This window comes from Nomascus leucogenys, chromosome 3 (assembly GCF_006542625.1).
Source record: "Nomascus leucogenys isolate Asia chromosome 3, Asia_NLE_v1, whole genome shotgun sequence".
Taxonomy (NCBI): domain Eukaryota; kingdom Metazoa; phylum Chordata; class Mammalia; order Primates; family Hylobatidae; genus Nomascus; species Nomascus leucogenys.
In genome coordinates, this window is record NC_044383.1 from 81,965,546 (window position 1) to 82,037,634 (window position 72,089).

Below are 72,089 nucleotides of genomic sequence, written 5' to 3' on the forward strand. Positions count from 1 at the left end.
GTTTCTTGGTAGATGGCAAACTCCTAGGAGGTAGAGATTTGTGATTAATATATGTATTCTGAAAGTAGGCACCCCTCAACATTGTGAATAAATGCATAATCAAATAAAACCAATTATTATCAAACTAACATATTTGCCCATCTCAACAAACCAAAACAAAAACAACCAGAATAAAAATTGGTAAATAAGAACTCAGTTTATATTAATGCAATTAGCTTTTACTTTGCAGATACATTTAAAGAATGATGTTTCTCTCACATTCAAAGAACCAATCTGGGCATCTTATAATTAATGTAATATTTATTGAATCCCTACTGTTCATTGATTTATTTATTCAACACATATTTGTTGAAAACTGTATTAGTTTCCTGTGGCTGCTAGAACAAATTACCAGAAACTTGGTAGCTTAAAAAGCATACATTTATTCTCCTGCAGTTCAGGAGGTCAGAAGTCTGAAGTCAGTTTCACTGGGCTGAAACTGAAGTATTAGCATGGTCACTCTCCCTTCTGAAAGTTTTTCTTGCCTCTTCTGGCTTTTAGAGCTTGAATGAAATGCTTGCATTCCTTTATTTTTGGTCCCTAGTCTGATCTTCAAAGCCAGAAGCCTAGCATTTTGTTTCAGTAGTCCCATTGCCTTCTTCTTTGTCAAATCTCCCTTTGCCTCCCTGTTATAAAGACATGTGTGATTATATTTAGGGCCCATCAAGACAACTCTCATCTCAAGATCCTTCCTCACACCTGCAAAGTCCCTTTTGCCATTTGAATTATTATTCACTGGTTCAGAGGATTAGGACTTCTGTATCTTTGGGAATTATTATCATCCTACTATAAGCACCTACTATGTGTTGGGAGTTGGAGCCCCAGCTCTGAATTAGACTATCTCTGGAACTGCCTTCATGGAACCTGGCATTACAGGGTGTATAAAAGACATACACAACACAGGCCTGCTATTTAATTGGGTTCTCTCACAGAAAAATGTTTATCAGCGAGTAAATGTATGTTTTTTTCTTTTTCTCTTTTAACAAGAGAAATTGCCAGCTACTTCTTAGAATAAGCAGGCACAGAAAATCACCTTGTAGCCGATACTGTTGAGAAGAATTACTGTGGTCTCTCTTACATAAATAGAAGACAAGTGAGCTCATCTATTTTGAGAAATAACAAGGCATTTTTTTTTCTTTTACTGACTTTTGCAAACTGCTTCTTTTTGCATGGCAGAAGGTGGTACTATGGCAGGAGAAAGATTAGGTTGGTTTGGTTAAAGAACCCATGGCATCCTACGAAGGAAGAAACTCAAACCTAATACCTTAGGAAATTCTCTGTGAAACCTGGAGTTTAAGTGATGCAACATTTGGGGGAGTGGCTGATTGTAGTATGACACTAATGCTCAATCATAAAACATAGGACTTCCTTCCTTCAACACACTGAGAGGCCCTATATCAACTGGTGGAGTCATTTCCAAACTCAGGAAGTGCTACATCTCCCTGCTGGCTCTGGTTTCCACTAAAGACATGCATCTGCCTTAGCTGCCACTATGCCTGTTTGCAGAATAGGGTTTCCTTCAGGATAGGGTTTCCTTAAGGAGAAATGTTCCATATCTAGTCAATCAATGCATTAGCATCTAACAGCACCATTCAACCAGAGGTGAACTTTCTGCCTTCTTTATTTGGGAAGGCAGAACGCTCTCCCATCTCCGTCACTCAGGAGGGCCATGACCTGGGCAAGTACTTGGATCAGAGAATGAGAAAACCTTTCACCAAAGGGGCTTGGCCTGTTTAGTTAGAAGTTACCTACACTGAGTTTAATTCTGGGTAATGTACATCAATTCTTAGAAAAGCCTTATCTAATGCATCAAGAAGTCACCCTAAAACCTGTGACCACTACAAGGCCAGTGAATTTTAATCATGACCTACCAAGGCAAGTTTTTTCCTTGGTCTGATAATAATTCGTGAATTTATGTGAGATAGAACGGATTCTTTGCTGTCAGGATGCTGGTAGGTACAGTGAAAGGATCAGAGCATTAGGGGAAACAATGAATTTGGCTCTCTGAATTATCTGCTGCTATAAACTGGTGGAAACTTTAGTGTTTTACTCATGGCACTTATTGGAGTTACATTCTTTGCATCCCAAACTGTGTCAAGGAATACCCTAGTTACACCTTCATAGATACAAGATATGATAAAAAGAACAGAACAATTTAGTTAATTAAGAAATTACTGCTGTTTCACATTACTCCCTATAAATGTATAGGGATTAAATGAATAAAACAATCAGTAAGTATAAAATAGTAAGGGAGAAAGTAGACTTTATATGGACAGTGAAGCATACTGTGATGGATAATTGGACTATTGTTTGGGGATTTAGTTTATTTTGTTACTACTTAGAATCTAAAAATCCTTCAGGTTTTGGAAGAATAATGTGTGTTTTGTGCCCAATTTCCCATTAAAGCCAAAAGTTCTGGGCTCTACTTCAAGGAGGCTAAGGAGGAAAAGACATACAGCCTAGAGCAAGCTAATCAAATGATCTCAATCCAAAATTTCAATCTTGAAGCAACGAGGTAGATAACACAGAGTTGAGAAGTCACTCATAGTGGTGTCAGCAGCATTGAGTTCAGTGCAGCCCTGAAAGCAGCAGTGCCCTAATCTGTACTGTTATATAAGGCTGTGTTCCCAATTTCCTAGCCCCTCTTGTTTCCTATCCATTGCCATTACCTAATGTACTAGCCTTCATCTTCATGCTAAATTCTGTAACTTTTTGCATAGTCTATTTGTTTTTAGGCTTGCCAGTTCAATTTCTATTGTTTACAAAATATATCTCTGATTAATTTAAGTGGAGAGGATATGGACAGAAATTGATTTCTCGTCTTCAGTGAGAGGAGTAATGAACAAAGGTATAAATGGCATATGGCTAGGAAATACTAATGAAACTTCTAGGACAGGGGAAAAATAGACATGAAATAATCAGGAGACAAACAATAGGGCCCATTGAAATAGAGGCAAGAAAAAGATGGTTGAAGGTATAACTGTTTGCTTAGGTCTGGGAAATACAAAGAAGACTCTTCAATGCTGATGCCAAAAGATAAGATAAATGGCTGCTGCTTTTCTAGTAGCAAGATAGGATTAACCTGAAGGATCTTCTGGGGTGGGGACTATGATTTTAATAAATGTTAATTAGGATAAACCAAAGGCTACTATTAGTTTATTGTGTCAGAATCTTTCCATACAAGAATTTGACAAAAAAGAAAAAAAAAAAATGGGGGATTTTTTTTTTCTCCCTTCTTCCTTCTTTGGATCATTTTTGTCTTTGGACTCTCAGTGACGGATTACCCCTGATGCAACACATTTAAAATGTCTATTTACTACACAAATGAATTCATATGCAGCTCTTTTTCTTTCCAAGAAATCATCTATTAGATGAATGGCATATTCTTCTGGTGCTGTATTTTTAATTAAAAAAATACATAAATATGGGCTCATATTAAAAAAAAAAGCACTACAGAGAGTAAAAAAGAAAATTCTGCTTCATTCCCCTTCCGTTACATCCCTATAGGTAACAATGCATATATCCTTTCAGATATTTTTATATATCATACATGCACATATATATTTAAAATTTATATTAATATAATGTGAACTTCTCTTGTAAGTATTAACATACTAATCACTTGCTCATTTATCTTGGAGACCTTTCCCATCAGTGCTTATTAATTTACTAAATTCTACATTGTTTACATTCAGGAAATTATTGAACTAATTAAAAATATATGTATATATGAGAGATAAAAAAATTGGATGTGGCAGTTATTATGGCCTTCCCATATTTGAAAATAAAATCAAGATTCAGAATGTAAAAACATTATATATGTGATAATTACAACAAAACATTGCTTATTTTCCAGTGATGTCAAGTAAAAAAAAAAAATCTACATAAAAACACTTTGTGAAAAAAAGTGATGTGAAAGAAAAAAAGAATATTGACAACATTATTTCTATCATTGCCATCTCAACATTCCCTGACAATAGCAGGGGATAGGTACAGCAGTCAGAGTTACAAGATGGGGCACTAGCAGCAATTCTAATCCAGTTTATAAACGCCATTGTGCAATGAATAGAGTGTGATGCAATGAGAATCTTCTTGCCCTAATTTATTTACACAGGCAGTCATAAAGTACCCAGTTTGTAAGCAAGTGAGCATGCATTAACATATTTATAAAATAAAATCCTCTCCCTCTCATTTGACATCAGAAAATGTATTAATCATTCCCATAAATATATTAGAATAGGAAACAATGATTATCTCAATAGATGCAGAAAAAGCATTTAATCAATTAAACTGTCACTCATGGTTTAAAAAAAGCAAACAACAATACATTATGAACTGGAAACAGAACACTTAATAATCTTGATAAAGTATTTACCAAAAACCCACAGCAAACATTGTCATCATTATAAAATGTTAGCAGTATCACAGTAAAGTGAGGAATGGGACAAGAATGCCATTATCACTTCCATTAAACATTGCACTGGATGTTCTGTTAATAAATAAAAGAAAAAACTGAATAAGTGGTTTGAAAATAGAGAAAGAAGGAAACCATTATTCTTATTTACAAATGATATGATTACCTATATAGGTCATCCAAAGATATAACAAGGAAATAAAGCAAGCAATCAAAAAAATTCAGCAAAGCTTCTCGAGATACTACCAATATATTGAAATTGATGCTCTTTTAATACAATGTTACTAAACAATTAGAAAATAGAGTTTAAAGAGATCTCTAATTTTAGTAATAAAACTAGGAGGCAATATAATGAAAGATATTCAATAAATTACAAAGCATAGTAGTACATAAAGTACCTGAATAAAATAAATATACCATGTTCATAGATAAGAAGACATTTCACTAAATCTCTAAATTCAATTCTCAAGTTGAATAAAATGCCCAATTAAAATCCAATTTTTTAAATGGATCTTGGCTGGCTCATCCTAAAATTTCAGTGAAACAGTAAAGAGCCAAGTATAGTTAGGGCAATTTTAGACAAGAATCATTAGCAGGAGGGGTTTGCAAAATGTTTTAATACATAGAGCTGAGTGCGTGGGTGTTCATTATGTTATTATTTGTCCTTTCTGTGTCTAAAATTTCTACAATTAAACTTTTAAACTTGTAGAAGAAAGAATAGTTTCTGATCTAATGTTGGGAATAATCTTGTAAGCAAGAAAGCAAAAAGCACAACATTAAAATGTAAAATATTATTAAATTCAAAAAGCTGTATACTGAAGCATAACGCTTTTGGCAATCAAGAAACATCATAAAAACTGGAAAGACAGTCCATAAACTAAGAGAAGACATTTGCAACACATGTAACTTACAAGAGAGAATTAAACTAGAAAAAATAAATATTATCTACAAAATAATTTTCAAAAGCAAGCAATTTAATAAAAAATGAGATAAAAGTAACAGGCTTTAGCAAAAGGGAAAATGCAAATTAAAAGAGCAATCAGATGCTCTTGTCAGCAAAAACTTAAAAAGTCTAACAATAGCATAACGGTAACGATGTGCCAGTCTAGTTAATGGGAAATGGACTTGTATACAGACGAATCTCAAAACCTCTCAAAACCTAAATTAGTGAAAAAAGGGGAAAAATGAAGAATGATTCACATATAAAATATAAAACTAGGAAAATAGTATTTTTAGGGAATCGTACATATGTAACTATTTTCAGAAATACAACGGAATGAGTAATATAAAATTCAGCATAATGGTGAACGGAAGGAAGGAGATGCTTTTAAAGAGGCCTTTTTAGAAGGCTTCAAAAATACTGGCATTTTTTTTTTTTCTTAAGCTCTGTAGTGGGTACCTGGGCATTTTTCATTCTTCTTTAAGATATGCACATGAGATATACTCATATGTATATTTCCCAATTAAAATTGGTGTACAAAATCTTTTTAAGGAGAGCCCTTATGAAACTGTTCACATCAGCAAGTTCTAGCTTGAATAAGGACTTCCTGTTACCAAGTAACCAAACAAAAGATAGCATTTTCTTGTTTTCTGAAGCTAATGTAAGATGGAAACCTTCAGTTGTAATCCTATTTCAAAAGTTCTTGCTCTTCACATCTGACTTATCCTCAATTATTTCTAGTACTTCAGTACAGATGTGATTTTATAGAATACATTCGCAAATTAAAAACGCCATCTGCATCTGCCTACCTTGGGCTTCCAAGTAAAGTTCTATTTAAAAAAAAATCAAAACAGTTCCTCAACTTAAAAAGTTTGAAAACCAGTGTACTTATGAAGCACTTGATGGAAGCAACTTCTGAATGTTTCACATAAAAACAAAAATGTGTCCTCTGTAATACAGTTAGAGCCTCCCAACAGAGCCTCAGAAGGCCGTTTCTAAGGACAGTGAGTTCTGCTTGCAGAAATAAGGCGTGAGTGCAGTCGGACTCCAATCCACACGTCTTTCCCCTCTTACAGAACGCCCCAAAACGCAGTCCTCTCTTTCTTCCGCGCCGCTCCCGCCCTAGTCCTCTTAGACCCGCGACCGGAGGCTCCGGAAGACCCCGAGCCCCGCCCGCTCCGTGACCCCGCCCCCGCCCGTCCCGCCCCTGAAAGCTCCCGGAACGCTGTGCGCGCGCCTTCGGGGAGGAGGGGCTGTCTGGGCTCCGGGCGCGGCGGCAGTCGGCTCTGTGTTGGCGGTCTCAACCTCCCTTCTGGCCGAGTCCTTGCAAGAAGTGAATTACCCGACCCTGGTAAGTAGCTGCAGGATTCGCACCCCTTGGAAGCGGCGGCGCCAGCGCCAGCGCCAGCAGCGGCGGCGGGCACGAGGTCCACCGCGGGCGCCTGCGCGCTCGCCCGCCAGCCAATCTGGTGGCCGCTTTCATCCGGGCGCTCTTTGACCCGGCGCCCCTCTGGCAGGCGCTGGTGGCGCCCAGCGGCGAGCCTGTAGCCCCCTCGATTAACCTATGCTGTCACTCTTACGCCTGTTTTAGTCTGCGTTAGTTTTACTGCCTTTTACACTGCTTTATCCCCACCTCACCAGCCTCGTCGCCGCCTCCTCTTTGAAACGGTACCTCCTGTCGCCTCGGATTTTCCTTGTTTGCCCGACAAGTTGGAAATTTCGGGTCGGATGGAAGCCTTTTTCAGCACCTTCTCCTTGTGCCCCCAGACTGCCTCTGGGCTTTGAGCCGACCGGGAGAGTGGAAGGCCCGAGGCCTGCTGGGCTCAGGGTGCAACGGAAAGGTAGCTGTCGCCTGTCTCAGCGCCTCTCGGCATCGGGAGGAGACCGCTGGATGGCGAGGCCGCTAGAGATGGTTTTTCAGTTCACCTGTAAACGTGTTTGGCACTGTCATCTTAGACTCCTAGCCTTTGCTAAGTCTGGGGATGCAACAGTGCTGGATTAGTGTTTTTGTTGTTCCTTTTTCCAAAGAAGCAACTTGAAGTATAGGCAGTTATAACTGTTTGGTTTTGTTGTTGCAAGACCCTATGAATAAGTGTTAGGAGAAAATGTGGAAGTGCTATAAAACAACAAGGGGGGGATAGTGTTGATTATGAACTTGAAAATAAGAAAAATGGGACTGGAATAGGTTGTTCACGTTAAAGTATTGAGGCAGTAGTTTGAAACAAAAATATAAAGTAAAACCTAGATATTGGTGATACTGTGTCACGTTGTTTGCAAATAACTTTCATGACAATACATCTATTTCAGGTGTAACACACCTGAAAAAAACAAGAGTGCTGTGAATTTGTGGATTTTCAGGCTCAGCGCAGAAAAACACCCCCCAAAACAAAAAATCACAACAATGAAAACACCATTTCCAGAGCTGTTGCTGTTATTCGTGTGTTGAATAGTGAATGTATGATCATAAAATAGAATAAGCTGTCTTTAGATTAAGTTTGGGCACAGTTTATGGGGTAGGTAACAGTTAATCATTGTTTATTAGGTACATAATCCTTAATTGAAAGCATAACCATATAGCAGCAGCTTTCATCTTATGTCACAAAAATAACTGTGGTGTATCCTCTAAATTTGATTTGTCTAATACCTTGAAGGAAGGCAGGATAGCATGGACAAGAACTTGAGTTCTTGAGCCAGACTGGATTTGCTCCTTGCTGGGTGATTAACCTTAGATTGGGTTCTTGGCCATTTGCTGGCCCAGAGATTTTTGAAAAAGTTACCAACTGCTCAGCTTCATCATTTGTAAAATCAGGTTAAAAAAATTCTGCGGCCGGGCGCGGTGGCTCACGCCTGTAATCCCAGCACTTTGGGAGGCTGAAGCGGGTGGATCATGAGGTCAAGAGATCGAGACCATCCTGGCCAACATGGTGAAACCCTGTCTCTGCTAAAAATACAAAAATTAGCTGGGCGTCGTAGTGTGCTCCTGTAGTCCCAGCTACTCTGGAGGCTGAGGCAGGAGAATCGCTTGAACCCGGGAGGTGGAGGTTGCAGTGAGCCAAGATGGCGCCACTGCACTCCAGCCTGGCAACAGAGTGAGACTCCATCTCAAAAAAAAAAAAAAGAAAAAAAAAAGAAACTAAACCTCACTGAATTTCTGTTAACCAGAGGGTACAAGTGTTTACAATAAAACTGACCTGGGCAAGGATTGATTTTGAAACTGATTTTGAAAGTTCCAGATGTGTCTTCTAGTATTGAGTTATATTTATCTCCAGTGGCTTTATACAAAATAAAATTAGAAGAAAACAATATTTTTTTTAAAAAAGCACCAGAAGTCTGTGTGATTTAATTTAATTAATAATAATTAAAAGGGAAGTCTTTTTGGCTTTTGTGAGTTACATGATAAAAGCAAATAATTTTTGAAGTACTAATTCATACCACCCTGCTTCTGAATCTCTTGGGGTCTCTTAGCTAGCTGGATATGTCCAATAATTTTTTATTAGACATCACTAAGCTTCAAGTCAGCATTTCAAAGGATTAAAAGCACAAAACTCAAAAAACAGAAGCTATATGTTCAAAAGAACCTATTGTGTATGAGTAATGTAAACAGCCTTTTGAGGAGAAAACATTTTCAGTAGCCAATACTTTGAGTAGGTCCCTGCTTTGGAAACATATCTGCAATAAACTTGTAATTTTTTCTCTATGGTGACTTATAAAACTTTTCTTTTATTGAAGCTGAATTAGTTCCTTCACCCCTTTCCTGCAAGATCAGGCATTTAGGCATCTCAAGGGTCATTGTGGTTTTGAAGTGTTGAAGATGTTTTTTTTATTAAATTGGGTTTTTAAAATTATTGGATCTTTATGATTATAACGTTCAGTATACACTGTAAACTTATCAAGTGTCTATACGGTCAGTAGTCTATATACACACACACACAGATATATATATGTATATATATACATATATATATACACATACATATATATATATACATGTATATATATACACACACACTGCCTAAATACCAATGAAACAGCAAAGAGCCAGAAATTAACTTTTTTTAAGCTGAACACTTAATGAACACTATGTGAAAGACATGTTATACTCTACTAGAATGTGAAGATAAAGACTCCATTTCTGAAACTTAAGGAGCAATCTAGTAGGTGATATAAAGATAAATGCACAGCATGATACAATACATAAGAAATGACAGTTTGGCCGGGTGCGGTGGCTCACACCTGTAATCCCAGCACTTTGGGAGGCCGAGGTGGGTGGATCTGGAGGTCAGGAGATCGAGACCATCCTGGCTAACACGGTGAAACCCCGTGTCTACTAAAAATACAACAAATTAGCCGGGCGTGGTGGTGGGCACTGTAGTCCCAGCTACGTGGGAGGCTGAAGCAGGAGAATGGCGTGAACCCTGAAGGTGGAGCTTGCAGTGGGTGGAGATTGTGCCACTGCACTCCAGCCTGGGCGACAGAGTGAGACTCCGTCTCAAAAAAAAAAAAAAGAAATGACAATTTAAAAAGTAAATACTGTTAACAAAATATATGAGGAGTAAGTACTTTTCACTGTGGAATCAGGAGAGGTATCAAGAAGAGGCAGCATTTCAACTTTGACTTGCAGGTGACTGGTATTTCAATAGTTGGTCATACAGAGGATAGGCACTTAGAATAAAATGTGTCATATTTTAATTGCTTGTTGGACACCCATCTTTAATCATCATCATAAGCAATTGCTCATATTTATTTAGTCTTATACTAAGCCACATGATTTTGAGAGTTTTACAATACTAACTAATTTCATCCTCACAAAAATCCTATGAGTGAAGTAATAACTCATTTTATAGGTGAGGAAAGGAACTCAGATCAGGTCAGTTTTGTAGGTCAGATAACTAAAAAATGGCACAGCTGGAATTTGAGCTCAGGCATTTGAACTACAGAGCTCATATTTTAAATCTCAGTGCCCATCTGTGTTTGTTTAGGTTGAGATGACTTAATTGAGTTATGGAGGTTGAGCCAGAGCCAGCAGATCATCTCTTAAAATTGAGCTTGTGTATCATCTATAATGATGTGATAAACACACATTTTAATTGAATGAATGAAGTAATGTAAAATGAGAAGACAGAGGATCAACTTAAGAAATTACATCATAGGCGAGAGAGAGAGAGAGAGAGAAAAAAAACAGCTTCCATAAATGGACATTTTGTGCTTTGTATTCATGAGTATATCCAGAAAATGAACCTAAGAAATTTTTTAAAGTTTCCAATATTTCTTCACTTTTCATTTATTTATAAATTCATTAGTATTTACTGTTTGATTAAAACATTACTATTTCAAATTGTCTTGCATGATTCACAGAACAGTTTTATCAGTAGGCAAAACAGATACCCTCTTTTTTAAGAAAAGGCTAAGTGATTTACCAGGATCACATAACTAAGTGTGACTGATTTGAATTTACATCTTCAGATTTATTATATATCTTGGTCTTTCATGAATCTCGCCATTCAGCTGAAGTCAACATTTCAAAAATCAATGCCTTACTAATTTATAAATCTGTTAGTTATTTCTCCTTTCTCTGTAACTCTTCCAACATTCATTTCCATTGTTTTTTTTCTTATAGAATACCTATCCAAACGTTTTCCTTCTGAAGTATTATGTTCTACTTTTAGAAAACAGAGTAAGAAAATCTCACTGTTGTCTCATCCAGACATAACTATTTTACATGTTTAAGTATATTTCCTTCTGTGTATATCTTTAATACAAATGATATGATATTATATATCATAATAGTTGATATATTACATCTAAAATATTATTTTTGCTTCATGTCTCATCAAAATTTTCCCTTTCTTTAAGCAAAGGGAAATGTTTGTTGTGATGTCAATAATTTGAAAATTTCAGGACAACAAATTACAGCGGCATGCCAAAATGGTTGTATCATCTTTTTTTTTTTGAGACGGAGTCTTGCTCTGTTGCCCAGGTTGGAGTGCAGTGGCGCGATCTCTGCTCACTATAAGCTCTGCCTCCCAGGTTCACACCATTCTCCTGCCTCAGCCTCCCGAGTAGCTGGGACTACAGGCGCCCACCACCATGCCTGGCTAATTTTTTGTATTTTTAGTAGAGACAGGGTTTCACTGTGTTAGGCAGGATGGTCTCGATCTCCTGACCTCATGATCTGCCCGCCTCAGCCTCCCAAAGTGCTGGGATTACAGGTGTGAGCCACCACGCCCAGCCCATACTTTTATACCTATTAGTGCAACAGGACTGCCACAACTCACATGTAGAAATTTCACTTTGCAAAGTCATGTAGTGCAGGATTTGAAAGACTTTGTGACTTAGCCCTTTCCAGAAATAAGCAGGTATGTTAACAGCTCACATTCTTCAATTTACTGCTGGCATAAATAGCACAAACAATTTCTGTTTACTTTTCCTGCACATTCACCAAATGGTAATATTTTACCACATTTGCTTACCATTATACACAAACACACACACCCTTACTTATTCTATGTTGCATTGTATGTAAGCCATACATTTTATATATAGTGTATGTATGTGGTGTACATATATACACATGTATGAATATATGTGTATTTATGTCTTTGTGTGTATCCTCTCTTTAATATATTGTCTCATGCTTCCTCGTGATTAGATTTGGATTAATTTTTAACAAGAGTACCACGGCAGTGATTCTGTGTTTTTCTCAGTACAGCTTCTCTGAAGACTAATGGCAATACTTATTTATCCAAATTAACTGATAAAGTCAATTTTGATCACTAGTTTAACTTGGTGTTTTGGTAGGTTTTCCACTGTTATTATGTCCCCATTTGTAATTAATTAGATATCTTCTGGAGGAACATTTTGCCAACATGTATGTAGTTATTAAAACAAAATCTCCAGACCTGTTTACCTATTCCTTTACTAAAAGTTCATTTACATAGCTTTTTATTAGAGAGGGAGGGAACTGATGTGATGGAATGCAGGGATGGGGAAGAGTTAGGATACCAGGTAGTGTCAGAAAAGATTTAGTAATTAATATTGTTTCCCAAGAGTTTTATAAATGTAAATACATTTAATTATGTATATATAATCATACGTATTTATATGTAAATATATATGACATACATGTATCCATATATAACATAAAATGCACAATATGTAAATACACATATGTGCATGTATGTGTACATATGCACCTACACATGTTTATGTATGTACCTGCATGCCTTGATATATTTACAGTATGCATATTGTATGTATAGTATACAGATATACATATATAATGTATATATGTACACACACCATATTTACTAAAAGTTTGAAACAGACAAAATGCAATTAACTTTAGTTAGATATGCTTGTGTGGTGGGAAAACTATAAAGAAGGAAGAGGTGTAATGATAAACACAAAATTCAAGCAGTTGCCCTTAGGCAGGGAGAAGGGCAGGACTGGTGATTCAGAGGGAACGCAAGAAGTGGAAAGGAGCTTTTAAGCTGGCAGATTTCTTTTTCAATGTTTACTTTATATGTTTTAAACTAGACATGTCTTTTATACTATTCTTTTATGTTATTCTTTATATTATTCACTATTCACAATTAAACAAGATTAACCTTAAAAATAATTCTTATGATTTTGGCTGTTAACGAAATATACTTGGTTAGTTTAGTGTTTCCTAAATACATGTAGAATAGTGTTGTGGGAAGTCAGGGACCCCGAACGGAGGGAACAGCTGGAGCTGCAGCAGAGGAACATAAATTGTGAAGATTTCATGGACATTTATCACTTCCCTAATAATACTCTTATAATTTCTTATGCCTATCTTACTTTAATCTCTTAATCCTCTTATCTTCATAAACCGAGGATGTATGTCACCTCAGGACCACTATAATTGTGTTAACTGTACAAATTGATTGTAAAACATGTGTTTGAACAATATGAAATCAGTGCACCCTGAAAAAGAACAGAATAACAGCGATTTTTAGGGAAAAAGGGAAGACAACCATAAAGTCTGACTGCCTGCGGGGTCAGGCAAAAAGAGCCATATTTTTCTTCTTGCAGAGAGCCTATAAATGGATGTGCAAGTAGGAGAGATATCACTAAATTCTTTTCCTAGCAAGGAACATTAATATTAAGACCCTAGGAAAAGAATTGCATTCCTCGGGGGAGGTCTATAAACGGCCGCTCTGGGATTGTCTGTCCTGTGTGGTTGAGATAAGGACTGAGATACGCCCTGGTCTCCTCCAGTACCCCACCGTGGTAAATTTGAGGTCAGACCAGTTCTCTGCTCTCTAACCCTGTTTTCTGTTGTTTAAGATGTTTATCAAGACAATAGGTGCACAGCTGAACATAGAACCTCATCAGTAGTTCTGTTTTGCCTTTTCTCCTGTTTCCTCAGAAGCATGTGATCTTTGTTCTCCTTTTTGCCCTTTGAAGTATGTGATCTTGTGACTTACTCCCTGTTCTTGGACCCCCTCCCCTATTGAAATTCTTTTTTTTTTTTTTTTTTTTTTTTTTGAGACGGAGTCTTGCTCTTTCACCCAGGCTGGAGTGCAGTGGCGCGATCTCGGCTCACTGCAAGCTCCACCTCCCGGGTTCACGCCATTCTCCTGCCTCAGCCTCTCCGATTAGCTGGGACTACAGGCGCCCGCCACCACGCCCGGCCAATTTTTTGTATTTTTAGTAGAGACGGGGTTTCACCGTGGTCTCGATCTCTTGACCTCGTGATCCGCCCGCCTCGGCCTCCCAAAGTGCTGGGATTACAAGCGTGAGCCACCGCGCCCGGCCCCCTATTGAAATTCTTAATAAAACTTTCTGGTTTTGCAGCTCAGGTGGGCATCACAGTCGTATCGATATGTGATGTCACCCCCGGCGGCCCAACTGTAAAATTCCTCTCTTTGTACTCTCTCTCTTATTTCTCCGACTGGTCGACATTTATGGAAAATAGAAAGAACCTACATTGAAATATTGGGGGCGGGTTCCCCCGATAGAATAGAAGCAGCAGTTTGTAGGAAGTTTCACTTGTCTGTCTTTTCTATTGGAGTTAAGTCTTTTTTAACTTAATTCTCTAGAATAACAGCACCATATCATAGAACTCTTTTATAAAGCAGTCAATGTCAGCATTGTGCCAAATACCTTTCTAATAAGAAATTTGTATATAAAAAGACTTGAATATTTCATTCATATGGTGTATATGTACCTATATACTTATACTCATATGTATATATATATACACACACACAACAAAAATGTCTTTTCTTAATCAGCCAAGAAGCACTGCATTAATATATGTCCATAAACATACTTACTAAAACAAAAACACATATAATACCCTTTCAGAAGTCATAAATTACTGTTTATAACCTCTGTTCAGTAAGATTTTCAGAGTCGTAAGTTAATTTTATTTTTGGAGACGTTTTCTTGCACTGTCACCCAGGCCGGAGTTCAGTGGCACAATCATGGCTCACTGCTGCCTTGACCTCCTGGGCTCAAGCAATCCACCTGCCTCATCCTCATGAGTAGCTGGGGAACTACAGGCACACACCACCATGCCTAGCCAATTTTTTAAAAGTTTGTGTAGGGATGGGGTCTCCCTGTGGTTGTCCAGGCTGGTCTCAAACTGAAGAACTCAAGTGATCCTCCTGCCTCAGCCTCCCAAAGTGCTGGGATTACAGGCATGAGCCATCATGCCCAGCCTAATGAATTTTTTTAAAAAATTGGCAATATCTTACTTGTGATTATTCTTTTTTCTCTTCTGTCATTTAAAAAATTTTGTCTGATTCTATTTCACTTCAAAATGTTATTTAAAATTTATAATTTTTCCCTTTTAGAAATTGTTAAAAAATTTTTGGAAAATCTGTTTAATGACTGAGTTTTTTATACACTAGTAAGTATTTCCTTTTTATTAACTGTGATTTGTAAATTTTACACTTAGATTTAGAAAATTTTAGTTCAGGCCAGGGGTGTGGTGACTCATACCTGTAATCCTAGCAATGTGGGAGGCTGAGACAGGAGGATCGCTTGAGCCCAAGAGTTCAAGACCAGTCTGGTCAACATAGTGAGACCTTGTCTCTACAATAAATAAATAAATGATTTTTAAAAAGAATTTTAGTTCACATACATAGAATGTTCCCTTCCTACATTCAGTATACATGTAATCTGTTCAAGTAATGAAAAAGTATTTTAATTTCTTAAATAAAATTTCCTAAAGGTTCGTCTGACTAAATGTAATTGGCATGTACATGGTGATATATCCAAATGAATATTGCCATTTATTCTAGCCATAGACCCTTTTGTAGACATTTATATATGATGATATAATTAACATCTTACTTCACTTTCTTAATTTCACCAATATATGATGAAATCAGTACTAATTATTCAATGTAATGAAATTTATGGATTTTAGTTTTCATGTTGAATACATTGGAAAATACTTTTGGTAACACTAATTATCTTTTTTCAATAAATTGCAGCAAAACACTTACTATTTTGGAGTTTAAAGTATGTCATCATGGCAAAGTTTCGGAGAAGGACTTGCATCATTTTGGCACTTTTTATTCTATTTATTTTCTCTCTGATGATGGGTTTAAAAATGCTGAGACCAAATACAGCTACTTTTGGAGCTCCTTTTGGACTTGACCTTCTTCCAGAACTTCATCAACGAACTATTCATTTGGGGAAAAGTTTTGATTTCCAAAAGAGTGACAGAATCAACAGTGAAACAAATACCAAGAATTTAAAAAGTGTTGAAATCACTATGAAACCTTCCAAAGCCTCTGAACTTAACTTGGATGAACTACCACCTCTGAACAATTATCTACATGTATTTTATTACAGTTGGTATGGAAATCCACAATTTGATGGTAAATATATACATTGGAATCATCCAGTGTTAGAGCATTGGGACCCTAGAATAGCCAAGAATTATCCACAAGGGAGACACAACCCTCCAGATGACATTGGCTCCAGCTTTTATCCTGAATTGGGAAGTTACAGTTCTCGGGATCCTTCTGTCATAGAAACTCACATGAGACAAATGCGCTCAGCTTCAATTGGTAATTATTGTATATATACGTGTGTTTGTGTCTGTATATATGCATATAAATGATTTTTTGTGTAACTTTAAATTACTAGTTAATTTTCTCATTATTATTAATTATATTGTTAAGCTCATACCTCCAAATTAAACTGTATGTATGATCTTAAACATCTAGGCAACCACATTTAACTGCCCTTAGTGTATATTGTTTAATTTTTACATTTTGGAGCATTTCTGGACATACGGTTGATTTCTAATTTAATTCACTTTCTCAATTTTATTAAATTGTGATTTACATAAAATACAATGAATTTCCCACTTTAAGTTTACAGCTCATTGATGTTACTCAAAAGTATATACCTGTTTGAATACCACCCCAATCAAGAAGTAAAATATTTCTGTAGCCCGAAAAGTCTCATCGTAATTCGTTTATTCAGGCCTACCTTCTTCCCTACCGCTGAAAACTGTATATATATCAGCTGGATCTGATTTCTATCAGATCTGATTTCTATCACTGGAGAATAGTTGTGAGTGTTCTATTACTTTATGAAAACAGAGTCATTCAGCATTTGTATGTGTGTATATCTTTTGCTCAGCACAATATTTTGAAATGCACTTAACTATATCAATAGCTTAGTCATTTTTATTGATAAGAAGTCTTCTATTGTTTGATTTTGGCAAATTTGCTTTTATATTCACCTCTTGATAGGTGTTTGGGCTGTTTCAAATTTTAGGCATGTAGCACGTAATTTGGTCCTGCTTTTCTGTTTCTTAAAGTTATTCTGTCAGTCTTAATGTCTGTTTATTTCATTTATGTTTAATGTAATAATGATATGATTTTAAATCTGCCATTTTTCTGTTTATTTTCCATTTGTCCCACATGTCTGTTTCTTTTTTCCTTCTTTTTCTTCCTTCTCTTACATTACATATGTGTATTATTCTGTTTTATATTTTCTTCTGGCTTATTTTATTCATTTGTTTTATTTATAACTGTACCTTTTTACAATACGCCCCTTTAACTTAACTGATTCTTATTGTTGTTCCTACCTCTTCTCACCTTTCTCTTCTGTTTCCTTCTGGCACTCCAATTACATATATTTAGATAGAGTCATATTGTCCCACAGGTGAATTACAGAAAAAATATAACTTGGTGCCTGAAAATTCTTCAGTTTGTTAATATAGTCTTTGTAAAACCTTCCAGTTTCAGTTTCATTTGTCTTTTTAGTGCCCCTACCTGTAGAGCTAGAACAAGAAATTGGGTATTCTTACATTTTTCTAGCTCTACATAAAGGCATGAATTCACCATGGAGCTGATATGTACTTAGAGAAACACAAGAGTCTTTGATGAGCAAAACAATGTAGAATTCTATGAATCTATATCAGATACATGCAAGATAAGTTGTTTTCCTTGTATGGACTAACTTTTTTCAAGTATTTATAAAATTTATAGTATACTTAGAGCTTTAGTTTCTATGTTCTATATGTATTATGACATAAAATAGGTTGGGTCAGTTAAGACAGCATTGACTTCTGTGTGGTCAGTATGTATGTGTGTGTGTCTGTCTCTATTTACTAATTTGCTTTTGGGAGGAGAATCTTTTCAAATGATATTTTTTCCATTTTTTACAAAAACTTTGTATCACATTTAAGTCTTTATTCAAGACTGTCTTGATATGGCTAAAAAAACTATGCTAGATTGACAGAGAAAATGGTTGTTCTTTAAAGTTTTAATTTTCATTTGCAATTTGAATAGTATACAAGGAGGGTTTTTTCCCCTCCATTATAAATATAACTAATATTAATACATATTTGTAATACATAAACATATATAAATAATATATGCAGTAAACATAAATTTTAGATATAAATAATATGTGTGTTACACTATGTTTGGTATAGTTTGTGATCAGGAAGAAAAGTTTCAGTTAACATTTTTATGCCTATCTCATGTTTATATTCCCTGTATAATATTTTACTATTGTATCATGTATATGAACATTAATTATTTCTAAACATTGACAGTAATACAGTCATTTCAATTTTAAATGTTGACAGCTTCACTACTGATGCAAATATTTTACTTTTTGGTGGATTTTCTCCTAGACAAAATTAAAAAAAACTTGATAATAAAAGTGACAATCAATTTGTAAATAAAGAAATAATTTCTTAATGAGTTAAATATTGAATTATACTAATTGTTACCAGGCAGAAAATAATTTGACTGTTGGAATACAGACTCAAAACCCTACTTTAATCCATGGAGCTGGCATGCTGACTCTGGTCAATTCTTTGAATTGAAGAAGATAGTAAATGAAGGCTGTTTAAATTGTTGCATGGTTGACTATGCTTTGACTACATATTTAACATTCATAATTTTCCTTTGATATAAATGGCCTTCTTTTTATCTTAAATTGAATTACTGTGTGAAGTGATTATACTGTTATATCGCAGAGTACAAGTTGGTTGATTTTCTGCTTTTACAATTAGAAGTGTGGTGGGCATAAATCCTAATGGCTCAACCCTTCATTGAAAAGAATGATAAAATTAAAATGAACTATTAATGTTATGTTTAAAATCCAATTATTATATATAATGTATCAGATATATTACAATGGCATATGGTAGATTTGTATCCTTTTCAAGTCTTTTAAGTAAAATATTACGTATCATGTATTCTATCCTCTTGTATTGCTGTATTACAACTCTAAAAGTACCAGATGAATGCCTTCTTATTTTTATACAGTTTACTAAAACTTTAGTAAACTGGTCAGAAAATGGCCCCCATTTTCTGATGTGGACATCGTAATTCCCACAATCTGTGAATATATTATTTGGCAAAAGGGAATTAGGGTTGCAGATGCAAAAGATTGCTAATCATCTGAACTTGAGATGGCATTATCCTTCATTATTTGGGTACAGCTAATCTAGTCACATAAGTCCTTATAAATAGAAGAAGAGGGAAGAGAGAGTCAGAGGGATGCACTGAGAGACTCGACCCCCTGTTACTATCTTTGAAGATGGAACAAGAAGTTCATGAGCCAAAGAATGTGGTAGCCTCTACAAGCTTGAATGGCAAGTAAAGGGATTCTTTCCTAGAGCCTCCAGAAAGGAATGTCATCCAGTCCAATACCTGGCCTTGATCTTAGCATATTAAGACCCATGTCAACACTCCTGACATGCAAAACTGTAAGATAATAAATTTACATTGTTTTAAGCAACTGAATTTGTGATAATTTGTTATGGCAAAATAGAGACCTGTTACATTTAGCAAAACATAATGTACCCTATGACTTTAAAATTATCTTCCCATTGTTTCAGTTTAGCACTAAATATTTATTGACTTTCCATGATGTTCCAAGCTTGTGCTAGATTCTAGGGACATAAAGATGAGCAAGTCACATTTCCCAGTTCCTTTGTTTTCAGAATCATTGTTGCTTTAAAAACACTGGATGGATTTCAACATTGGAATATTTCCTGAAAGTATGACATATTTGTTTTAGTAAGGTTACAATTCTTACTTCTGCATCTCCTGCCTTTAAAAATTTGTACGTAAAAGTAGAAGTCACAATGAGATGAATTAGACGCATAAAGTTTAAATGTACCTAATAACATCTAATATGATGTTATAAAATTTCCTTTTATAGTAACTATTTGCATTAAGTTTAAAGGATATATTTATAACTGTAGAGTAGTGATATTCCATAAAGCTTTCATATTGCTATAGATGCCCAACCTTTGGCTACAAACAAAATTTGAAAGTATTCATTGCAAGGAGACAGTCTACTTGCAAATGATACATACTTAATGTGTAATGTAAGGTCTTCACCACTGATATTCCCTGTGTTTCCCTCCCATACTTTGCTATTGTCATAATTCTATCACATAAGAAATGATATTTTACTATCGTTGCTGTAGGCCAGAGGTTGGCAAGCATTTTCTGTAAAGGACAACCTAATAAATATTTTTGATTTTGTGAGTCCCTCACTCTCTCTCTTTGCAACCACTCAGCTCTATCCTTATAGTGTGAAAATGGTTATAAGCAATAGATAGACAAATATATAGATGAATTGGCCTGTAAAAGGCAAGATTTGGCCCATGGGTCATAGTTTGCTGATCACTCTTTTCAATAATCAGTTGTTTTTCACAGTTATTAAAAGTAAGAATGTTTTTTACATTTATTCCGTTTCCAGTGTTCCCCATCCATATTTTAATGTAGATCCAAGTGTATGTCTAGTATCATATTCTTTCTCTCTTAAAAATTTCTTTTATCTTGTTTTACTGGTCCCCTTGCAATGAATATTTTCAAACTTTGTTTGTAGCCTTTATTTTGAAAGATGTTTCATCAGCTGTGGAATTATCAATGGGCAGGTTTTAGGGAATTGTTTTCTTTTAGAATTTTGAAAATGTATTCCATTTCTTTTTTTCTTCTTTTTCTTCAGTCTTTCATGGTTTCTGATGAGTAGTCTGCCGTAATTTAAAAAAATGTTTTTATATCCTCATTTTCTTGGATAGATATGTTTTGTTGTTGCTGTTGTTTTCTGGCTGCATTTAATTTTTTTTTTCTTTTTCATATTTTGTTTTTTAGCAGTCTAAGCATGGTATGGTTACTTGTTACTCCTGTTATTTTTTGTTATTTATCCTGTTTGGTGTTCTCTGAATTTTTAGTCTGTTGCTTTGTGTCTTTTATTAATTTTGCAAAATTCTTAGTGATTATTATTATTGTTTTTTGAGATGGAGTCCCACCCTGTCGCCCAGGCTAGAGTGCACTGGCCTGATCTCAGCTCACTGTTACTGCAACCTCTGCCTCCTGGGTTCAAGCAATTCTCCTGCCTCACCCTCCCAAGTAGCTGGGACTACAGATGCGCTCCACCATGCATAGCTAATTTTTGTACTTTTAGTAGAGACAAGGTTTCACCATGTTGTCCAGGATGGTCTCGATCTCCTGACCTCGTTATCCACCTGCCTCGGCCTCCCAAGGTGCTCAGATTATAGGCGTGCGCCACCATGTCCAGCCTGACTATTTTTTCAAATAAACCTCCTACTTCTTCTGGGTTTCCAATTACATGTGTACTAGGACTTTAATATTTATCTCACAACTATTAAATGCATTGTTCTATTATTTTCCCCAGTCTTTTTTCTCATTGTGGTAATTTGGATAAGGTAATTTCTTTTGACTTGCCTTGAAGTTTCCTGATTATCTCCTCAGCTCTGTTAATGAGCCTATTAAAGGCATTAATTAATTTTTTTAAGTAGTCTTTCATTCCTGGCATTTCTGTTTTATTTGTTCTTATAGTTTCCATATCTCTGCTGAAATTTGCCAGATCTTGTGTGTTAGCTGCTTTTCCCATTAGATCCTTTAAGATATTCATTACAGTAATTTTATATTCTCTCTCTGATGATTCCAACATCTGTCTCATTTGTGAGTCTGTTTCTATTGATTGCTTTATTTCTTGTCAGTGAATTGTTTTTCTTGCTTTTTTTTCTCTGTACCTTGTAATATTTTGTTAAAAGTGTGTCACCCTGGGTAAGATAGTGAAAATTGTGTTATGTCTAGAAATGAGCTTGCCTTTTTTTCTCTTAAAGCTTTAGTTTGAAAGAATGTTTGAGATGTTCAAAAGAGGCTCTAAGTTTCCTATGAACAAATAACAAGTTTTCTGGGGCTCAAGGTATCCAAATTTATCTATCATTATACTGTCTTCTTGTTATTAAATGTTATGTATAATCACTTTTTAGGTGTTTTACTCTGCGTGATGCATTCTCTCATTTGTGCTTTTTAAAACAGACCTTATCCTCCATTTTACAGATGTGGAAACTTAAGTAAAATAACTTACCTAAAGATACACATCTATCAAATAAAGAATAAGGACTCGATTCTCTAGGCCTATCTGATTTTTATACCCTATATTCTTAACTGTTATCCTATTTGAATGCATCACTTTACTGACAGCAAAAAAAACTGACTATCAATTATATTGAAGGTCCTGTAATAAGTGACATGGAAGGGTGACATGAGCAACATGACATGAGTTTTTGCATTTAGTTTGCTAATATTTCAAGAATGGACTTCAAAGAGCATCCTAGAGTTTGCTAAGCAATTAGGATGACAGAAATACAGAGTAGTAGATTTTACTTATAAGTGATACTCAGTTTGCTTATTCTATAGACACTTCTCTGGTTACTATCAAGGATTCACTGCCATTGTAAATTCTCACCTCTCCTAAGAAGTAAGACAATCACTGGCGTGGTTCCCAGGCTAGTATTTATTCAGTGCCACTGTCCAAAAGACACTGTATAATGATTAGTTGGGCTGTGGATCACAGTATAGGGATAGAATTAGATATCTAGAAGTCATAATTGATGCAATGAAGAAGCTGAAACATAACAACATTGTAACAGAGAAGAAAGAACATTGCTCCAAAGCCATAGAGTGTACTTGCAAAGAGGATAAAAGAGGAAGAGAAATTACTAGACCAAGAATGGGATGGTTAATTTATTAGGAGAATCATAATATGGCAGTGCTATCCAGTAGAATTTTCTGTGATGATGAAAATATTCTCTATCTGTGCTGCCTAAAACAGTAGATACATAGTCATATGTGGCTATTGAACACTTGAAATGTAGCTAGTTGAGTGTGCAAGAAAACTTAATTCTTTAAAATTTTAATTTATATGGTAGATATGGGTATTATTTTGGAGAGCATAGGACTAGAATGTAATCAAGCTTGAGGAAGAGAGTAAAGAAATGGTGGAATGGAGATGATAGTATTAAGATGGAAAAGACTGGCTGGGTGCGGTGGCTCATGCCTGTAATCCCAGCACTTTGGGAGGCCAAGGCGGGAGGATCACGAGATCAGGAGATCGAGACCATCCTGGCCAACATGGTGAAACCCCATCTCTGCTAAAAATACAAAAATTAGCCGGGTGTGGTGGTGGGCGCCTGTAATCCCAGAGGAGGGATTCTATCTGTAATCGATAGAATGAGGCAGGAGCATCACTTGAACCTGGGAGGCGGAGGTTGCGCCACTGCACTCCAGCCTGGCAACAGAGCAAGATTCCATCTCAAAAAGAAAAAAGCAAAAGCTCATGTGTGTGTACATGTATATGTGCGTGCTAAGAGAGGGGTATGGTTGAAGAGGGAGGGAAAAATGTGAGGAAAAAATATTGTAGTTAAAGGAACGAATATTTCTTGAATACTATAGTCTAGTTAATGGAATTTTATGTGTGTACTTAAAATATATCCTGAAAGGTAAGAATCATCTGTGTTTTGACGGTGAGGCCACAGAAGCAAGAAGTTAACTTGCCCTTAGTTCATGTAGCTGATAAGTGGTGAGATATTTGAATACATGTTCAAAGCACATGCATATTCTACTATACTGCCCTGCCTCTCACAAAAAGAAATAGAAGAGTAGTAGATGAATTAGGAAAAGGACAATAGTAATGATTTTCTGCATTTTTCAAGGTAAGTGCTTTTTATCTTTTTTAAACTATGAAGGTAATTTTTAGAAGTGTGTGTAATCGCGATACCTGAAGTTGTTGCATGTTGCTGTTGTCTTGTTTCTGCCGATGCTTGTGCCTGGTGTTTTATTCTTTGTGTTCTTAATTATCTTTGATTGTATACTATTTATTGTTCTTTAAAAAATACTTTTTGTGAATAATTTGAGGCCCAGGAAGAAGATGCCTTCCTCCAGAAAGAATTTTCTTTTGCTTCTGCCTGGTGACTGTTTAGAATACCATTTCTGGTTACCTTAAATGAGGTCTAAAGCTAGAGGACTGTACAAGCATTGTGAACCTGCAGTTTAATTCACTGTTTTTGAGAGTTGGTTTACTTGTACCAGTTTTGCTTGGGGCAAACAGACCTCCTTGCTCACTTATCTTTCTGGTTTCACATTTTCCCTTCAATTTGGCCAGAACATTTCTTACTCTCTTCAGCTCTTTAAGACATTTTCTCCCCGTGTTTTATATAATAATAATGGTTATTTTCATGGGGAGTGCTTGGTCTACTATTAGACCAACTGTTATTTTAAACTAGTCCACTATTAGAAACAGGAATCTTGTTTTGTTTTTACTTTTATGGAAGAATGTTTTGCTTATAATTTTCATGTGATTCACAGCATAATCTTTCTGTTGTTTAATATTTATTTTTTTCTCATTTTGTTTCTTTCATTTTGTGCATAAAATAATTTTTTGGTAGGTCCTATGCTGAGAAAACTCTTTGTTGTCATTCTTATTTTCATTGGTGATATTCTTCTTATAAGCTGGGCTAGTAATCTTACAAGATTGTAAGTGATCACTTATAAAATGTTGGATTAATTGTCTTCAGACACTTTTCTCACCAGCATTTCTCTCTAGCATATGCCTTCCTCTGGCTAGCCAGAGTTTCCCTAAAGCCTCATATGTTATAGGTTATTTTTTCTATCTTTTGTTCTAGTTGCCATTCTTATTTTCAGAGTGGATAGCGGACATAAGGATTATTTTTCCATTAACTTTGATTTTGTTGTCCTAGATGGGACTTACTTATTTATACATGGCGGCTAGCACAAAACTTAGGTCTTAAAATTTAGTTCTCCGGCAGTTTCTTACCTTCAATTTCTTAATTTCCACATGCTTCTCTTTTGGTACCATTGTTATTCATTTCCCTGCCTTAAAGAGTCTGTTTATTTATCTAGAAATTTGTGCAATCTTTCTAATGACTGTCCATTTCTTTGTATATGTAATGAGGCTTTGAATTAATTCATCTTAAATATTCTGTCTCCAGTTAGTGATTTCCATGTAATTTATGCTTCGAACACATAATTTATCAGTTGAAAAATAAGTAGGCAGGCACTACAGAGAGGAACAGTAATTATTTTACTATGTTAGAATCTTCTGTTAAAACGTATTGATCTACACAAAAACAGCATATAAATGTTTATAGCAGTTTTATTCATAATTGCCAAAAACTGGAAGCAACCAAGATGTCTTTCATTAGGTGAATGTATAAACATACATACAATGGCATATTATGCAGCAGTAAAAAGAAATGAGCTATCAAGTTATGAAAAGATACGAAGGAACCTAAAAATTCAAGTTGCTAAATGAATGAAGCCAGTTCTAAAAAGCTACATACTTTATGATTCCAACTATATGACCTTCTGGAAAAGGCAAAATTATAGGCAGCAAAAAGCTTAGTTGTTGCCAGGGGTGAGGGGGAGAGGGAACGGGGATGAATCAGTATAGCACAGGAGGGTTATAGAGCTGGTAAAGCTAGTTTTTCAGCTACTCTAATGGAGGGCATATGGTATAATAGATTTGTTAAAACCTGTCGAACTGTACAACACAAAGGGTGACCCCTAATGTAAACTATGGACTTTAGTGAATAAAAATCTTTCAATAATGGGTCATCAATTGTAGCAAATGAAAGATGTTAATTATAGGAAAAACCATGTGGAGGGTAGGGGCAGGTAGGAGGAAGAGTATGTGAGAACTCCATATTTTCTTTGCTATTTTTATGTAAACCTAAAACTTACTCTAAAATGTAAAGTCTGTTCACTTTTACAAAAGCATATTAATGCCTGATAAAGAGGTCATAAATATTGACAGTGATCAAATAGCCATATGTATTCTGAAGGAACTTAACAAAACCACCTCGTATAAATATGTTCTTTTATTGTTAACTCTTTCGTACTTACTATGCCTTTTTAAGAATATCTGGATTCATGTTCTTGTCTTTTCCCTTTCTTTTTGGTCTTTTCTATTAGGTGTACTGGCCCTCTCTTGGTACCCACCTGATGTAAATGATGAAAATGGAGAACCTACTGATAACTTGGTACCCACTATTTTGGATAAAGCTCATAAATATAACCTGAAGGTATTTTATTTTATTTTCAAGCTATACATAAGTTAATTCTTTTGGACAAGAGGATAGTAATAACAATTTTTGAAATAGTAATTTTAATTAAAAATGATAACGACTTAGAATCTTTTAAATACTATATTTCATAAAGAAAATTTCTATAATTAATAGGAATTTCAATCTTATCTAAATTATATTTTAGAGATTCTTTACTATGTTTCTAATGTTTTATATATTTTTTGTAGTAGAAAGGGATTGAAAGGTTCTTTTGTGAAGATAATATAGTAGTGAAGATTTATATGTCTAAATATCTTAGATGTCAAAAATGTAAAAACAAGTATTAACCATGTAACTTTGCATATTTATAAAGTAGTTAAAAAATAAACTTGCTTAAATATTTTTCAAAATCTGATTTTCATTTAAACCTTATTTAACGTGCATACACATACACACCTGTGTAAATATAGACTACAGCGGAAAGATCAAGTATATTTGATGCAGAAATTAAGGTGTGTTGCAAATGAGGGAACACTTCTTACAGTCTAAGATTTTATTTCTTTTAGAAATTAATCATGGAAACAAATAGGAGTGATGGTTAAAAGGATTTAAATAGCACTACAAAAGAAAATTTTATACTGAATAGCAAGTAAATAAGCACTGTTTTTAATATCCAAAGATACTTTTTAAAAATTGGTCATGTATTAGGTAGCAACATTAATTCTAATAAATTCACAAAAATTATAACCATAGAGTCTGCATTCTCTGACCACATTCAGTACCATTGAATGTTAATAATTAAGTCCAAACCATTTAGAAAGTATAAAATTATTAAAATTTTAATAACATAATTGAGAATAACTCTGAAATTTAAGTGATATAAATAGCACTGAGATTATTGCATTATCAATACCAATGGGACCTAAATAATAAGACATAGTAGAAGAAAGAACTATGATAGATGAAGTGTGAAATTAATTAAATAGTATACAAGTCCTTCAAAATCAGTCGTCTGGATAAATTAATCTTCACTATTGTCCACTTTTGGGGAAAAAACCATAGGCAAGCCATTGGTGAGGTTAAAAAAGAAAAGAAATTGAGAAAACATATCAGCAAAAATTAAAAAGAAATATACCTATAGTTTCAGAAGAGAGTTTAAGAGTTTATATCAGCCCATTTAAAATTTATATGGTAGTTTTATAGGAAAATACTAAAATTAATTTTTTTTTGGTGCAGAAAGGGGTTTAAAGAATCTGAATTGACTATCCTAGAAAAAAACGTATAAAAGATAATTGAACAAATGTCTTCCCCAAAGTATCAAGTTTACCTCTCAGTAGTATTCAGAATAGTTGATTTTTATGATAATTGAAATACAGTGTCAAGTATACTCATTATCTATTGCTGCATAACAAATTATTCCAAAACTTGGTAGCTTAAAACAATAAACATTTGTTACCTCACACAATTTCTAAGGGTCAAGCATCTGGAAGTGGCTTATTTGGGAGTGTCTGGTTCAAGGTCTCTCAAGGAGGTTACAGGCAAGCTATTGGCTGGTGCTACAGTCATCTGAGGCTGGAGGATCCACTAACAAACTTTCTTATGTGGTGGATGACAGACCTCAGTTCTTTGCAGCAGATGAACTGGAGACTCTGTACTTCTATATATGGGCCTCTGGCTTCACTAGAGTGAAAGATCTGAGAGAGTCTAATATAGGGGCTACACGGTTGTTTTTGTTTGTTTTGTTTTTTGACATAAATCTTGGCAATGATGTGTTATCACTTCTGTCCCATTCTGTTGTTTTATCTACTGATAAAACAACCATGGCACAACGTGGGAGGGAACTGCAAAGTTATGAATACCGGGAGATGGGTATCAGGGAGGCCATCTTGAAGAATGGCAACCACAGAAAACTTCCAAATTTATTCTACAATAGCACAATTTTTATTTAAAACTAAGAAAGGATAGAACAAGAAAGAGACAGACTAATCTTACCAATGAAAATAGATTCAAAATTCCTAGAGGAAATTTTGATAAGAAGTGTTTATTAGCAAGGATTTAAGAATGGTTCCGGTCATATGAAATCTGAATCTAAATTCAGGTCTGCATTCAATCCTGGCCCAACCACCTTGTAGCTTTATAAATGACTCGTGTCTCAGTTTCTTCATCTCTAAAATGGAAATAGCAACAAAACCTTCCTTACACACAGAGTGGTTATAAAGATTATATTAGATAATACATGTAAAACATAGATTCCTGTCTGCCACAGAGTAAGCACTAAGTAAATAAAACTTCACTGATTATTTAAAGAAGGTAAAACGTGGTTATCTTAACAGATACTGAAAATTTTAGGAAATAAAAATTCATTGTTAATGAAGTCCTTAGTAACCAAAGTTCTTCAGCGTGATAAACGGTGTCTCTTAGTATCTTATTTCAAACACTGTATCTGATGGATATACTACACCTGTAGTCCCAGCTACTACTCAGGAGGCTGAGGCACGAGAATCGCTTGAACCTGGGAGGCAGAGATTGCAGTGAGCTGAGATTGGTGCCACTGCACTCTAGCCTAGGCGACAGAGTGAGAGTCTATCTCAAAAAAAAAAAAAAAAAAAAAGTGATGTAGGGTCTTTTAACTAGAGACCACACTCCGAGTTCTGAGATTGCAACCACTCTTAAAATTTGCTGAAGCTTTTTATTTGCTCTGTAACTTCTTGCAGTTATATTCTAATGGAGGGCAATCTGGTTTGTCCAATACTGGTAATTGAGCCCTGTAAGATATGTTATGGACCACTGTTGAAATATTTCATTTCAAATAAAAATATGAAATATTAGTTTTGTCTTAATTTTCCTTTTGCAGCCTAGAGATTGAGTAGTTATTGGAGAATAGAAATGGAATTCTAGGGAGTGAGAAAGAGCTAAATAGGCAAGCATTTTTTTTATTCCTGTCCATAAAGCTGCCTCTTCTTTCTAATTTACTATTCTGAAACTGTTAAGACAGCATCTCTCAAATTAGCTGTCTAGCAAGAGCTGTCACCTGCCATGTCCCTTGTTGCCTTTCAGTGAGTTCTTATTGGCATTTGAAATCTGCAAATAGGCAAGCCTCCAGGTTCTGGTGCCCAGGCTGAGGTTGGGTAAGTGATTGATTTATCTTCCACAAAACAAGCCCAAGAGCTGCTCCTCTGTCCAGGCCCTGCCAAAATCCTGGAAGATGGGAGCTCAAGAAACTGGCTATTTTAGTACTTTCAGGAAGTTTTTAAAGAGAAAATGAAAATGTTACGATATATGAGGATTGGTTGGCTTTTTCTCCTGTTTAAAGTGTCTGTGTAGAGAAGGAGAGTGTGGCAAAGAGCTCGACCACAAATTGCCTATTTAATGTTGCCAGCATACTTGATCTCTCTGTGCTACGGATTTTATATCTAATGATCAGAAAAACTTGGAACATGATAGACTACTGTTTTCCAAAATTTTTAGAACAGTTTCTTGGCCTCGTGTCTGGTGAGGAACTATGTATAGACAAAGAATAGACCTGGAATCATGAGACTGGAGCTTGTTCCAACTGAGTAGCTCTGGAATCTTATATTAGTTCCTTGATCTTCGTGGCTTATCCCCTTCATTTGTACAATGACAAACCATAAGATAGTTTTATTGGATTTGTCTATGATTTCTCTTGTTGTGGAACAGACATTTTTCCTAATTCAATAAAATGCAGTAAATCCTGTTTTTTTAAAGAATGGAAAATGTTCCCTTTTCTTGCTAATATAAGGAAATTTTAATATGTTTAATGAATGACAGTACCTTACTAGAATTATTTAATGTGCTAAGGCAATCTGATAGGAAAAGATTAATGATGTTGTAGATTGTGTGCTGACAAATTGGAGCCTCCAATGCACATAACTGACCACATCTAAAACTTTTAAGTGTAAAATGTGTTCATTAGTAACATCTCTTTTTTCTTGCTAATCTTCAAAGCATGGAAATACTAAATGGATGGAGAATTTTTAGGGAATGAATTCATCTCACAGTTAAGCTTTTGTTATAGTTCATTCATTTTGATTATATAATGTTTTTACTAATATTAGTCATTAAATATTTTGTAATTGTAATTTTGATTTGTTAACTTCAACCAAGAGTTATTTTAAGTAAGTGCCTTTTAAATTATAAACAAACATGCAAGAAAAGGAAATGATTGGTGCTTTAGTTATTTTTCATTATCTTTAGCAAATGTGACTAGGTTTTTTTTGGAAGTGTAAATGAGTGAAACTAAAATTTAAATCTTGATTTTTCAAAGCGATTTAGTTTCTGTTCTTTTAAAGTATACTTGTCTGCATGTTTGCTAGAGCAAAGGCTGTTGCACTTAACAGCTGTCATTTAGTAGGCTGGTTTTGCAGAGTGTAAAAATCAGGGCTGGATTCCTTCCTCTATATCCTCTCTATCCTGCACCATTAAGAACACAGCAATGGAACAATTTTTTGAGTAATACATGATAGAGATGTTTGGTAGATTCTGTCATTGTTTAGCAAATAATCTGGTTTTCCTTCCCCTGCATGCAAAGAGTAAGTATACTTCCTGCCCTGTTGTTGTTGGGTTTGGCCTTATGGCTTGCTTTGGCTGATGAGATGTGAGAAAAGATAATGTATACTATGTGCTTGCATGATTATGCTCCTATTTTCTTATGAGAAAACCATGCCCCTTTCTGCCTAGGACACAGAATGACAGACACATGGAGCTGATTTGAACCAGCCTGGAGCAGAACCATCATAAGCCAGTTCATAGATTTTATGTTCAAAAAGCAAATGTTTGTCTTTTAGAGCCACTGAGATTGTGGGGTTGTTACATGGCATTATCTAATCAAAACTTGACTGAATTAAATCATTCATCTAAGTAAAGGAAAATTAGGCAGATTCAGTGATTTTTTTTTTTTTTTTTTTTTTTTTTTTTTTTTTTTTTTTTTTGCTTAGGATTATAGGGGAAAGAACCAACTCAGCCCTGGTGATCTTCTTTCATTTTAATAAATTTAGTATGTTATTTTAAAGTAGCATATTTTCTTTCTACTTTATACAGAAATCACATTTCTTATACTAGGTTTATCAACATCCATTATTTCTTTGCATATGGCTCTAGAGTCATTTTATCTGCTTTTCAGGCTTATGCAGATTTCAACCATGTGAAACATGAATATAAGTATGTCCGTGATTCTTTTTTAAATGATATTTACCTACATTTGAAACCTGTTATATTAGTCATAGCCTCTCCTTTTTCTTTTTCCTTGTTAAATGAATATTGTGAATTCATGGCAGAAACTTTGGGAATCTTACCTAAATCCAGTATAGGTGGCAGACTTAAGAGTTTAACTGTTGTTCATTTTTGCATGCAAATCATTAGTCCATTTATTTATGCATGCATTCATTCATTTAGCACCTGCTATGTGTCAGATACAGTTCCAGATGCTGACAATATTAAGAAGGATAAAGTATTATCTCTGTCCCTAAAATGTCTTATAATCTACTGGAGGTCAGACACAAAGACAAGTAAATTTCAGGAAAAGTATGAGGTATTATGGCACCACATAGGAGTAGGAAGACCTATCTCAATTTTGTTGTGGCAGGGGATAGGGGAGTGTGCAGGGGTGAAGGTAGGGAATGGAGTTGGAGAAGGAGAAAATTACCAGATTTTCATTCAAAAAAGTTCATTTTGTTTATTAAAATTTATTTATTAAAGTTATTAAAATGCAGGGTAGGGAAGAGACAGGGAAGGTCAAAATTAAAAACATGAAATGAGGGAATGTATATATTCTTATTCTTTAAAGATAAGAAAGACATTTCATTTTATGTACAGAATTCTATTATTTTAAAATTTATTTTAACATTGATCTAATTGATTTTTCCAAATGGAACAGAGAGATGGAGACTAGATCACATCATTAATTAAAATTGCAAAGTAATTTTATTATAATTAAGAAATTAGAAATACATGAAGGAAAATTTTAAATATTTTATACTTATCAATACTATATTTACTTTAAATATATTGATCTGCGCTTTACAAAAATATCATGCTATTTGTTGTTTGCAGCTGTAAAAGCAAATTCATTTTGATATAGGATATTTCAAGTCGGATATTGCTTAAATATGGTGTCCTTTATGTATAAAATGGAAATTTAGAAAACACAGTGATGTATCTGAAGGAAGAATTACCCAAGGAAACATTATGTAATAGTATGAAAATACCTATACACTTGGCAATTTGCTTTCAACTGAATTTAAAAAGCGAATACCAAAGTTATTGAGAAATCTGACTGCCCTAGCAGTTACTACCCTGGCAATACTAACAATATGCTGCAAAAATGAATTTGACCTTAGTTTTTTATGACAAAAACTTATTTTTGTAATATTACTGTAATCTCATTTTATTTAAAGTAGAAAATTATATTTTTATTAAATATTATTTAACTTTAAAATTAATTATGTGAAAACAAGTAGCACTGATTAATGTAAAATACATTTTGCTTTAATTGGGTAATTGAAAACAGAGGAGTTTCATATTGCAATAGAAGTCTCTAGTTCCATAAATACATCATAGAGCCTGAAACCTGAAATTAAAACAGTATCAATACATTTATTAGATTGCCATAAAGATTTTTAATTGATGTTGGTAAGTCAGTAAAACTAGGAATAAAAGTGAAAATCCTCATTCTTTGTTTTATGAATCTGAAATAGATTGTTGTCTAAGAGAAGTATCTTCTGTATTTTTTACTTTACTAGTTAGAAGTGGCATACAGAATAGTTTTACTAGCCATAATTAGTTTGTCTTGATTTATGTATAGCCAACCTTAAGTTAAAAAATTTTAATCTGTGCACAGTATTTTAAAAATATTTGTAATTACTGCTCTCTATGTTTACATATATATATAATGTATGTATGTGTGTGTATATATGTATGTAGGTGTGTGTGTGTGTGTGTGTGTGTGTGTGTGTGGGATATCCAAACCATAAATACCTAGGCGTCATGAAAATTGTCCTTTATAACACTAGTGGATATTATTTTTAAGCAATTTCATTATAAATTCTTTAATAGAAGTTAATGTATATTATTTTGTAAAATGCTGTTTTAATGATATGGAAGAATTTATATGTAAATAAATTTGCTAATGACTTCCATTTAAATTTAAGCTTAATGGTTACATGCCTGAAAAAAATCCAGATTTTTCTGGACCATATTTTTTTGGTCTTTTTCCTAAAAGAAACATATATCTGAATATAGAGTATTTCCTATATATCTTATATGGGATACAAATATGTAAGAAACATATTTTTATAAGGAGTAAACATAAAAAGAAGCATTGCACAGCAGTTAAGCATTTGAACTCGGAATTCAGGTCATCAATATTACCTCCAACAAACTGGGTGACTTGGAACAACTTACTGAACCTTTCTTAAGGTTCTATCTATCTTTGATTACCTCACTAAGAAAACAGAAATACCTTAGGGAGTTGTGAAGATTAACCAAGATAATAATATAAAATGTTTAGCATGTTATTTAGCAGTAAATTTTATTGGTAAAAATTCTCTGGTAGTTTCTGTGTTCAATAAATATTCATCTTAAATTAAGGTGATTAAATCAGTTACTTTATTAAGTATATTAAATATACTTCTAATTTTACATTATAGATAATTTATCCCCTAACTGATTTTATTGTTTGTTTTAGGTTACTTTTCACATAGAACCATATAGCAATCGAGATGATCAAAACATGTACAAAAATGTGAAGTATATTATAGACAAGTGAGTTTCTTCAATATTTATAAATATTGTTATATTATCCAGTGATAATTATTGTTTTAAGAATAGTACATTAAATTATATTTGAGATTTGCATAATTTATGATTATTCCATTTTTAATAAAATTAAATTGTTACTGTAATGAATGTCACCATCATTTCGAGGAACATTGCAGAAGTTCCTTACAATTCACTTTCTTTTTGGAAGATTGCTGTTTTTACTGTTTTACAGGTTTATAGGCTATTTATGATTTCTGTAATTTTGATATTTTAAATTGACATTATTTTCTAAACCTTCGGAATATAGCTTTATCTTTTTAAAAAGAAGGTTCAGATTATTAAAAGTGAACTACTTCTTTTAATGCAGTAGACCCAGAGCTGATATTTTCATTTATATCTAGCCTGATCAAAAAGAATTTATTAATACAGTTTTCATTTTTTGAAAGAATTTTACTGATAATAGTCTGTGACAGATGCAATAGTCTTACAAAGAAACTTGTCAGCAACGGTAGAACATTTATCACTGATAGATATAAAAGCAGTTTATGTATTAATGTAGAGAATCATAGGCTTTTTTATGGCATTAGTCATCATTTGTAAACCTCAATATGAGATAGTTAATTACTTGTTTGGTAATGCATCCAGTATCTCATTTTCTAATGTGTAAAAATGCATTTTTAATTATTACACTTACACAACTGATTCCCCTAAGAAATAGAGCAGTGTGCTCAAACTGCACTGATTCCTTCATTTTCAGTACATAAACACTTTTTATCTGTGGCAAATTAGTTGTGAATATTCATTTCACTTTTATATATGCTTATTTTCTAGATATGGAAATCATCCGGCGTTTTACAGGTACAAGACGAAGACTGGCAATGCTCTTCCTATGTTTTATGTCTATGATTCCTATATTACCAAGCCTGAAAAATGGGCCAATCTGTTAACCACCTCAGGGTCTCGGAGTATTCGCAATTCTCCTTATGATGGATTGTTTATTGCCCTTCTAGTAGAAGAAAAACATAAGTATGATATTCTTCAAAGTGGTTTTGATGGAATTTACACATATTTTGCCACAAATGGCTTTACTTATGGCTCATCACATCAGAATTGGGCTAGCCTAAAATTATTTTGTGACAAATACAACTTAATATTTATCCCAAGTGTGGGCCCAGGATACATAGATACCAGCATCCGTCCATGGAACACGCAAAACACTCGGAACCGAATCAATGGGAAGTATTATGAAATTGCTCTGAGTGCTGCACTTCAGACATACCCCAGCTTAATTTCTATCACCTCTTTTAATGAGTGGCATGAAGGAACTCAGATTGAAAAAGCTGTTCCCAAAAGAACCAGTAATACAGTGTACCTAGATTACCGTCCTCATAAACCAGGTCTTTACCTAGAACTGACTCGCAAGTGGTCTGAAAAATACAGTAAGGAAAGAGCAACTTATGCATTAGATCACCAGCCGCCTGTTTCTTAATGCACTGATTAAAGTTTAATAGTTATCAAAATCACCTAATTTTTAAAAATAGCTTTTGTTTTGAGTTATGGAAAGAAAACTGTCAAAATCAGTATATACTATTAGTTATATTTAAAAACATATTTTTTAAATTCTTTACAGATAATATTATAATTGTTACCCTTCACAATACCACATGAGAAAATATCTGAGACAAAATATATACAAATATATTCCTTATGGCATAATTTACTGCATTTCTGACTGAAATCAAAATTCTGATTTGATGGCAATTGAATTTTCATTTTACAATAGATAAATGCTTGTGTTACCTCAAGCACTTAGCACACAGTTAAATTATGTTTACATCCTAGACCCAAAGAAATAGGATTGTGTGTATATTTGGGATATCTATTGAAGAAAAAAAAAACCCTTAAACATAATGTACATGCTTCATGTCATATCTTTAAAATAATTTAATCAACTTTATTGTCTTAGTATTTAGACTCTGGATAACTCCAATAATGAGGAAATTCTTAAGAATAACAAAATCACTGTACCTTCCTCTCAATTTTGCTGTGAACCTGAAATGGCTTTAAATTAATACTCTTATTTTTTATTTAATTTAATTACATAAATGAAACCTTACAATGACCAAATTGTGTTAGGAAGGCCTGCTATCTACAACACAGTGTGTCATTTGCAGATTTGTGGTTACCTATACCATGCTAGGTGTTTTGACATGTTTAGTGTTTCTGCTTTACAGTGCTGAATTCCGTATTTTAGAAGCTATGGAAAGTCCTTTTATGAAAAAGTTAATGATTGCTTCTCAGTTATTAGGAAAACAGTTGTTTCACAATTATTATGTAGATATGATGCCCAGATATCATTTTTAGTATATCTTGTCAATCTTTTAAGTTGTTACTATTGTATTATTCATATCTTTAAATCAGAGACCAAATATTTTTTAGGAAAGAAAAATGTTATTACTGTCATTAGGTTGTCTTTTAATATTTTAAGTTACTTTGACCAAAAGTAATAGAGAAAATTTACTTACCATTTTAGATTCTAGAGACATGGAAATGAAAATTATTTTATGTCTAGGGTAGGTCCTGAAGTTTGTCTTTACATTAAGTTTAGCACTGTATCATAATGAAGAAACTAATATTTTACATAAAAACTAATACTTTCAATTTTTTATATAGTAATATCCCCATTTTGTAAATGTTAGACTTTTATCATACCTATAAGTTAAAATACTTGTTATCAATAACTTGTCATATTGTGACAAATTGATCACTTGTGTAAGAAAAATCTCCTTAAAAACTAAATAAAATGCACTGTATTCTTACAGTTAATGTTTATAACTATAGTAAAAAATTAATATATATCCTGTTACATAAATGTTATTTCTTAGGTGTTCCATCAAGAAGAGCAATAGAATAATGCTAAAAAATAATGCCTATAAATCTTCAGAGGATGAAGACATCCATTCAGAAACAAAAATTAGCACTAAATTTTTTATAAAATAGACCAGATGACAAAATTTATTTTATTTTTAAACAGTGGTTTTGACACAAATTATGTTATTGAAAAGAGGCATTATTAATGTTTATTTAAAATTTTGGAATTTGCTGTTTCTCAGAGAATGATCAGGCCTTAGGAAATTAATACAGTAGTAGTAATCATTTTCTAGGAGAAAATAAAAGAATAAATCACTATACTGATATTTTGATATAACCAAGCATTTACATGGTAATCACTATATAGATACAACCTGTGGATTTTCTTCTTATATCCATTTAACTAGAATATATTATTTTAGGTATAATTTATAAATGTCACAGCTAATAATCTTTTATAATATACCATATTTCATTGAAGTTTTGTTAGAGAAGTATCTACCACAGAGGAGTTTTTGTCATTGTGTATGTTGTGTATTTGAACCCACCATGACAGAAAGTAAATTTTAGGAAATAGTTGTGAGATTAAGGGAAAGTCTATAAAAACAAGGTCAGCATATTCTCAACACAGATACCACCACTTTCTATCTTTTTCCCATTATAGACATGGCGAATCCACACAGCATACTTCATCTCTGAGCTTTGTTGTGATTCCTCAACATGTTACCCTGACCAGCCAGCAGTAACAGATTTCAGAGTAAGATAAAGCAGATTCTGTCTTCATTGCAAAAAGTTATTCTCAATGGAAGAATGGCATCTGATCTCATAATTACTAGTTTATAATTATATTAATATCCGTTTTTTCTCCCTTTTTAATAAAATAATTACAGTCATCCCTCAGTGTCTGTGGGGGATTGGTTCCATTATCCCTATAGATACCAAAATCTGCAGATGCTCAAGTCCCTGATATAAACTGGCATAGTAGTTGCATATAATCTATGCACATCCTCCTGTATACATTAAGTCATCTCTAGATTACTTATAATACTTAATACAATGTAAATGCTATGTCAATAGTTGTTATACTATACTGGTTAGTGAATAATGACATGAAAAAATATAGTCTGTACATCTTCAGAGTTTCAGTCAGCAATTTCTTGGCCATGGATGTAGAACCCACAAATAAGGTGAGCCAACTGCATTAGGAAATAACTCTAATAATTCTGTTAATTCTTAGAGAGGAAAGCTTTCAAAATCTTCCTCAGGTATTCATTACAGCTGCCTTTACCATTTTATTTGTAACACAGTTTAAATTGTCATGATAACAAGTAAATAAGAGCAAAGAATTTATTTCTTAATTCAAAACAACTATACGTTTGAATTCAATATAGTATAATAACTTAAAGTGGTATAATACATACAATGCATGAATCATAATGGATTGTTTTATAAGTTATTAATTTTTATGGTTTAATCAGTCTAATTGTTTTGACTGTTATAGAAACCAAATATTTTACTGTTTCTTTTAAGGACTAATATTGTCAAAACTGCTGTTATTAACGTTTACTTGAGTTGTTTAACTTCTTTGTGTTTTAAGATTGTAATTAAAAATTACTATTTTGTTATATGGAATGGTTAATTTTTACCTAATAAAAACATAGATGAAATACATTGTATTTTAGAGGATTAAAGTATCATTTCTCTTTATGAAATGTCTTATTTGATTTCCGATTAACAAATGAAAAGGAGTATCCAGTCATCATTCTTTGTATGTTTTCTCTTTTGAGATATGCAGCACTTACAAAGTGGATATCTTTAACTGCACATACTTTTTAAATCTATAAACTTATGTTTGGTTAATACACACATACATGCACACAAAGTTTTTTTTTTTAATTTGAGAGCTGTTTTTCTATTTTTTTTTCTTCTTTGGTTATAATCATATATTAGCTCCAACATCTGTTAGGGAATTAATCTTCTAAAACAGCAAAGTAACAAACCAGTAGAGAACCTACCAAGTTCATGCTCTTTTTCAATCTGACCACAGTTAGCCAGTTTAAACATGACTGCTCCTAAACTCTACAGTGCTTACAGAAAGTCTTTAAAAATCTGTATTTAAAATTTGAATTACACTGTCACATACCATAGTGAAGAAAAGCAATAATTTACAACTAGCAAGATTTCAGTTATTTTTGAAATATTTATAATTTCTAAATGAAAACTTGATGTAGCCACAAACAAAAAGGCTTTATGGCTCAAAGCATTACTTTTTAAATATTAAAATATTAATAAAATTCAAAAATTATACTAACATTATTTGTCTTTAAAAAAATGTACTCCAAATTAAATTTTATACTGTGTTGTTGTATATTCACATAAAGGCTAAATGTTATTGTGGGCTTGCTGCCAGATTATTATCCTTGAGAATTTAGGTACTATTTTGGCTTAATTACCTTATAGAGACTCATTCATCCTTAGTCAAAGAACTGAGTAGTAGCGCTATTATATTCCAACTATCAATGAAGGAAGGAACATTTTTCAAAGTGATTAGCTTTTTTAGTTGTTGTTATGTCATTACTACTTACAGTATCAAAAGACAAAGTAAGGGCTAATGAGCAAAAACAGTCATCTACAATTTATTGAAATTGAAGCATAATGGCACTTTTATATTGGATATTCTGTATTTCATTTAAAAGATACCGAATTTCAGGTTTCTCAGATTACATTAAATTACCCATAAATTTTACCATAAAGTCAAAAACTCTTTAGAAGCTAAACCCCATATAAATATTTTATGATAGAAGAGAATGATGCCCTGTAGTAAGATAAAACTGCTTACAATTCAACTTATGGTATATGACTGTATTATGCTTGTGTGTTTTCGTTTTTAAAAATAATAGGTTAAAAATCTGAGCAAAGATGACTATAAGTAACAATAAGAATTATGAGCTACTCAATTATATTTAGAATAGATGATTACAATTATGTTATTGCATAAAAGTGCTTTTGAGTTTTACCAAAAGCCATTATCAAAACGCTCTAGTTGTGTTAATTTGATAATAGAGTCTAATATAATACAAATTTTGCCCTGAAATCGCCTTGAAAATACCAAATACAAAAAAAAAAAGAAATCTATTTGGAAGAAATTCAGCTGAAATGCTGAATTCTAAAGTAGTAAACTTTAGAAATTTTTATGTTTGAACACAGTCACCTAAAAGAGTAGCATGCCACAATTTTTTAAAAAGATATTAGATAGGATTTAGTTTTTCCGCTCTGTTAAAATACTATGCATCTCTTCGGGGTTAGAAAACAATTGAAACCCTTAATCTTGTAAAACTGAAACATTAAGAAAACACCAATTATAGATAGATGATAAATGGATGGATAGATAGATAGATGGATAGAATTGTGTTAACTACTGAAGCCTACCATTGGCAAGTAAAAACATCCCTTCATTAAATATTGTTTGTGGTTACATAAAAGAGTGTTTCCAGAGAAAAGCCTCTTGAAATATTATTCTTTTTCTTGAAAAATTAATTGTTTTTTAAGGTCAGAAACCAAATGGGAACAAGAAGTGGCTGTATGGTGCATTTATTTTTATATACATGAAAACAATATAAAGGATAACAAATGCTATTTCAGTTATTTCTATCTTTTTTTTTTTTTTTTTTTTTTTTTGAGACGGAGTCTTGCTCTTTCACCCAGGCTGGAGTGCAGTGGCGCGATCTCGGCTCACTGCAAGCTCCGCCTCCCGGGTTCACGCCATTCTCCTGCCTCAGCCTCTCCGAGTAGCTGGGACTATAGGCGCCCGCCACCACGCCCGGCTAATTTTTTGTATTTTTAGTAGAGACGGGGTTTCACCGTGGTCTCGATCTCCTGACCTCGTGATCCACCCGCCTCGGCCTCCCAAAGTGCTGGGATTACAAGCGTGAGCCAAGTTATTTCTATCTTGAGAGATACAGAAAATAAGAAAAATTTCATTAACCGGAGAAAAAAACCATTAAATGTTGAAATAAAAACTAAACAAATAACATATATCATTAAAAAGTAGTTACTCTGATATTAAGAATGCATCTTCCATAACCAAAAAATATAAGGAAACATTCCTCATGAGGCTGGTATAGCATAACACCAAAATAAAATCATAGGACCATGTCATTTATTCACATAGATAGCAAAATTCTAATATGAGCAAATCAAATACCACAGTGTAAAGAATAGCTGCCATGATCAAGTTGGTCTAGATTGAAAGAAGTGCTTTAACGTGAGAAAAGCAATGAATTACATTAACAACAGACTGAAGGTAAAGTGTTGTGGCGAAGAATTGATAAGATTCAATATTTGTACATGTTTACTCTTGGCAAATTAGAAACGGGAACATTTTTAATCTGAAAAAGGATATCTACCAAAAACCCTACAGCAAGTATCATAATTAGCGGTAAAACTTGCTATTTTTCTCTTTGAGATAGGGAACCAAGCAAGGCTGACCATTTTCATGAATGCTACCCAACATTGTAGTGGAGGTCCTAGCCACTGCAGTAAAGCAGGAATGATTTAGTGAATGAAATACTTTTGATGTATAAAATTCGAAGTAATCTACAAATAAATTAGAGTACTTAGCAAGTGTTATGTATAGTCCTATAGAAAAAATCAGTTATAAAACCTCACAAAGTTCCCTTATGAAATTTAAAATCAAAAGGAAGTTTAGATCAAAGCTTTTTTTTGCATATACTAAATTTATATTTATTGAATGCTGCTTTTCTATATATCATTTTTAATTACCCAGTCTTAAATATTAACCACATGGCAGAATATTCAGTCATTAATATAAAATGGAACAGCCTAATCTCTGATTTTATGTAAAAAATTAACTGCAATTATGATTGTTTGCTAAATTCTTACTTGAAAATTTGCTTTGCTATAATATTTAGGTAAAGTACATTATTGAAAATTGCTCTTATTGGGTATCTTATAAATATCTTAAAAATATTTAGTGGCAATCATTATATGAACAATAACTGAGCTCAAATTCTCCTATTTTTCCACCTATTAGTATTATGTGTTTGTAGCTAAAGACTTAAATTAATCCCCAGATGAAATATTCTGATAATGCAACACTATTTTCTCATTTTTTTCCTTGATTCATTCTTAATTAGCGTTTACATAAAGGTTCCTATTATTAGAATACAGGCACTGTCTTTGCAAAAAGGATTTGAAGTATTTTTCTACAACAGGTAAATATTACAAAATTAATATATAAATAATGATGGATGCAATTTTTTAAAAGAATGCCTATGTATAGTGCTGGTGGTATGTATGGTTGAGTACACATTTGTAATTGAGCTTCCTGGTAGTCAGTCCAAGAGGCGATATGGCTCTTTGTGCCAGAAAAGAAGCATTTCCTTTCCCATTGGAGGCAAACTTTACCTTGTCAATACACTTTAACATAAATTTCTCAAGTAGAAATTACACCTAGGGTCAAAAATGCAAATGGTTATGGGAACCTGTCAGGGAATGTAAGTGAATTCATCAGGTTTAAAACCTTAGAGAGTCTCAGAGACTGTGGACAATTCGCACCTAAAAGGAGTGCTCGGCCGGGCTTGGTGGCTCACGCCTGTAATCCCAGCACTTTGGGGGCCAAGGTGGGCAGATCATGAGGTCAGGAGTTCAAGACCAGCCTGGCCAAGATGGTGAAACCCCATCTCTACTCAAAATACAAAAATTAGCTGGGCATGGTGGCACATGCCTGTAATCCCAGCTATTTGGGAGGCTGAGGCAAGATAATTGCTTGAGCCGGGACCTGGGAGGTGGAGGTTGCAGTGAGCTGAGATGGTGCCACTGCACTCCAGCGTGGTCTACAGAGCGAGACTCCATTCAAAAAAAAAAAAAATAGAAAGAAGGAGTTCTCAACTGCTCCTGTCATCATTGCCCCTTTGTTGCTATGGGTCCCTAAAATGAGGAAGTATATCTTGCTGTGTGTGTCTGTTAATTTTTCTGATTATAATATGGTCACATATTATAAAATATTTTTAAAATGTTTGCTGGTTGGATCCAGCTAATGGATCACTAATGAGTCACTAATTTGTGACCTGTGATACAAAGAATATAACTATGTAATTTATGAAAAATCGCCTCAACATTTTGTAACATTGAGAAGGGAATTTCATATGACGAGTCATTGTATGGTGATTTGAATAAATTCTAAGCATATAACAATAAAAAAACAAGTCAGTGAAAGCGAATCCATGAGGGGCTCTGTTTTTGGGATAGTTTCCTTCAGCTGTTATCTGATGCAAAAATCATAGATTAAAGCATCTAAAGAAGTGAGCTAGATGAATATCTCTTAGCTAATCTCTATTATTCCTTCTAATTTGGCTTTTGCCTGCCTGCCCACGACTCCACCTTTCTTTCTCATTCCCACCTTACCTGCCTTTCTTTCTTATCTGCTTTGTTTCAGAAAGGATGTGATTTATTAGACTGAATAGCATATGACAATATAGTTTCAGTCAAAAGTAGAGCAAGAATAGGAACATACCTATTGAGTCCACATTGAGCCCAGTATTAAATGAAAACAATATTATAACATACATTGCTATAGTGGTGGTCACAAATTTAAGACTTTGAATAGCCAATATGAAAAAGGATATCTAGTCATCTACACAGTATACAATGTTCATAGTATAAGAAACAAATAAATTTCTCAAGAAAAGTATAACTGCCTTGGTATTAAAGGACAATTCTTCTGAGGGTTCTCATAAAGAAGATACTGTAATATAATGTACATTATCTTGATCAGTACATTCCCTAAAATAAGACAAAGACAAATTTCATAAGTCTTTCCTATAAATATCTTTATACTATGTGATTACGATATCACACCAAAGCACAGTTCACTAAAAGCAATTATTTTGGAAGAGGAGTGTGTGTGTGTGTGTGTGCATGTGTGTGTAAGATGCCCACGTACCTTCAAGCATTTTTTTTGAGTATTCATTAATGAAATATTTCTTGAATTTCTGCCAGAGAGTGTAGTAGTTAAGGGAGTATATGCATGAATAAGACACTAGTTTCCTGCTTTCATGGGGTTGACAGTTTTTAACTGTTAAAGCACTTCATTTTTGGTCACATAGATTTATATTTATTGATTTCTTAAGTCTAGTTATGCCTTTCTCATAAATCAAAAAATAAGCAAAAATGTTTGCTAATGACTGATCTGCCCTGTTTCCATATCTTTAAAATGAAGTCATTGCACTGGATGCCTGCTGAGATTGCTATTTAATATTAACAACATTTTTATGTTAAACATATCAATGTCATGAAAACTGGAAAAAAGTGTATTTCTCTAAAACAGCTATAAAGCTGTTTTGGGGAAAAAGGAAATTCTATAAAATTATAAACCTTAAATTCACATTTGTTATCCACTCTGGATTTTGCTACCTTATTTGCCTTTCAAGTAACATTTCACTCACTTTCAAAAACTACTTGGTGGTTTCTTTTAAAATTAAGTATATCTTTACCGTGACCAACAATTTTACTCCCACTAGAGTAAAATTTCTTCTCTTCCCTCCTCCTTCTCTTTTCCCTGTATCAATTGATGACATTCTCCTTCATGTCACATAACCAGAAACCTGGGGTCATTCTTTGCCTTATTACACTTTGTCATGCCCAAAATTCATATAGCACTAAATATGACTTCTTTTTTCCCAAAAATATTTCTTAAGTGTTTACCCTACTCTCCATCTGTACTATCTCTGACCAAGTCCAGGACATAATCGTTGTCCACTTGGCCTATTATATTGTAACTAATTTGTTTATATCTATGGTATTGCTTAATTTAAATTAATATCCAGAATAAAAGTCTATGTAATTCTCTTGCTTCAAATATTTCAATGATTTCACATTGCCTGCAGAATGAAGCGCAAACTTCTTCAAAAAGTATATAAAATGTCCCATTACTATTCTATGCCCACAACTGCAGTCTCATCTCCTGGTTTCTATTACATTAATATTTTACATCAGCTCGATAACCAACACAACTTCTTATTTCATAACCTCATGAAGATCACTTTTGTGTGTGTGATGTCTTTTCCATTGTACCTCACTAGTTTAATTCTACTGGAAACAGGGCAAGAATGGCAGAGAAAGCAAAGGGGGAAAAGAAATAAACATTTCTAATAAGTATCTAATGTTTGTCAAACACTGTATTAGGTATTGTACATGTTATTTAATGTAATATTAATTCAATATTCTAAGTTTCGTTTGACTTATGGTTAAGGAAACTATATGTTGTAACTTGCCAATGTCTCACATCTGAAAAGAGATGAATCTCAACAAACTGTCCTTCTACTATAAGGTCAACTCATCCGGAAATATTTCCCTACACCCAACCCTCCTCCTACTCTCACAGACATTAGGCACTTAGAGTACACCTCTATTCCAGCATTTACTATATTCTATTGAGATAAGCTTCATACCAGAATATCTTTGTCTCTACTACAAGCACCCTGAGGGTCAGGCATGTATTTGGTTTCATTTAAGAATATAAAATGTCATAGATAGAAAAGAGAAAACAGTGTTGTGGTTTGAATATATGCCCCAATACTCATGTGTTGGAAACTTAATCCCTAATACAAAAGTGTTGAGAGGTGAAAACGTTCAGAGGTGAATAGGGCAGGAGGGCTCTGCTTTCGTGAATCGATTAAAGCCATTATCATGGGAGTGGGTTTGTTATTACAAGAGTGCATTTATTATAAATGTCAGTTTGGCCTTTCTCTTTCTGTTCCTTCCTTGCTCTGCTGTCTCTTGCCTTTCTGCCTTTGACTATGGATGAGGCAGCCTGAAGGCCCTCACCAGATGTGGTTCCTCAATCTTGGAAATCCCAACTTCCAGGGCCTTGAGACAAATAAACTTCTTTTCTTTATAAATTACCCAGTGTATGGTATTCCCAACTTGGATCTCTGCTCCTCATATTTAAGTGCAATTTTCATCAGCTGCTCTAGCCATGGCTCAAGTGGTCCCAGATGCAGCTCGACCTGCCACTCCAGAGGGTACAAGTCATAAACCATGGCAGATGTACAGAATGTAAGTGGTGGGGGCATGGCTTCCTCTCCCTAGATTTCAAAGGATGTCTTGGACAGCCCGAGGGCCCAGGCAGAGACTTGTCACAGGAGCGGAACCGGACCATCACAGAAAGCCCCCACAACAGCACTGCCAAGCAGAAGCATGAGATTTCTCTGTGCCACCACAGAGAGTGGCAATGCCACTCACACTAGTTTATTCCTACTGGGAAGTGGACAATAGTGAGAGAGAATGGCAGTGCTTAGTGGAGCCCTGGGAGTAGGGTCACACCTAAGACCCAAGAACTATAGCGATGCCGGCTTACAGAATCAGCCCAGGAGAGCTGCAGACAGGAGACTCTAACCTCCCTCTCTCTGCTGCCTTTATATTCCAGTGTTTGATAAAAATAGGTGCAAATTTAGTGCATGTTGAATTGAAAAAAAAAATTCACATGAAGCTTTACATATACAAAACAATGTGCTATAAGAAGTTTCTGTTCATGAATATTTCTTATTAGTTGTTATTCTATTTTCCACAGCAAGAAGATTGTACATGTGTTCCATGATTTGATGGTTATAGCCAAATAATACTATACTGGCATATATAATTTCCCTTTATATTCTTTAAATAAAATATTAATAATAAAATTGTAGTTATACTTCAGGAGTTTTTTAATAAATGAGCTATTTATACAAAGTCAGTTTCAGAAAGGTATAAGAACAATCAAAAACAATAAACAAAATGATAATTGCTTACATACATAAGGCTATTGTGTTGATATAACATATTAGTGGCAGAAATTCTGGAAGTGGCCCATTTAAACCAACTTTCAGTCATTTACTTTAAGAGTATAATGTTTGAGATACTCATAGCTTCCAACCTATTTGCATAATCCCTGTGCTCTCTCCACTAAATGTTTTGCTAAAATTAACACCGCTATTAAAATAGAACATGCACTAGAAATTATTAAAGAGTAAATATTGACATGCTTTTCAGTCAGTATAACAATTTAGAAAACAATATGTTGGATATTAACCTCATTTCTTGATTAATCATGATTCCTAATATACAAATAATTCTTTAAAAGGAGAGCAGAACCAATTCTTTTTGTTTATAATAAAGTCATACAAACACTACTCAGAATATTTAGTAACTGACCTAAGTATGAAAGTTGGGTTGGATAAGCAGTTATCCTAGGAAATCACATGGAGAAGCCCTGCAAGTTTTGAAGATATTGTTTAGAGTCAAAAGAGACTCATATATTTCATTCATGTTCCTATTTCCTGAAACTGTCACTACTTTCTCCTCTATCTTCACTTAGAATTGATAATTTTGCTTCCTACTTAACTGAGAAAATACAAGCAATTGAAGATGACACCTAATGAGCCATCCTTTATATAATTCCCTTCTTTTGAGTGTGAGCCGAATCTGTAATTTACTTGTAACAGAGTATAGCAAAGATGGAGGCTTTTGAGGATGTAATCGAGAGCTTTAATCAGTTTAAGTTAATCAACAGGTAGATAATGCTGGGTGGGCTGACCTAATCAGGTGAGCCCTTTAAAACAGATCTAGAGGTTAGAGACAGAAGAAATTAGAGACGCTCTCCTGTTGGCCTCGAAGAAGTAAGCCACCATGAGTCTACAACTTCAAGGAAAGAGATTCTGCCAAAAAAAACCCCAAAAAGAACAAAAAAAAAAAAAAAGTCAGCTTGGAAGAGTACCCTGAGCTTACATGCGTCCTCAGTGCTGGCTGACACCTTAACTGTAGCTGTGTGAGACCCTGAGCAGAAGACCTAGTGAAGCCATTCCTGATAGACTGACTCATGGAAACTGACATAATAAAAATATTGTCTCAAGCTACTAAATTTCAATAACTTGTTGCACAGCCTTATAAATTTAATATGCAATCAAAATAAAATATCTATATGCTTCTACCACCGAAGTACCCTCTTGCACATGTGTGTTCTTTGCTCTGCCAGCCCTTCTTTTCACTGTGAATAAACTGTCCTTTTCTTCATCAAAACCAATCCCTCTTTGGGGTTCTAAATCCTATTTCCTCATGTCTGCTCAAAGGCATCTCTATGACCATGGTCCTTTCTCACTCCTACGTTATTAATTTACCTCTTCTCTTCTCTTGTAAACAGTTCACAAATAGGATCTGTTTTTTTCCAAATTCAAAAACCATGCTTCCTCTGGTATTCTTTCAAAGAAAATAACCCCAGACTAGACATGTACAAAAAACATCTGACAAACCCAAATTGAGAGTCATTCTGCAACATATTGACCAGTAGTACATAAAACATAGGATTATGAAACAAAGAAAAGAGAGAAACTGTCATAAACCAGATGAGATTAAGGAGATATGACAAGTAAATGAAATATAGTATCTGAAATTGGATCCTGGAACAGTAAAGGGACATTATGGAAGAACTGCTGAAATCTGAAGAAAGTATGAGGTAACCAATGTTAGTTTCTTAGATTCAACAAATATACCATGGTCAACCCCATTTTCTTCAGATCTTACTCAAATACCATCTTCCCAGCAAGGCCTTCTTTTACACTCTATTTTATTAAAGATCATACCCCTTACTTCTATTTAATAAACATACACGGTGTGCTTACTTTTCTATGATGAGGAAATAAAATGAACATAATTCTCCATTCCCAAGGAGTTCAGAGTTTTGAAGCAAAATAATAATTTTCTCAGAAGCTATCTGGTTTTTGTTTTTTCATTGTTTGTTCTGCCAAGTGTTTTGTTGTTGTTTTGTTTTGTTTTTTAACACTTTCTGATAAAAAAATCTCACCTTTAAATTTGAGGAACCACCCTTCCCTACTCTATGTGGTCTCAGTGGGGTCATTCATCCCTGCACCTTTAGGGTGGACATACGATATTAATTGGCAAATTGATCTACTCCCTTTCCTACAGTGACAACTCCAGGGCGAGGCACGTGAACCAAGCCCCACTGAGCTTTAATAACATAGGCTTGTAGCACTCAACAGATAGATTTTGTCGCACATGGAAAGCTTCTACGAACAAAACCAACAGAGAGGAAAGCAAAAGCAATAGGTGGACAAAAAGACAGCTTGATGACATATTTTGAACCCTCAAATTCTACCTTGGATCATGTCTGCCTTTAGCCTCTCTATTCCCTTAGCCAGTACATTTTCTTTTTTGATGAAGCTAATATAAGTTGATTTTATGTTATGGAACTGGAAGAGTTCTTACTCATAAAATCTTACATAGTGTTATAAGTCTTAAAATAGAGGTAGATATGGCGGACGCATAAGGAAGAGTCAATACTTTTTGAAATGCCAAAGAAATACTCACAGAGGAGTCACCTCTAAGTTTTAAAGTCTCAATAATAACATATGAACAAGCACAGGAACAACTTTATTAAATTATTGAGTTCCTACTGTGTGCCAGGCACTGTTTATAGTATGTTACATACATCATGGATTAGATCTTAATATTCTCACCAGTTTATTAACTGAGGGAGAAAGCAGTTAAGTAAACTTGCCCAAATTTATATCTGAGAATTAAATTCTTATCCACTGAATTCCATAGGATGCTATTTTCAAGAAAACAAATTTTATAATATGTAATTTTTAAAATGTTTGCCATTTTGTTCTTATAACTCATGAAAGTGGTACACAAAATCTTTATTATGAATTGGAATATCTTATAAGAGGAATGACTTGAGCTGTCTAAAACCATCTAATTTTGGTTTAATTAAGGTGACGAATATACTGAAGACCAAAGGGGAAAACAGATATGTTGCATAGTTGATAAGACAAAAATTACTATTATTTTATTGATCAGTTTTCTGCTACATGTGTGCTTCTACTCTCTGATTAGAGCAGTTATTGAGGAGCATGAACAATTGTATAAAAATCCTTATGAGAATCAAGTCCTCCAGTGTGGCTGACATATTTAACCAGGTAATGCTGACAACACCTGCTTGGATGGGTTAGGGGTATTTTTTCTAGGAGGGCAACTTAGTGAATCAAAGAAGAAATATTTTGAGAAACTTTAGGGTAATGGCTTTTTTTTGGTGTTTATTTTTGTGTGTGTGTGTGTGTTTTTTTTTTTTTTGAGACAGGTCCTCACTCTGTTGCCCAGGCTTTAGTGCAGTAGTGTGATCATGGCTCAGTGCAGCCTTGAACTCTGGGGCTTACGTGATCCTTCAGACTCAACCTCCCAAATGGCTGGGATTAGGCATGTGCCATCACACCTGGCTACTTTTTTTAAATGTCTTTTTTTGGAGATGGAGTTCTCACTATATTGCCTTAGCTATTCTCAAACTCCTGGGCTCAAGTGATCTTCCTGCCTCAGCCTCCCAAAGTGCTTGGATTACTGGCATGAGCCACCACATCCTGCCTTATTTTAACAAAATAATATGCTAAATTCCTTAAGGAAAAGTGACAAATATTTTTGAAGATGCATGAATACTCCTATAAAACTTGTCAGTTTTGAGAGACCTTCAGGTGTATTTTTTTGCTCACAAAATTTAGTAACATCTAATACCAGTTGATATGTGGTCTCAGTGGGGTCATTTTTCTATTTGCTCTAGCTTGTTTAACTTTTTGTCTTGTACATCTTCCTCTTACAAAATAAGTCATTTATTCTATTCAAATACTAACTCATATGTCTTTGCTGTGTCCCCATCTAAACCTCATCTTGAATTGTAGCTCATATAGTCCCCATGTGTCATGGAAGGGACCTGGTAGGAGATACTTGAATCATGGGGGTGTGTTTTTCCTGGGCTGTTCTTGTAATAGTGAATAAGTCTCATTAGATTTGATTATAAAGGGCAGTTCTCCTGCACACTCTCTCTTGCCTGCTGCCACGTAAGACATGCCTTTGCTCCTCCTTTGTTTTTTACCATGATTGTGAGGCCTCCTCAGCCATGTGGAAGTGTGAGTCCATTAAACCTCTTTTTCTTTATAAATTACCCAGTCTTGGGTATTTCTTCATAGCAGTATGAAAATGGACTAATACAATAACTGATTAGCTGCAAATGTGATTAGAGTACCATGGATAGATCTCAAACATCTCTTTATAATTAATGAAACACCCCAAACTTTTCCTTTAATTAAAGTGTCTTTCATTAATTGACAACTGTTCTTTTATTGCTCAGCATTATGGCAGCGCATATTATTAAGGAAAAATGGAGAAAATATTGTTTTTCTTTAATGATGCCCTGCAACACTTTGGTCTTTTTTCAAAGTTTAACTTTCGCAGGCACTAATCCAAGAATTCATAAGCTGAGATATTTCTTCGTTATTGTGCACATATTTCCATGAACACTAGAGGAATGTGTTTTTATTCACCATTTAGAAGCATCATGCCATCTTAATTACTGTGCTCTAAGAAATAAAACATTTTAAACTATGAATTGAAAAACCAGTTTTATCTAACTAGCCTTGAGTAAGTTGACAATTTATTAGTGGTACTTCACTAAAACCTAAGCACTTTGGGAATAAGTTAAAAAGCACTTGATTTTCCAATTTAAAAGATCTAGAGTTCTTTCTCTTCTTTCGTTTTTCCCTTCTTTCTCTTTACTCCTTCATTGCTTTCTGTCTTTTCAACCTACTTCCTACTTCTTCCCTTCCTCCCTCCCTTCTTTCTTTCCTAATTTCTTTGTTTCTTTTTAAAAAAACAGTTTAGTGTTACAAATGACATTTCCAGACCAGATTTGTTATAGGAAGAAAAACTGAGATGAAATGCAGGATGTCATCCTTTTAAACATTTTTTATTCAATTTATAAATTGAAACAACAAATTAATTTTTACATTTCATAATGTGCCTTAACTTTATTGGTTTTGAAAGTAAACTTTAGTTTTATGGTCCATCACACTTTTTCGTAAATTACAAACTCTAAATAAGATAATAGCTTGATATTACATCACTTCCTACATATATTTTGGTTACAGCATGTTGATTTGGTCCATCACACTTTTTCGTAAATTACAAACTCTAAATAAGATAATAGCTTGATATTACATCACTTCCTACATATATTTTGGTTACAGCATGTTGATTACTGATTTATCATAGATGAAGATGAAATTCATGACTAATATTTTTGAGTTCCTACCAACTATGCTTTAACTTTGTTATCTCTTCAGCCTTCAAAGCATCCTCTATGCCAAGGGAGCTATCCTCAGCTTCATTTTTATTTTCCTCACCTATAAAATGAAAATAATAGTAGCACTTACCTCATGGAGTGATGTGCTAATAGTTGAAATAAATGATGCATGGTAACCTGCCTAAAGTGGCTGAGCTAACAAGAGAAAGTACCAAGGCTTTTTAAACCTCAATCTGTCCAATTCTAGAGCATGTGCGCTTAACTGTAAACTATTGTGCTGTAGCGACATATGAAAGCTCACTGCTGCTGGAAAAATTACCCTCCCTAGCTCCTGCACTGCTCTCTATTAGATTGAGGGGAGGGCAACAGAGCTTGTCTTACTCTCACTATGACCATGGCGCCCATTCTCATTACCCCAACCTATTTCCAAGAAGGATATACAATTAGAGTTAATCATCTATCTCTCTATAAGATACCATCAGGACCAATACCATTGTGTCCTACAACCCTATTTATCTTAGTCCTTGACAAGAAGTCCAAACCTGCATATACTTCCTCAACTTATCTCCAAATGGCACTGAACAATCCTTTATCATTTTTCTCTGTAGCAAATGAATCTAAAATGACCCCCAATCATCCTAACCTCCTGGTACTGAAGTTTTTGTGTATTTTTTTCCTTTCAAGAGTGGGTATGTCCTTTGAATTACTTCTAATAACAAAACACAATACTGCAAAGGTGATGGCATATCATATCTGTGATTATGATACATAAGATTGTAATGTCCACTTTGCTAGAAGACCCTCCTCCTTGTTGGTTTTGATGAAGCCTTACTGAGGAGGCCTGCATGGCAAAGAACTGAGGGTGACCGGTCAACAGCCAGCAGGAAACTAAGGCCCTCAATGTACCAATCTACATGGATCCACATCATGCCAACAACAACATGAACTTAGAAATGAATCCTTCCCCAGTCAAGTCTTGAGAAGATAGCTTTGGCTGAAATCTCTTTTTAATTGAAAAATAATTTAATGATGAAATATATCATATTAGTTAATATCTTGCTTGCCACAAAATGTTTCATCTTATCATTGGCCTACATCTCAAAACACAATATATATATTGAAGGCAAATTTTATCATTAATAAAAGTAAATGTAAACCTATAACTCAATGGAAGGGAGGAGCTGAATTCTTGTAAGTCCGAATTAGATAGATCATCAGGGTTTTTTTCTTTATTTCTTTAAAAAAGAAAAATAACAGGATACATATGTAGAACATGCAGGTTTGTTACATAGGTATACATGTGCCATGGTGGTTTGCTGCACTTATTGACCCATCCCCTAAGTTCCCTCCCTTCACCCCTCTACCCCCAACAGGACCTGGTGTGTGTGGTCCCCCTCTCTGTGTCCATGTGTTCTCAATGTTCAACTCCCACTTATGAGTGAGAACATGCAGTGTTTGGTTTTCTGTTCCTGTGTTAGTTTGCTGAGGATGACAGCTTCTAGTTTCATCCATATCGCCGAACAAGCGCCAGCCACCAAGCCTGGCTAATTTTTTGTATTTTTAGTAGAGATGGGGTTTCACCATGTTAGCCACAATGGTCTTGATCTCCTGACCTCGTGATCCACCTGCCTCGGCCTCCCAAGGATCTCATTCCTTTTTATGGCTGCATAGTATTTCGTGGTGTATATTACCACATTTTCTGTATCCAGTCTACCATTGATGGGCATTTGGGTTGGTTCCATGTCTTTGCTATTGTAAATAGTGCTGCAATAAACATATGTCCACATGTGTCTTTATAGTAGAATGATTTCTATTCCTTTGGGTATATACCCAGTAATGGGATTGCTGGGTCAAAAGGTATTTCTGGTGGCTAAAATCTTGACTGCTGTCTTGAGGAGAATCAGATAAGCCATAACTGGGCTCTTGAACTACAGAGATTGGAAGATAAAAATGTATGTTGTTTTAAGCTCCTGAGTTTACGATAATATTAATACTGAGCAATATGCAATTCATATACCCCTGAATCCCTGAAACTCTATCAATGTCCTCTGGAATTTACTCAGGAAATAGAGGTCATCAGAAAAGTATTTCTGCAGGTTCCCATCAGCAAGTATTACAAAATCCTACATATATTTTTCTTTACTATTCAACCATATCTCTCTTATAGTGTATGAACTTTCCATGTTCCTAAGACTGTGATGTGAATTTTATGTTTGATCCCATTATCTCACTGCTTCTTAAAGGCTTTGATTCCAGAATTATTTTTTCTCTCACCATCACCCTCACCATCACATTTTTTCCCTACAGGATATTTCCCATTCGTGTAGAAGAATGTGTAATAGTGCCATCATAAAACAACGAAAACTTTTCTTGACCCCATGTTCTGCCAGATACAGCCATCTGCTCCTTTTTATAGCAAACTTCTCAGAATAATAGCTTTACTCTCTTACCTACTTCTCCTGCCAGTCTCTTTTGGATCCAATTAATTTTATTTTCCTACCACTCCACTAGAAAGGCTCTTATTAATGTCCCTGATGACTTCCAAATTGACAAATTCAAAAGGTAATCCATAGTCTACATCTTCTTGAAACTCACAGCTGGGATACAATTGATCCCTTCCTTCTCCTTGAAGCACTTTCTTCCCTTAGTTTTGGTGACATCACCCACAGTCCTGGGCTCAAGTGATCCTCCTGCCTTGGCTTCCCAAAGTGCTGGGATTACAGAAGTGAGTCTCCACCATACCTGGCCCCTCCTGCCTTTCTTAACCACTGAAGCTTGCAATGCTTCATAACTTTGTTCTTGCACATCTTCTCTTCACCATCCACATTCCTTTCCTAGATGGTCTTTCCTAGTTACATGGGTTTAACAATCATAGATATGCATGTAATATCCAAAACTGTATCTGTAGCCCTGAATTTTCTTCTGATCTCCAGGCTCATACATCTAATCTGCAGTTGGATTTTTAATAGACAACTCAAATTTAACTTTTGAAAATTAAACTCATAATTTTTCCCATCCCCTAAACATTTGCTTTCCCAAGAAGTGGCATCAGCATACTTTCTGTTCCTCATGCCAAAATCCTTGTAATCAATCATGATTCCTCTTCTTATGTCACAGCTCATATCCACTCCTTTGTTCAGAATCTTCCAGTCCTACTTTTAGAATATGTTGTAAATACAAACCTTTCTGTTAATAGCTGTGTAATCCTTTCTCAAATCTTCAGTTTCATCATGGTATCTCATTTCTTAAAACCATCCAATGACTTCCCTCAACACTAGGAATAATATTCTAAGTATTTACAGTAGCTGATAAAGCCCAAATGAGTTTTTAACACATAGTCAGTTTGTCACTTAGTGCCTAGAAATGGCATTATGCTTCTGTCCTGGCCATTTTGCCTTCATTCTCACCTTCCTCACTCAACGGCAGCCATACGGACCTCTTTGCTATCCTTAGAACATTCCTATACAGGGGTGATCTTCAGGTTCCTGCTTCCTTTCTCCTTGCTTTTTCCCCTTCCTGGAATGATTGTCTCCAAAATAATCACAAGGCTCTCTGCTCCCTTATTCCATTTAGGTCTCTGCCCAAAAGTTTTTCCCTATTCACAATGGACAACGTAAAATAGCAGTCCAGTTTTTCTCTATTTCCTTCATTACCTCACTTTTCTTCGAGGGTCTTTTCCCCCAAAGACAATGTTGCATAGCTGTGTTTTTAGAGCTTGTCAACTCTTGTGGAATGTTGGCTCCGTGTCCTGCTGGGTCCTTTGTTTGCTCACTGATGTAATGCAGTGCAGACGACTTCATGCAGGTGGGTGAAGCAGGAGCATAGATACAAATCATAGAAATGGAAATACCAAATTACTATCATTTGGTGAATTAAAGAAAAGATAGGCTTCCTTTAAAATTTTTATAGCTTGATGAAGAATTTGCTGCTGTGCAATAGATCCATTACCTGAGTGTCACGATTTACTTATGGCTGTTTATGTGATTTCAATAATCTTATTACTTTGCTGATAGTCTTTTTTTTTTTCTTTTTTTCTTTTGGAAGGTAGGAGGCTTTGTCTCCATTCTCCTTGTCCTGGGCCAACATGAGTCACTTAAAATAACCCCTCTTTTAACAAACTGTCAAAGCAGTATATAACAAGGTTGTTAAAAATTTCTCATCAGTTTTCTGTACCAAGAAAACCACATAGTCGCTGACCAAAATCAAAGTACAAAAATCAATAGCATTTCTATAAACTAATGATACCTAAGCTGAGAACCAAATAAAAAATTCAGTCCCATTCACAATGGACACAAAAAGAAGAGAATACCTAGGGATACGGCTAACCAGGGATGTGAAAGATCTGTACAAACAGAATTACAAAACACTGCTGAATGAAATTGGAGATGACATAAACAAATGGAAAAACACTCCATGCTCATGGGTGGGAAGGATCAATACTGTTAAAAAGCAATTTACTTTATTTCTATCAAACTACCCAAAGACATTTTCCACAGAATTAGAAAAAAACTATTCTAAAAAGTATACAGAACCAAAAAAGAGCCCTGAGTAGCCAAAGCAAACAAGAACAAAGCAGGAAAAATCACACTACACAACTTCAAACTATACTACAAGGCTATGGAAACTAAAACTTCACGGTACTGTTACAAAAATAAACACAGGCCAGTTGAACATGTTAGAGAATGCAGAAATAAAGTCACACAACTACATATACCTGATCTTCAACAAAGTTAATCATATCAAGTAAAGGAGAAAGGGCTCCCTATTCTGTAAATGGTGCTGGGGTAACTGGCTAGCTACATGAACAAAATTAAAACTACACTTTTTCATTTCACCTTATATAAAAATCAACTCAAGATGGATTAAACACTTACATGAAAATGTAAAGTCATAAAAACTTTGGAAGACAAGGTAGGAAATACCATTCTGGATATAGGACCTGACTCAAACAGCAATTGCAAGAAAAACAAAAAATTGACAATTGGTACTAATTAAAGAGCTCTGCCCAGCACACGTAGTCACGCACATACAAAAAAAATATCAACAGAGTAAATATACAACCTACAGAGGGGGAGAAAGTATTTCCAAGCTATGCATCTGAAAAAGGTCTAATATCCAGAAGTCTATAAGGAACATAAACAATTGAACATGCAAAAAAGAAAAAACATTAAAAATGGGCAAAAGACATTAATAGACACTTTGCAAAAGAAGACATACATATGTCCATCAAACATATGAAAAAATGCTCAACATCACTGATCACTAGATAATTGCAATTCCACACCACAATGGGATACCATTTCAGTATCAGAAGAGCTGTTGTTAAAAAGTCAAAAAATAACAGTTGCTGGTGAGGTTGAAGAGAAAAGGGAACACTTATTCTCTGCTACTGGGAATGTAAATTAATTCAGCCACTGTAGAAAACAGTCTGGAGATTTCTCAAAAAACTTAAAACAGAACTATCATTTGACCCAGCAATCCCATTACTGACTATATACCCCAAGGAATATAAATCATTCTACTATAAAGACATATGCATGTGTATGTGCATTCACAATAGCAAAGACATGAAATCAACCTAGATGCCCATCGGCAGTGGACTAGATAAAGAAAATATGGTTTATATATACCATGGAATACTATGCAGCTATAACAAAAATTAGATCAAGTCCTTTGCAGCAACATGGATGGACTTGGAGGCCATTATCCTAAGCAAACTAATGTAGTAACAGAAAACCAAATACCACACATTCTCATTTGTAAGTGGGAGAAAAATATTGCGTTCACATGGAGACAAAGAAGCGAACAACAGACACTGAGGTCTACTTGAGGGTGCAGAGTGGAAGGCGGGAAGGCTGGAAAAACTACCTAAGGGGTACTATGCTCACTACTTGGGTGACAAAGTAATCTGTAAACTGAACCCCCACAACACAAAATCCACCCATGTAATAAACCTGCACATATACCCTGTTAACCGGAAAGTTGGAAATAAAAAAAAAGTATTTACTGAGAAAAATTAAAATATAAAAAATATTGAGATTGGAAGGAAAAAGAAAAAAATTCTCATCAGTTGATCCTTGTGTGTGCTAGGCCTTTCCCTGAGGTAAAATATTTTGTTAGGAAATTTTGTAAAATTTATTACCTAATCAGTAATCCTCTAACTGTGATCTTTTCCAGATGATAAAAAAAAAACATTAAAACGATTTTTCAACACTTTTTAAAGAACATTTTTTTGTCCTATCTCCCTCTAACTTACTCTTTAAATGTGCCAATTTACCCAAGAATGTTTCTGAGTATATCACAAATGTTTTCTGTTTCATCAATTGTTTTTTTCTTTATTTATATGTTACGAAAGAATCTTACTCACTTTTTCTGAGCCTTCATTTGTTTAACATACTTCTCACATACCTGCTATCCTCATAGTAAGTTTTTAACACACAGCCAATTTGTCACTTAGTGCCTAGAAATGGTGTTATGCTTCCACAAAGATGAGTCTATGCCATGCTTTCACAACTCCACAGTGAATAATACAAACACAAAACTGTCCTTTCTAGTGCTCTTATGTTTAAATGGCTTTCTTGAGTTCCCTCTGAAGATGAGAGTCTCTTATTAAAAATATTTCAATTTATTTTTTTTTGAGTCAAAGTCTCACTCTGTGGCCCACGCTGGAGGGCAATGACACCATCTCGGCTCACTGCAACCTCCGCCTCCCAGGTTTAAGTGATTCTCCTGCCTCAGCCTCCAAAGTAGCTGGAAGTACAGGTGCGTGCCACTGCACCCAGCTAATTTTTTCTATTTTTAGTAGAGACGGGGTTTCATCACGTTAGCCAGGCTGGTTGTGAACTCCTGACCTCAGGTGATCCACCCCCATCAGCCTCCCAAAGTGCTGGGATTACAGGCGTGAGCCACGGCGCCCGGCCACATTTCACTTTCAATATGCCTAGACCTCTGATAAAATCAAACTTGCACACTCTATTTGTAAACTAAATACACATAACTTTAGAACTAGGCTTCAAACTTGCAGAAAACAATCACTCTACTGCTTCAAATTAGCATTTTTCCTGTTACCCCATTTCTCTTCCCCCATTTAGAAAGTGTAGTTCTGTGCTTCGTGCATTTGGGATTAAAATCTGGCACTAAGAGTTGTTCTTATAACTGCAAATAGTTTCCATGGAAACACAGCATGGCTTCTCAAATGTCAGCTTCTCAAACTCTTACTTGCAGTTGATGAAGGATCCTACACTGAAGTGTGACCATCTCTTCTACCTCTGTGAAGTAAGTAGGGAATGCTGGAACAGGAAGAACCATCAAGGCCAAACTATATAGTTAAATAGAATGTCCACATGCAAAAATATAAGGTAAAACTCATCAATTAAAATTGGTGTTTTAAGAAGTAATAATTGGCCTCCTGCATACTAATCAAAAAGCAGTGGCAAGGAAAAAAACACAGGAAGCATATTGATTTCCTTCTTCAGATAATATATTAAAATAGCTGTCCCCTGCATCTTCCACTGCTCTCAAAACTATTTACATAGCAAAGCCTCTACACTCCTCCCAGGGTTTTCTAGGCCTGGCCAAACACTGGGGTCAAAATGTGTAAAATGGGCATTGAAACAATAGACAGGGATGTGGGCACTTCAACCAGTGGGCCTCACACACTGAGCAGGACCCCTGTATTGCAGGAAGGTTGGCAAGTGTTAAGCTGAGCCTGGGGCCTCACTCTTCCTGGATAATACCATAGGAAAGAAACTCAAACACAGGGCTGTTTCGAGTAAAGAAAAGGGGGATGATTGGTTTGACATTCTGTATATCTGAATTTCTTTTCATGAGCACAGCTAGATGCTTCCTGCTGGGGCATCAGACCATGAAGTGAGTCTCTCCCTGATATGGTTTCGCTGTGTCCCCACCCAAATCTCATCTTGAATTGTAACTCCCACAATGCCTATGTGTCATGGGAGGAACCTAGTGGGAAGTGATTTTTATGGGGGCGGGTCTTTTCTGTGCTGTTCTCATGATAGCGAATGAGTTCACAAGATCTGATGGTTTTAAAAATGGGAGTTTCCCTGTACAAGCTCTTTTTGCCTACTGCCATTCATGTAAGACGTGATTTGCTCCTCATTGCCTTCTGCCATGATTGTGATGCCTCCCCAGCCATGTGGAACTATAAGTCCATTATGTCTTTGTTTTGTAAATTGCCCAGTCTCAGATATGTTTTTATCAACAGTGTGAAAATGGACTAATATAATAAATTGCTACAGTAGAGTGGGACTCTGCTATAGATACCCAAAATTGTGAAAGTAACTTTGGAACTGGGAAACAGACAAGGGTTGGAACAGTTTGAAGGGCTCAGAAGACAGGAAAATGTGGGAAAATTTGAAACTTCATAGAAACTTGTTGAATGGCTTTGCCCAACATTCTGATAGCGATATGGACAATACAGTCCAGGCTGAAGTGGTTTCAGATGGAAATGAGCAACTTGTTGGGAACTGGAGCAAAGGTGACTTTTGTTATGTTTTATCAAAGAGACTGGCAGCATTTAGCCCCTGCCCTAGAGATGTGTGGAACTTTGGACTTAAGAGAGACAACTTAGGGTATCTGGTGGAAGAAATTTTTAAGGGACAAAGCATTCAAGATGTGACATGGGTGCTGTTAAAGACGTTCTGTTTTAAAGGAGAAATGGCATAAAAGTTCAGAAAATTTGTAGCCTGACAAATCAATGGAAAAGAAAATCCCATTTTCTGAGGAGAAATTCAAGCCAGCTGCAACAATTTGCATAAGTAATGAGGAGCCGAATGTTAATCCCCAAGATAAGAGGGAAAATGTCTCCAGGGCATGTCAGAGGTTTTCATGGCAGTCCCCCAACACAGGCCTGGAGGACTAGAAGAAAAATATGGTTTCATGTGCGGGGCCCAGGGTCCCTGTGCTGTGTGCAGTCAGGGGACTTGGTGCCCTCCATCCAAGCTGTTCCAGCTGTGACTAAAAGGGCCAAAGGTACAGCTTAGGCTGTGAGGATGCAAGCCCCAAGCCTTGGCAGCTTCTATGTGGTGTTGAGCCTGAAGGTGCACAGAAGTCAAGAACTGAGGTTTGGGAACCTCCACCTAGATTTCAGAGGATGTATGGAAATGCCTGGATGTTCAGGTAGAAGTTTGCTGCAAGGGCAGGGATCTCATGGATAACTTCTGCTAGGGCAGTGCAGAAGAGAAATGTGGGGTCAGAGCCCCCACACAGAGTCCCTTCTGGGGTGCTGCCTACTGGAACTGTGAGAAGAGGGCCAAAATCTCCCAGACCCCAGAATGGTAGATCTACCTGTAGCTTGCACTGTGCACCTGGAAAAGCCACATACACCCAACACCAGCCTGTGAAAGCAACTGAGAGGGAGGTGGTACCCTGCAAAGACACAAGAGCAGAGCTGCCCAAGACCATGGGAACCCACCTCTTGCATCATTGTGACCTGGATGTGAGATATGGAGTGAAAGGAGAACATTTTGGAGCTTTAAGATTAGACTGTCCCACTGGATTTCAGACTTGCATGGGTCATGTAGCCACTTTGTTTTGGCCAATTTCTCCCATTTGGAATGGCTATATTTACCCAATACTTGTACCCCCATTATATCTAGGAAGTAACTAACTTGCTCTTAATTTTACAGGCTCGTAAGCACAAGGTTCTTGCCTTGTCTCAGATGAGACCTTGGACTGTGGACTTTTGAATTAATGCTGAATTGAGTTAAGACTTTAGGGGACTGTTGGGAAGGCTCAATTGGTTTTGAAATGTGATGACATGAGGTCTGGGAGGGGCCAGGGCAGAGTGATATGGTTTGGCTGTGTCCCCACCCAAATCTCATCTTGACTTGTAACTCCCATAATTCCCATGTGTCATGGGAGGAATCTGGTGGGAGGTGATTAAATTATTGGGGAGGATCTTTCCTGTACTGTTCTTGTGATAGTGAATAAGTCTCACAAGATCTGTCTGTTTTAAATACAGGAGTTTCCCTGCACAAGCTCTCTTTTTGCCTGCTGTCATCCATGTAAGATGTGACTTGCTCCTCCTTGCCTACCACCACAATTGTGAGGCCTCCCCAGCCATGTGGAACTGTAAATCCATTAAACCTCTTTCTTTTGTAAGTTGCCCATTCTTGGTTATGTCTTTATCAGCAATGTGAAAACAAACTGATACACTCCCCCCTTTCTTCTTGTGATTGAGTTACTGTACTGTTTTCTCAGACGGATCTGCTACAGTCCTTGCTGACTTCACACCTTCAATATGTCTGCTTCCCTCAACACAATGTTATGTGAATGACAAGGAGTAAATCAGTGGCTCCACCAATACAGATGTATGCTAGCCTATAGAATCACCCCTGCAGATCTTTCACAGGATTCAGATAGATATAAGAAAGTCATTTGGGGCTTTCCTCTCTATCAATTCCAAAGCAGGCAAAGAAGAAAAATATTAGCATACTCATGTCACTGCAGCCAGAATTCTGGTAGTAAAATTAAGCAGAAAATGGAGGCCAAGAATTCAAATCACCATAAGCAAAATAGGCTTTTGATTAAAGTACATTGTAAAGTCTTTTTTGGGGAGTTTCTGTGAACATTCCTTAAGCCTGAAATTTACCTTCCTTATTTTGATTGTTGATTTCTTCATGTTAAAGAAAGACTTAAAATAACTACAAGGACTAGTCAATAACTTTAAAAGTTTTGTATTTTTTTCCCCCATTCTGGGACTCTTGTTGATCAAACTTTGGCCTAAGATACTACATTAGTTGCCTAGAGAATAGCCCTAGTTTATCTCCTCCTTCCCTTTTTCTTTCTCTTTCTCTTCCTTTTCTTTCTTTGTTTCCTCCTCTTCTTCCTCATTTGCATTCCTCCACCCTACATTTCCCCCTCGTCTTTCCAAATCGTTTTGGTAGCTGTCACCTTGTTTTTTTAAAACTTAGTTTTATTTTAAGTTTGCATATGATTTAAAGAATTAAATAGTTCTATGAATTATTTTATGAAAAAAATGTATTTCCTTCCTACCCAGTTTCCTTTACACTATAAACAACCACTCTTAAATCTTTAATTTGATTCTCTTTGAATTTACTTCTATATCTCTAAGTAGCATGTTAATATTGCCACTTGTTAATTTTATCAGTTTTAGGCATTATTAGTTCACTCTTATTATGGACCATTGTTTAGTGTTCACTCTCCATGTTTTCACCCACTCCTGCATGCTTCCTGTTTATTGAAATTTTGAGTGAACTTCTGCAGCATTTTGTAAAAAATTGCTTGGCTTTTGGTTTCCAGTCTTACTTTTGAAAAGTTCAATATTAATTTTGCTGTTTCTATGAAATTTGTTTTTGTTTTTGTTTTGGGTCAGCTGTTGTTGTTGTTTTTTGTTGTTCCACTTCTAGAAGCTGATAAGATGGTTTTTATCCCCAGTCTTCTGAAATTTCACAATCACATGTCTTGGTGTTGGTTATTTCATTCATTGTGCTAAACTCTCTGTGATCCATTTCAAAAGGAAATGATATATTCTCAGTTCTATAATTGATTTTTGATTTATTTCTTTCATGATTTTCTTCTTTGTTGTTTTTTACGCTATGTTTATGCTGTATTCTTTCTGTTCTCCCTTTCTAGAACTCTTACTATTTTGATGTGGTAACTCCTAGACTTTCTAATTTTAGTATCTTTTGTTCTTTACATCTCTTAGCCCTTTTGTTTTATATCTTAATATATGCCCTAAATTTTAACTTCTCATCTTTTCATTGATATTTTATTTTCTTCTATATACTTTTTAATTTTTAAGAAATGTTTTTTCCTCCAAACACTACTTTTTTTATAGCATCCTATTCTGGCCTAGTGGATGCTACATAATTTTTATGTCTCTGGAGAGGTTAGAACTAGTCATTTTGAAGGTATTTTTCTCATCATCTAGTATTTCCTCCAAGTTACTTTTTTACTCTGTTTTTAGTGTTTGTTTTGGCTTCTGTATTTCATGTTGAGTGCACTTCTCAAACATCAGGTTACCCTTGAAAGAACTGAAGATTATTTCTTTCAATTTCTTGCCTGGCTGCTAATTTTCCAGGGGCCAAGTGAGAAAAAAACTTTGGGGACTCAATAATACATGTATTTTACTTACTTATTTTCTTTATGGACTCCAATCTTCTGCTTGGCCTGTTTTCCTCCAGTCCAGAAACCCTTAGTTTGACCCAATACAGAAACTTAGAACCTTAATCCCTTACTGGGTAGAGCAGGAGCATTACATACCTGCAAGAATAGGGTACGTGAAGGTCTACTGCACCTCACAAGGATTTTTTCAGAAGCCATTTACAGTCCTACCTTTTGCCCACTTCCAAGGGTAACTATTAAAGTAATTCTGGAGCCTTTTATAGGTTCCATGGTATAAATATGATTGTTTCTCTGTTTTGCTCACTGTTGCCTTAGGGTTCAGTCTTCTTGGGTGGACCAAGTCAGTCATCCTTTCTACTTCAGCTTTCCAGCTTTTACATTTTTTTGCCATTGTGTCTTCTTCCATCTCTTTGTCCTTGTTATTTTTAACCTCATAAACATTTTTTTCCAGGTGTCATTAATAGTATTTAAGGAAGAAGTAGAATACAATATATACATCCAACATACCATCACTTGTAGTTTTCTTTATATCTCACTGCTACTATATATGAATCTAGTAACTTATGTTACTAGTTATAACATTAAAAGATACATAACTACATGACTTGAAGAAAGGGCAGAGGGACATCAGGGAGATGACGGGTCAACTAGCTGCAGAGAGGAGCTGCCCACCGCAGGTGGCAGCTTATATAACTTCTGTTATAACTGGAAAAGCATACGAAGATCTGATACTGTTACGGGATCTTTGGGGTATTGCTTTTCTGGCTGGAAAACTCTGTGGCTAGTGGCACCTTTGCTCAAGTTTTTCTTAGGCCCACTGGCCTCATGCTGCCCTCTCAGCCTGGCAGACTACACTTGGGCTCACACTACTAGCTTGGATCCCACACCTCCAAGGGAGACTGTGAGTCAGGCATGGAGCGGTGAGGGATGTGTGAGCAAGTGTGGGGTCAGGCCACTGTGCACAGTGAGATGTGCCGGCTACTGTCACGGAGTGGGCGGCTCCAAGTGTTGGTACAGATGCCAGCTCTCTGAGAGGCTGCAGCTGAACCAGGGGCACCACAAGCAGCTTCCCCTGCTGGCAAGAGAATGTGGTGGTGTCTGGAAGCTTGGTGACACCAGGAACCACAGGGTCCCAAAGAGGGAGTCACGGTCTTTGTTTGGGGAGCTCCTATGTCTGGGATCCCTGAAGGGCCACAGCTCTTCTCTCCTTCTTTTTCCCTGAAATGTGGTGAGCAGGAGCTATGTTTCAGTCCTATTTGTGTTACAATTCTTTTAGCCTTTCCATTCAATGGGCCCCGAGTTCTTCTCCTGCATCTAGGAAGAATGAGGTACATGGACAAGTGGAGGTTGAGCAAGACAAAGAGGAGCTTTATTGAGCAATAGCAGAGCTCAGAGGAGGCCTGCAGTGAGCAGCTGCTCTCCATAGCCAGGGTGTCCCGACAAGTGGTCAACTATGGGTTGGCAGGTCATCCTGATGAGAGTTCAGCTTTCACCAGAGAGGGTAGTTCCTCTCTGCAGCTAGTCGTACCGTTGTCTCTTCAGCTCTCAGCAGACAGGACAATCTGGGGTGGGCAGCTCCTCTCTGCAGCTGGTTGACCCATCATCTCCCTGACGTCTCTCTGCCCTTTCTTAAGTCAGGCTGAGTCCAGGGGTTTTATGGGTCTCAGAGGAGTGGAGATGTGTGCTGATTGGTCCATGGGAGGCCATGCGTGGGCCCAGGGAAAAGCACCACACATTCCCACACCAATCCAGAGGACTGGCTGCCTGGCCCCTAGGCTTCAGGCTTGAAGGTGGGGCTTCACTGGGGACCCACTTCCTTCTACCCAGGAGCCTGTCTGCCTCCTGCCACCATTTGTGGCATGCAGGCTGTTCATGTCAAGGGCACCTGCAGTCCAGCTCCGGGCTGTCCTCAGTCCTTCCCACCTCAGCCTCCCTCCCATGCTCATTGGTGCCCAAAGTCTGGAGTGGGCTAAGGAGGCAGGGGGCTGGCATGCCAGCAGTGCCCCAAGCGTGCACACACCCGACCTGGCTGTGACAGCATCCAGGCCCATACTTGCTCTAAGATCAGAGCAGACACCAGGAGCAGGGAGAGGCCAGGCGGTGGAAGCAGACACTTCCGAGCCTGTGTGGGGCAGAGGGCCTCCGTAGATCCCTAAGAGTGCAGAGATGCCTGGGTCCACAGTGGTGGCACAGAGGCTGCCACTGCACCTGGCGAGCTTTCACCCTGCTAACTCAAAAGGGGCAGGGCTCTCACTTCTCCCTAGCTCCTGCCAGCTCTGTGGAGCGTGCAGCCCCAGCCATGCCTCCTCGTAGCCTGAGGTGGGAGCTCCAGGTCCTCACTGGGTCCCTCTCTCCCTGCTCCTCCATGCCTGACCACACTGCTTTCCTGCCAAGAGCAATGCTTTGGCTCCCAGGGTCAGGCGCTGGGCACTGCCCGCCTCCTCTCCATGTTTACCCTGCAGCACACAGCGGGGAGAGCGGTGATGCGGTGCCAGGGTTCAGAGTGGCAGAGGCTCTGGGCCTGGGAGTGGGTCCTGCTCAATCATGTGAGAGTAGGGGTGGTGTCGTCGCTTGCCTCAGAGATGCAGGGCACAGGGCACTGTTACCACTGCTGCTCCTGCAGCCACTCCTGCCGCCAACAACCTTGCCTCCCCGCTGCATCTGGTGTGATGACAGCGACTGCTCCAGACAGCCCACCGCTGCCATCAGTATCTTGTTTCACAGATGAGAAATCTAACCTGAGGAAGGTTAATTGGTCAGCTAACAGAGTTAATCACAATAGATTTGGGATTTAGACACAGGTTTTTTGACATTGAAATTTTAACTCTTAGAGTCTGAAAATTTTAAAACAAAACAAGACAATAAATTATCTCGTCAAAACCTTCATACCGTGAACTGAATTTTACAGAAGTCAAAAGATTTTTTTCTTGGACAGACTGCCAGCTAGGATTTAGGCCTCTTGACAATGAATCCATGTTATCACAAATTCTTTTTAGAATATTTCCTTCAAAGGTAGGAAAGGTGGATTTACAAGAGAGAGTGGACATGGTTTATGTTTTGGAAAGTGAAAGTAAGTGACATTTGTGCATTGGAGTTGTCCTCGTGTCTGTAAATTATTAAGACTGGCTGAGTGTTGGCCCTTAGCAAAGTTCTGAAAAGGTCTAATCTCTACTACAAGAACACTACTCAGAACTAGTTGGATTATTCAGAGCCCACACAAATGGTGAGGTAAAGATGGTGCCACAGATCGCAAAGGTGGTTTTCATATAGAAAATGCTACTTCAAATATATATGACCCAAACTAATTTTAGTAAAGATAAAGCAACTGTTAATGAAAATGCTCAATAATGATAAAACCGGAGTAAACCTTAACTTAAAACTAAGAAATTAAAACAAAACAAATATGAAACTTTCTAAACTTCTTACCATCCCCATACTTTGAGAAAATACCCAGAAACAAATTTTCATTTCAATATATAAAAAAAAAATGCAAATGATTGGATAGGTTATTATTAGCTTCAGGGAATATTTACTGTCATGCTATAAAACTTAGGTAATAGGATTTTATAATAAAATGCTAACTTTAATTATAGCAAAGAGAGTAACAACATAATAGTTAACATGTAAATCATATGCAATAGACTATTATTATGTAAAAATCAATCTGAGTTTCCTTGCAAAAAAATCTGCATGTTTATTGAAAACAAATTTTAAAATATGATCAAGTCACTTTAGCCTCAAGATAGCCCAAGAGGCCATCCTAGAGTTTTATGAAAATTAAAGGAAAAGATGTGGGCTTGATAATCTGTTTAAGTAAAATGTACGACTCTAGTTTATAAACACATGTAAAACTGACCCAAGGATGTCTTAAGAAATAAAGCATAACTTACAAAACTGACTGAATATATAAGTGGGGGGGGTTCAATCTTTTAGCTACAGTTATTTGTCTGGTTGATTGCCATTGATTAATACTGTAAAATAATTTTCCTTCTCTTTTTTAAATTTGCTTTACCCAGAAGTGACTTGAAAATTACTTGGGCTGGAAAAAAACAACAACAACAAAAACAAACAAACAAAAACATGTTAGAGGCCTTCCTACCTGGTTCCTGCAGTAAATCCTTGACTTGGCACCATCTGGAACATCCAGTGTCAGCTCCAGGCTCTAGAGAGACTGATACTCAAAGTCAAGCAAGTTGCCTTTCTTGCTGTTCATTGAATAACTTTCCATTGGCACTTAGCAAAATACATGTGGGTTCCTGAGCAGAAATGATTCTGTTTTTCCCGGATCTGACATCAAGGCACTGATATTTGGTGAGAAAATAACAGTCGGTTAAAGAATGCATTCAGAAATCTTCTGCCTTCTTTCCTTCAAACCCTTGTTTCACTCTGTTTTTTAGTCTCTTTATTATTGGTTGTTGTCTCAAATGGTCAATCGAGTTCTCTTTTTTGGTGCAACTCTAGCCAGAAAATTCATAATATTTTCTGAACTTTCTTTTTTTTATTATTATTATACTTTAGGTTTTAGGGTACATGTGCACAATGTGCAGGTTTGTTACATATGTATCCATGTGCCGTGTTGGTTTGCTGCACCCATTAACTCGTCCTTTAGCATTAGGTATATCTCCTAATGCTGTCCCTCCCCCCCTCCCCCCACCCCACAACAGTCCCTGGAGTGTGATGTTCCCCTTCCTGTGTCCATGAGTTCTCATTGTTCAATTCCCACCTATGAGTGAGAACATGCGGTGTTTGGTTTTTTGTCCTTGCGATAGTTTACTGAGAATGATGTTTTCCAGTTTCATCCACGTCCCTACAAAGGACATGAACTCATCATTTTTTATGGCTGCATAGTATTCCATGGTGTATATGTGCCACATTTTCTTAATCCAGTCTATCGTTGTTAGACATTTGGGTTGGTTCCAAGTCTTTGCTATTGTGAATAGTGCCGCAACAAACATACGTGTGCATGTGTCTTTATAGCAGCATGATTTATAGTCCTTTGGGTATATACCCAGTAATGGGATGGCTGGGTCAAATGGTATTTCTAGTTCGAGATCCCTGAGGAATCGCCACACTGACTTCCACAATGGTTGAACTAGTTTATAGTCCCGCCAACAGTGTAAAAGTGTTCCTATTTCTCCACATCCTCTCCAGCACCTGTTGTTTCCTGACTTTTTAATGATGGCTATTCTAACTGGTGTGAGATGGTATCTAAAATAACCCTGTGTTATCACAAGGGTGATTGTGATTTGGTAGTAACATAAGTCTGTGGAACTCTTACTACGTGTCTATCAGTCACCGGGCTCTGGGTATTAACATATAGTGGAAATTACATATAGAAGTATTAATCAATCTTGTTATTTTCTCTAATTCTATATGTGGTCCTCTGCTCTCACAGTTGAAACTCATCTTAATAAAATTACAAGACATTTATTTTTTTAAAGCAAAGTTAAACTTTTATTGTGTCTTGCTGTTTTCAGCAGTCTCTCACCTTTAAAAAGGCCTGAAATAATAACTTTCTTCTTCAACTCATTTTTAGCTTCTGTAATTTTTTTTCTTTCTCCGTTAGGTTCTAACTGCTGTTGTGGTCTGATGCTAAAAATGTTTTATCTTAAAGGTCTAAAGGAAATGTTTTCTTCCAACAAAACATTCTGTGCTCTTGGCTTGAAATTGTTCTATGAATCTGAAAATTTTCACTTATGACCCAGGAAACATTTCTCCTATGTTTAACTAACTCAAATGCCCTTTTCCTTAGTTTTGATTTGCAGGTTAACTAAATGGACTGTCCATGGAGAACAGCAATCACTGCACGTCTTTTCTTTTGCCTTTTGGTAACTGGCCTAACCATTTATCAGAATAATTCCTATGTCATTGTTATTAAGTTTTGATTTGTTTAAAAAAACTGAGATTAAAAAATTAATTAAGGTTATTATATCCATGTAATTTTCTGTATTTGCTTTTAAAGCCCTCTGCCATTAAGTTACAGCGCTTTGACTCCTGGGTTTAAACAAAACAACAAATCCTGCTAAATCTTAAACACTGACATTAGTTAAAGCCTCATCTTTAGACCCAATAAAAGATGCCAATCAAAATAAACTGTGTTTGTGAGACACAGGGTCAGAATTTAAAACTATTCAAATCTTCAAGGCCCAGAGACTGTCGTGGAAGAGATGGGTGTGAGATTATAAGGGCCAATTTTGAGACATAAAATTAGTTCTGTTTTTAAATAAATCAACTTAATTTCAAAGGCACACTGATGCAAAACCAACATTTGGGCCCATGTGTCAGATTAACAAGGTTTTCTTGGAGCATTAACCCACTCCTTAATAAATAACTATAAATATTATAAAAAGATTTATGGAAATTATATCTTGTGACCAAGATGATTAAAATTTAATAGATTTTGTTTATAAAATTTTGAGAGATGGGTTTAATTGGCCTCATGCCGTCTTTATTATTAGGGATTATTTTTTGGGAAATAAAGCCTCCTCTCTCAAAGAATGAAATTTTTGCCTTTTTTTGAAATCTTTGAGTTATCACTTTGGCTAAATTAATGACTTATTTCACAATAATCTGTGATTCTACTTTGTGATATCAAGTGTTTTAAGCTATTTATATTTGACAAACTTTCCAAAATCAAACTCTAACTTTGGTCCTCATTAACTTTGATGTTAGGTCCCCTTGAAGTCCAAAAGAGAGATATTTGGCTTGCTTGATATAATAAAATCGTTGTCAAGTAAAATCATTTTATTATAACAAAGCTGAATATGTTTCTTTTGGATTTCAGGCTAACAGTATTGTCAAATATGAAATGGGGTTTAACCTTATTTGGATTATATTCATATAAATGTGTTATTAGTGTGTGTTCCAGAATTGCATGAGGTTCCTGTGATTCTAATATGTCTTAGCATACATTTTTAGTAGTAATTATGATTATTATATAAGATTGTTGTATGCCACAGAAGTAACAACATTTCCTTTGAATTGTGTTTTTAACCTTGACTGTTTTGAGACTGTTGTAATCCACAGTTGTTTTACTTTTCTCTTTTTCAATAAATGTTTTTATAATCAGCTATAGGACTCTGACAGGTGCTCTTGAATGCAGGTTTCTGATAACTTTGGAGACTGTGACCTGATAATAGAGGAAAAACTTCCAAGACTCCCATAGAGAGCTAATGTGTTCATAAACATGAAGTAGAAGAGGAGTTAATTACATAGACTAAAAAACTAATGGAAGATTGAAATAATCTCTTTATGACTTTGTTTGAAATATTGGTAATTCTTTTGTTTCAGAGTCCAGAAAACCCTTTGTCTGTGAGCTATTTACGGCTTTTAACAATTGGGTAAACTACAGTCCTGTGCACAAAATCTGAAGAATAATTCTCTCTACCATATTTCTTCAAAGTTTGAAAACTATCTGCAAGTATACTTAGTTTATTGCAGTACAGTTATTTACATAAGTTCAATAAGAATCTGTTTTTTTATTGACCTCAAAGCCCCTGAAGGACTTTAATTTTAATGGCATACTTTCAGATATAAACACATTGCTTTATGGGATCTGAGTTGACTTATAGAGCCAATAAAAGCCCCTTGGGAAAGCTGCCCTCATACCTTTTCTACACAGCCCCTGTACAGGTTCCTGATCTGTGGTGAATAAAGAATATCACTTTCTGACTAGTCCATGCCCCCCAAGTCATTTTGAGACTTTGCGGAGAGGAATTCACCCAATTAATACAGGTATTTGCAGGCACAGGCTGGGCTCCAGGCACTAAAGTCTAATCTGAGATTCTTTATTAAATATCGTTCCAGCAGAGCCATTAAAAAGAGCCTATATAGCAAATGATTATTCTTGCCGACTCTATGCAAATATTCAGGCCAAGTATGATAAGACTAACATTTATTTTAGACATAACTTTGTCCTATGATTTGTCATTAATGA

General features: G+C 35.6%; 1 protein-coding gene and 1 long non-coding RNA gene across 2 annotated transcripts; one reads left to right on the forward strand and one right to left on the reverse strand.

The window, feature by feature from the left end:
* Window positions 1–315: 315 nt before the first annotated feature.
* Window positions 316–6,814, reverse strand: LOC115834439. The gene is made up of 3 exons (XR_004029328.1): window positions 6,203–6,814; window positions 4,415–4,528; window positions 316–665 (listed from the first exon to the last, which is right to left on the reverse strand). It is a non-coding gene; the product is annotated as an uncharacterized LOC115834439 (long non-coding RNA).
* MANEA (mannosidase endo-alpha) lies at window positions 6,627–38,579 on the forward strand. The gene is made up of 5 exons (XM_003258347.3): window positions 6,627–6,744; window positions 15,863–16,444; window positions 26,165–26,274; window positions 33,959–34,035; window positions 34,864–38,579. Exons 2-5 carry the CDS (start codon window positions 15,901–15,903, stop codon window positions 35,519–35,521), a joined length of 1,389 nt encoding a protein of 462 aa, XP_003258395.1. The 5' UTR covers window positions 6,627–6,744; window positions 15,863–15,900; the 3' UTR covers window positions 35,522–38,579.
* Window positions 38,580–72,089: the final 33,510 nt, after the last annotated feature.

Coding starts and splice junctions, on each gene's coding strand:
- MANEA (XM_003258347.3), top strand. CDS start 15,901: ATGGCAAAGTTTCGGAGAAGGACTTGCATCATTTTGGCACTTTTTATT. Junction 16,445..26,164: donor AATGCGCTCAGCTTCAATTG/GTAATTATTGTA, acceptor CTTTTCTATTAG/GTGTACTGGCCCTCTCTTGG. Junction 26,275..33,958: donor CTCATAAATATAACCTGAAG/GTATTTTATTTT, acceptor TGTTTGTTTTAG/GTTACTTTTCACATAGAACC.